At 42.4% G+C, this 72,089-nt stretch overlaps 3 protein-coding genes across 3 annotated transcripts; 2 read left to right on the top strand and 1 right to left on the bottom strand.

Annotated features, from left to right (window-relative positions):
• Window positions 1–1,718: 1,718 nt before the first annotated feature.
• On the bottom strand, window positions 1,719–6,926 carry LOC139643686 (inactive tyrosine-protein kinase PEAK1-like). Its single transcript, XM_071518950.1, has 4 exons — window positions 6,638–6,926; window positions 5,763–5,911; window positions 4,604–5,166; window positions 1,719–4,121 (listed from the first exon to the last, which is right to left on the bottom strand). Exons 1-4 carry the CDS (start codon window positions 6,700–6,702, stop codon window positions 3,054–3,056), a joined length of 1,845 nt encoding a protein of 614 aa, XP_071375051.1. The 5' UTR covers window positions 6,703–6,926; the 3' UTR covers window positions 1,719–3,053.
• A 5,412-nt stretch (window positions 6,927–12,338) lies between these two features.
• Window positions 12,339–51,664, top strand: org (oogenesis-related gene). The gene is made up of 6 exons (XM_071518713.1): window positions 12,339–12,395; window positions 12,633–12,710; window positions 12,792–13,011; window positions 14,308–14,462; window positions 14,862–15,005; window positions 51,614–51,664. The coding sequence occupies exons 1-6, from the start codon at window positions 12,339–12,341 to the stop codon at window positions 51,662–51,664; spliced, it is 705 nt and encodes a 234-aa protein (XP_071374814.1).
• Window positions 51,665–66,757: 15,093 nt separating this feature from the next.
• lingo3a (leucine rich repeat and Ig domain containing 3a) lies at window positions 66,758–68,590 on the top strand. Its single transcript, XM_071518833.1, has one exon. It carries the CDS (start codon window positions 66,758–66,760, stop codon window positions 68,588–68,590), a length of 1,833 nt encoding a protein of 610 aa, XP_071374934.1.
• The last annotated feature ends 3,499 nt before the right edge of the window (window positions 68,591–72,089 follow it).

Below are 72,089 nucleotides of genomic sequence, written 5' to 3'. Positions count from 1 at the left end.
ACAAATTGTCTTAATGTTTGCCAGAAGGACAAGCATCTACATGTTCTTATGTTGCCAAGAGATTTTAGGATTTTCATTAGGTCCTCCCCCATTAGGCCCTGACCTGCACATGTCTGAAATTCCTTTGGTATTAACCTTTGTAGGCCAGCTACAGAGCCAAGGAGTGGCTGCCCTGTTGGGTCACAAAGTATTAACTCGTGGTCACAACACATTACTGTGGGCGCACAGAATATACAACAAGCACTCAAGCTGCATAGCAAGCGTGCAAATAGATGTGAAATGTGCACTTGTAATAAATTATGTACAGAGCCAGTGCAACCAAACCGCTTCTCTGAGACTTGGTGTTGGAGAGCTCCAAGGTTTGAGTGATGCAAATCCTTTTGTACAGTCTATAACCTCCTTCAAGTCTGCATATAGAAAACACTGCAGTCCATTAGTAACAACTAACAAAGATATTGAGAGCTAACAGTAATGCCTTGCATGGCAAGCGTTGGTTGTAGGAAATGCCTTAGTAACTCACCCTGTTTTGTTTTTTTTACCTAAAGGAAAACTAGATTAAGGAATCCTCATCCGAGGCCTGATGGGATATGGCGTTTACATGTGCCAACTCATAAATGGAATATTTGAATATCCCGAATATAAACAGTCTATTAATGCGATTGTAAACACACTCAAGAGGTGTTGCTAAAAGATTAGAGGTGTTGTCATAGGAAAACGCCCACACTTGGGATATGATTTGCCAAGACGCTCACAGCTGGCAAGCTTGTAACTAGCACCGAGCCTGTCTTCACTTGTTTTGTGTTCCTTTTATTTTTGGGGAAACAGGCTGTGAACCAAACATCCAACTGTGGAATAAAACAGTCTGTATCAAAAACAGCAACTGTGGGCCGTAGGAATATTCAGAACTCACTGCTGAAGAAATTAAATCAAGTCTTTCAAACTTAAATTTTCCCATATGTTCTTCGCCCTCAGCATCCCTACTGCGTACATTCAGTTTCCTGGGCTTTGAGATTGTGAGACCGGGTCATCCCCTCGTCCCTACCCGCCCTGACGCTTTCTTCATGGCTTACAGCATCGAGCGAGACTCCTCCGACGACGATTAAACTACGCTGAGCAATTACAAATGTTGGTTGTTGTTCTTTCAACCCATACCCACCCATCTTTATAATTTTTGGGAAATGATTATTATCCAAGCTCAGTATGGTTGAGGTTTCCTGTGAAAGAGGTTCTTTGTTTTAATTTTACCTACCATGTGCTGTGTTGCAATGATATTTGCACTAGTGTAAGATGTTATATGCCAGGAATGTAAAGCAAGCGCCCACATAAAATCTGGGCAAAGCATCCTCGCCACTGTATTACTTTCCATGATGTGTAGTGCTGACTTCCTATTTACCCTCCTGTACACCCCAATGATCATCTCTATGATGTAATATTTATGGTAAAACATTTAAATTCATCTTATTCATGTAATTAGATAGGTTTCCATGGTCATTTTCAGTTGATTCTGTTTATATTGATTTTTTTTTTTTTTTTTTTTTTTTTTTTTTTAAATGTGTGCATGGATTTTAATTTGTTGCTTTGATTCACTTGACAGAAATCTGCATGTTGTAACTGTACTAAATAAAAGTGCTCACCTTAGGGAGTGTGATGTGTTTTCTTGTAAAGTCATACAGACAAGCAACCTGTAAGAGTTAATAGCTTACAATTTGATAGGCATCTCCATGATTTATTAGTCCTTCAGGTTCCTATATAAATGCAATATGTAGAAACAATAGTATACAATCATGTCAATGTGACAAGCATAACGAGAATAATAGCACAATATTGAATGGTAGGGAAATGGTAGATCTTATTTTCTGTCTACTGTATCTTTATATAGTTGTTTATTCATTATCTTGAGCTAGTATCAGTGTATGTAGATTGATTGGAGCTAAAGCCTTGTATTTAGATAATTATGGCTAGAAGGCAAACAAAAAGGCCCTAGTTACCTGACTACTGTAACACAAGCTAAAATTGTGTTTTATATTCTTGGTGTGAGAAGATGCAAAAGTTTATTTATTTTATATCCCTTAACAAGCATGTCTCAAAGGACGGTATAAAGATCTAACCAATCAACAATCAATCACAGAACAAAATGGTGTAATATAATATGCAACAAAATAAAAAAATGAAACAAAACCAGACATGTTGGAGAGGCATAACAAGCCTACCTAAACTATTTAGCCTAGCCTTCCCGGCACCACCAACGTTAGACCCTCAGTGCAAACAAGGAATAACTCCCAAGAAAACCATATTAGGAAAAAAATTGGAGAAACCTTGGGTGAGCCAAGTCCAAGAAGGATCCCCCACTAGGACGGCTGAGCGTGACAAAGCACTAACATGGACAATACCAATGAGATAAAACAGATGGGACAGAATGAATGATTGACAAGTGCAGTATTTTTTTTAAGCCATTTTACATTATAAAGAGCAGTAAATGAAACATCCATCATTAATTGTAGGGCTGCAACTAATGATTATTTTCATTATACGATTATATTCATTATTAATCATTTAGTCTAGAGTGTCAGACATAATAACAAATCACAAGTTCCACGGCCCAAAATTATTCTTAAAATTGATTATTTAGTATTCAAAGTATTCATTTTATAATGATAAGAAACAGAGTAAAGCAGCAAAGCTGTAACCAGCAAATGTTTGGTCTTTTTACTTGATAAATGACTCAAATGATTAATTGATTATCAAAATTATAATTCATTAATTTTTGACTAATCGGTTAGTTAATAGCATTAGTTAACTGTGTCCATTTTAAGGAAGGATGGCATTCACCTTAACACAAATTGTGAAATGCATCTTCACTGTTGATTGTAGATGGAAAGGGTAGTGGAGAGTGACAATTTACCTGCTACTATATTTTCGCAAAAATCAAATGAAAATCAATGGGATGAATTTAAAAGACTGGCTGAGTCAGTTGTTAATGTGAGTAACATTTTAAGATGGACTCACTCAAATTGGTTTTCACACACAACACAAGGACTAAAACAGCTGTGGACTCAGCCTACATTGAGTCCTAGCCGATTAGTGGCTCTCGTCACTGTTTCAGAGTCAGTAAATGATAGGTACTGCAAGCACAGACAGTCCTCCCAGTCAAGAACAGACTGATCCTGGATCAGCCCCCTCTCTGCCAACTTCATCACCAGCAGCGCCCGCTTGATTGACAGCCAGTTATGCACAGTGGTGGTTGTGGAGCCATTGCAATTTAACTGGACGAGTGGGACATGGGGCCCCCAGAGGAGGGCCTGAAGGAAGGCCACCACGTCTGCCATCTGTAGCCCACTGGACTCAGTCTGGAGCCAAGAGGCTAGGTAAAGCAACCCCATTTTATACGGGGACTCAGAGAGAGCTGCAGCTGAGCCTCTGGTAAGAGAAGACAGGCTTTCTTGTGGGTGGAGACAGTGTTGAAGTAGGGCTCCAATCTGGGAGGTCAGGGGTTGAGGTCCAGAAACACAAGGTGGATGGTGGGTTAACACTACACGAGGGGCACCCCACGCTCTCCATAACATCTGGACCCTTTCTGCCTCCTGTTCTCGGTCAGTCACTGCTTCTCCCTCTGTCTTCTCCCCTTTCTTCCTTCTGGGCCACACTAGAAAGACATCCTGGGGCCTGAGCTCAACGCCAGCGGCACTGTTGTTGTGCAGATGTTGTAACCCCATTACTATCTGCAGCAGCAGAACACACACCTGTCTCTCATAAAGTGAGGGCTCAGAGCTCTGCAGCGACCGGCTATCCTGAACAAAGTCTTTTAGAGTAGCTTGTGGCAGGTCTCTTTCAACAGTCACTGAGCATCCCTTCTGGAGTAAAGAGAGAACTGTGGATGAATTGATGTTCGAGTCAGACTGGTTTTCAGTAGACTCAGTGTTGCCTCCACATGGTGGTTTTGCAGTGGTGCAGTCTGACTGTAAAGGAGAAGAGGCTACCATAGGATCTCGTGTTTGCAATGTGTTGGATTCATTCTTTAGGATACTGTCAGGTGGGAAATGAGCAATTACATCTTGGACATTGACATGTGATAGCTGGTGGCTGGTGTGAGCTGAGGGAGCTGGGTCAGTCCATCTGTGTACCTGGATATAGAGAGAGAAAAATGGCACACTCATAAAACCATTCAGTCATATTCAGGGAAACCTTTGCACCTCAATGTCACATTCAATGTTTCTCTAGGATTCAAGAGAGACGTTCATGCCAGTTAATGCCTCTGCCCTCGCTGCTGCAGTTGGATTTCTTAACAGCACCTGATGACAGTTTAGAGGAAGTGTTTGTGGTATTTCCAAATCAGGGTGCACATCAGGTCAGCAGAGTCACAGTTGCCTACCGTTGATAAAGATCATCCTCTCTCTCACTGGTTTCTGTTTGCAATGTGAATAACATTTTGTTTTGTTTAAAACCTCCAGTGCGAGGTAACTGCAAGTAGCTGGTAGCAGAACAAAACAACAGAATACTTTATGCAGCATCTAAACATGATGCATCATGCATCATACTGTTATAGCAATATTTGCATGTATATATAAACTATAAAGGTAATGATAGGGCAACAGCTGAACGTTACCCTTAGACCAAGCACCCTCCTTGGAAACTTGGGGCTATGCACGCTGTAGTAAAGTGCATCTCCTATCTGCTTGGGCTTTTGGCCGCCACACAGCAGGAAATCCTGGGGTTGATACGGGACACTGGCCTCTCCCTGCAGCAGAACCTCAGCCTCCACACTCTGCGCCATGCTTCGAAGAAATAGCAGGTGGCGATGTTGAATTCCCTGGGAAACAACCCCCTGGTCATCAAAACTGCTGAAGAGGTATTGCAGATGTTCGTCAGGTGTGTCAAAGGACAGCTGGGAGAGGGACAGTACAGGGACGGGACTCTTTTTGACTGGTTTAACCTCTTCTCTCTCTTCGTGGGAATGGGTGTCAGGTATGGGTGCCAGCATGTACAAGGGGTTGTCAAAGTTTTGAGGGTGATGACGGAGATACAGTGGAGACAAGGGAGACATGGGGAGCAAAGGAGAGGGTGGAGGCATGTTGTCAGCGGGGAGGGACAGGGCGCGGGCTAGCCTTTTCTTTGGGACGGGTGGCGGGGTGCCGTCCGAGAAAAATCTCTCCTGGTGATGGGAATCATCTGCGTAACACAGCAAGGGGATTTCAGGTCAGGTTAACCGACTTGAACACTGAACAATAGAAATGTACAGGAGGCTTTGGGGACAGCGTCTCTAGATTAAGGAAGAGAGAACACATCTACATTCACACTTCCACAACATCACCACAAAGTATGAGCAGTGTCATGCCTGTCAAACTGAACATTTTCAGAGTCATTTTGATTGGTCCAAACATTACACGGATTACAATGAGAGTGTAAAAGTTTGGTTTCAGGTGTTACTTCCTCCATTTCAGTTCTCATGAGAAAGAGGAACCAAGAGGACTGGAGGAGCGGAAGGACAGCAACACGTTATAATAATTTTTTTCCTCCCATGATATTGATCTTCAAATGTCAACTGTATTTTCATAAGAAGTGCATCATGCGATGTTAGGTGATGCAGGAAGGTGCACGATTTATATCTGATCTATGAATTCTCTCCTCTTCACACCACTATACTGACATACAGCGTGCTTGAGCAGATAATTCCAGTCTTCATGAGGGTATTTATTATTCATACTGTGCTATGGTGCATGTGTAGAAAGCAGACATGATATGGTTTGTCTTGTCTTGAGACCTACCATAGCGCTGGTGTATGGGACACCCGGCTGCGTGACAATCAGTGGCTTCGGGGAACACGTCATTGAATGGGTAGCTTTGGTGCTGCTGTCCAAAAGGGCTGAGCATAATACAGTCAGACTCCAGACTGGAGCCTCTGGACAACTGACTTCTGTGTAGGAACATGCAAACATACATCACAACAACAAAAACATATCAAGTTACCATATTTATACATTCATACGTGCATAAGCAGACTGCCACTGCTCTCAAATGAAAACCTTATATCTCCAAAAAAGTATCTTTCAAAGTTATATAAAACATATATTTCCAACTGATGCCCATGCATTTTTTAATTACATGATGTGTTTTAAATTGCTCTCATTAGACCCTGGGTCAAATGGGACTATGTAAACTTTACTGGAATCAATTCAAAGCACCAAGATTGGAGTTACTAGGTTTTCCCACAACAGCAGTAATGTGCAGAACTGATGACCAAAGATTACAATGGCAAAAGAGTGTGATGTGTGTTTGCTGCAGCCTACTTGACATTATTAGCAATAAATAAATATTAGTAACTGAGCAATTGTAACCATCAACATACTTCACAGTTAAAGCATATGGATTTGGTGAGAGCAGTCATATTTGTGCTGCTGAGTTGTGTTTTTATTTTAGGCATTTAACTGACATGATTTAAAATGACAGCAACAGTAGAATAAGCATGAATTCCTAGATCACCAAAATTACAAGCAACAATAGTAAGGAGTGCAAGGGTCAGGGCCATAGTGGCCAAGCAATAGTCCTCTGTGACCATCAAATGATAACATAATGTAGATAGACAAATAAAACAAGAGTTAAGGAGAGAGGCAGAGGGGATTTTGGTTGTTGTTTGTCTTACCTGCGCTGTTTGACAGGCAGCGCTGGTGGCTGTGCCTCTGCTCTGCTGGCAGGACCAGGCTCCATCAGGTCACTGCAACACTGCAACACACTACCTGCTCCTCCACTTTCCTCACACTTCACCACGGTCTCTCTGTATCTGTAAAGCCTACAGGTAACTCTGTGTCTCTGCAGGAAACTACTGAAGACTCCGGCTTTCTTTCCCTCTGTCTGTCCTTTTCTGCCTCTGTCTCTCCTTGTCTGTCTGTCTAGTTCAGTCTATGTTTGAAAGTGAGTTTTTTCGTGAGCATGTCCTCATTATCTTTCGCTGTGATCAGTTGCAGTCTGAGGTTGAGGTTGGTACCGGAAAAGTAGTGTCTGTTCTGAGGGCAGAACTGTTTTCTCTGCGCTAACCTCAACGTGACAAAATGGGGAAGAACAGTTAGAGCGAAGCCCCTTCAGTTTGCGCTCTTGTTTCTTTCTTTCACTCACAGTTGATCTAGATTCTCGATATATGTAGCCACAGCATCAACTTGTATCTCTTGTTTGGATTATATAGTTTTCACACCTGCAATGCCTTTGTGGGGGCTTGGTGCTATGTGAAGAGCCTTTATTTTGACTTTACATGAGAGGGAATTACTTTTGCCATCCAATGAGAATTTGAATCTTGTCTTTAAGTTCTTTTGCAATGTATACTTGTGCAGATAAGTCAATAAAAGTAACATACAAACTGTCTTCCACATTTTTTTTTGCATCTAGTTCCCTCAAGTCTTTTTGGCCTCACATGTTGAAACATCATTTGTCCAACAGCTGGACCGATAGAGGTCTACTTATGGACTGCAAAACTGGATTCTGTAATCTTGATCTTGTGGTATCTGGATCTCAATGATTTTTTTAAAAAAACTGACTCACAATCAGCAAGTTCAGTCTGACCCTAGTCCAGTTTTGAAAAATTCCAGTCTCCCTACTCCCAACATCACCCTGCTGATGTATATCAGATGTACTGAACATACTTAGAACAGTGGGGGCTTTTTAAAAATTCAAAGCACATTTTAGTTTTACACCTAAGAGAAGTGAATAGAATTAGGTCTATTTATAGTAAAACACAGTAATTCTGGACTTATTTCCTATAACTAATACTGGCTTTGTTAATATCATGAAAAAGGAACCATCCTCAAACCTTGGATAATCAGCTCATTTTGTGGGGGGATTTTGTAACATGCATGAAATCTAAATGATTTCCGATAAAAAGTATAAAACTCCCTTTGTATTTTCTTAATGAGCTTGTTCTTATTTTACTTGAGTAAAACTGAAGCAACAGCACGTCTACCTGTACTACTACAACCTCTGGTACAAAGACACATAAGGGCTACTACGCTTCCATTAATTCACACAGGACATTTCATTCACATGAATTTGAGCATAACGTAACATATTTATTAGTGCTTTTTATAATAGTATTGTTCATGTGTGTATTCATTCCAGTTATCCTACAGCTATACATTTAAAGTAAAGACCTAATGTGTCAAAGCTATTCATCATTTACCATGTGGGTGTGGACAGCTTTATACTGTATATTGACCAATTCTGGAAACCCCGATGGCTGCAATAATATGAGATTTGTTGTCGGTGAAGCTCATCAGGCTCCTACGCAGATAGGTCCATATTCTCATATCCAAGTACAGCCACTGACTGTGCTGTCGTGCCGCCCAGAGTGTATTCTTCAGGCTGAGTGTGTGCTCCTGAATCACCCCAGCCCAGAATGACTCACACATCCTCTGAGTAAAGGGCCGTTGTCTCTCACACCGTTTTTCAATACATATATGTATATAACAACAGTCACTATCTCATTGAAAAACGTGGTGATAATGTGCTTGGTTTGGTTGTTTGGTTGCCAAATCAATAAACCTCCATATAATACCAAATGTAAAACAGCCCATTTATGAGCTGAAGATCCCCTTCTAATATATTTTGTGCTTTTGTCATGGAAAATCTAATGAAACTAGACAGCAGTCCAGAGTGGTGTTCACACCGCACTTCAGCATTTAATATCACGCATGAAACACAAAATGTCGCCCGCTTTTCGTTTTCTATAATGAAGCCAACGAGTGAAACTCCCTGTGTTTTTCCTCTTTATTCAGAGAGTGGAAAGCAGAGAGGTTTCCACACAAACCATGGCTTTAAGAGTCATCTCCCCTACAGACTGTGCCACACTGCCTCATCCCTCTGCTGTTTCTGTCATGACTTGAATCCATTTAAAATCACTCAGCAGGTCTGCTTAACCAGCTCATTTGTGGGATCTGAAACCCAAAACCTGATCCACCTAGATCACAACACCTGCAGGAAGCCTGATCCGAGACACCGACTGTGACTCATACTGATTCTGTGAACCCATATATACAGTATTTTTTTTTAAGTAAGCCTTATTTCTATTAGGGTACTATTTCTTGCTTTTTTCTATAACTTTTTTATGTGACTGAACTGAAACTGAAAGCCAGAAAGCCTATTGCTCATTTTGTCTTGGCTCAGTAATGTAAAATTATTCCATACTCTGACATATAAACAAACAAAACAACATGTGAGCAATCCTAACTTTAGATAATTTTATCTCATCTATTCTTGCATTCAGTGATGACTCACTGCATTTTCCATTCCCTCCACTCAGAGCTTCATAATGATATTTATCTAAATTGCAGTGTGTGGGAAGGATGAGGAGCGACACTACAAGGGTGCAGTGGGCGAGCATCACTAAGGGCCTCTCCGCTGAGCCTCTTTATATGCTAAGGAGCAAGGGGAGCTGCTAGGTCTCCCTGCCGCTCAGACAACACAGCAGTGCCTATTCACTACAGGTGGACATACAGGCATAGCTCACTATAGTCTATACAGGTGTAGTCCATAGTGAGCTGAATAGAAGAGAGTCTGAAAGGGGCTGACATTTCAGATCATGAAAATAGCTGAGGAATTCATTAACCTTTCACACAGGGCCAAGGAAATTAGTGTGTAGTATTCAGGCCATTATAATCTTAAAGGTGACCTTGTTTCTAAACACAAGTGGTTATTCACCCTCACAGGTTAAAAATAACTGTGACGTCCGAGGTTCAAATCTGGACCAAGAACCTTTGTCGCAGGTCATCCCCCTCTATCTCTCTGTACCCCCAATCTTTCCTGTTTCTCTCCACTTTCAACTCTCTAACAAAGGCAAAAAATGCCCCCAAAAAATAATCTTCTTAATCTGGATCTGAGATAGTTCACAAGGGGGTAGATCAACACCAGGGCTTTCTAAATATGCATCCAATAAGGTGAGCTTTGATGATTTTATCTGAACAATTCTGAAAGGCTGCGGTCATGAGAGTTTATTTTTCTTGCAAAAGAAACTGCTTTTGGAAAAGTACAGTGGTTGTAAGCAGATGAGTAACAGTTAACATTGTTGTGAATCATAATGTTTAGGAAAGACCCAAACATAATCAACCCAGTATTACAGCACTGTGGTTTTCTTTTTACATAATTTTATTTTTTGATTTGGCAATACCTGGTAATGCATCACAATGACAAAACTGTATTAGTATAGGACATTTCATATGGAGATCCATGGCAAACAGCCCTATGTTACATTTACAAGTGCATAATCAAAACCAAGTTGAGCTGTAGTGAATGCTTGAATGCTTGCATTAATACCAGTGTTACTTTCTCACTCTCTTTGATCAGTCACATAGATTCATTCCTAATGGTGGGAGGTGAAGTGTTTCCTTATAACCTCATAAAACCGGCGTTTGCGCTTGCTGTCGGTGGCTTGTTTGGGTGCAGAAGAGGAGGATGAAACAGAAGCGCTGGTGGAGGAGGCAGCAGCGCTTTGTATCTCTGCCTTTGGTAATCTTCCTTCAGTCTGTGAGTCAGTAAAATCTTTAGACAGTCTCTGCTTTGCTGCTGACCAACGGGAGGAGCTGCCTTTGATGCTGGTGTCTGCTGTCCTTGTCAATGGGGCTTTGCTAGAAGAGCAGGCGACCACCTCCTCCTTGTTGAAGCGGCGGAGCCCAGCTTGGCAGAGCAGGGCTTCCTCGCTGGCCATCTGGGGGCTCTGGCTCAAGGTGACAAAGCCGTACGGGGTGGTGACTTTGGTTAGGTGTGGCAGGGAGAGGGCGGCTCTGCTGGCGGGGTCCAGGCAGTGCTGGGCCTCCATGTAGCGGCAGGGGAAGGACACCTCCCTCTGCAGGGCAGACTTCCTCTGGGTTAAGGGGTCTGAGATACTCCGCTCGGCTCTGCGGTCTGACAGAGACAAGCTGAAGACTGAGGATGATGTGGATGAGGCTGGCGAAACCGATAAAGATGACTCCAGCTCTGTCCCAAGACTCCCTAAGCCTTCATCTGTCTCTGCATCGTCTTCCTCCGCCTGTCTGTCTCTGTTGTTCTCCAATGATCTTAAGCCAACCTGGACAGACAAGCTGGGTATAGTGAACTGTGGGATGCTGCCAGGTGTCAGGATGTTTGTAAAAATGTTTTCCCGGCTTGTCTGGGACTCTGATCCCAGAGAACTCCCAAAGGACTTTGCACTGCTGGTTGCCCACAACAGCGCACGCATCCCTGCACTGCTGTGCCTGCGTGCCGTCGAGAAATCATCCAAATGAGCGGTTTTGGTACCATTGCAAATAGCCCCAATGCTGATTGTCCGTGTGACCGTGTTCTTCTCCATTTTGAATGTCTTCCGCTCTCTTTGCATCCAGACTTGATTGTAGATTGGCAAGAGGAGTGATGACAGGCACCTTTTATACTCCTCTGCTGTCTCCCCCTCCTTTTGTCCTCCACTAAATGCATCAAGAGGTACGTAAGTCTGACGAAGGTCAGTGGCGGAAGTGCTTACCAATTAGGGCGCTTGTGAAGTATGGAAACATCATTAAGGGCCTCTCTTCTAAACCCCTTCAAATGCTAATAAGCATTGAGGGCAACTATGGCTATTTTAAGTTTGTTCAAGTTTACAAGGTTTTTCAGGTAGGGCTGCTTTCTCTGTGCAGCACTGTGCTGCTCCTTCGCTGTGTGTGCGTCACTGCAGGGAAACAAATGAAGCTCTCACAGGGAGGAAATATTACTCCTTGTTTACATGAGTCTTCACAACAAATTAGTTTGGAACTATCGAATTGAAATGGCACACAGGAAGCTGAAACCTGAGTGTTTTTGGAATGAGATACTTACATACTGAATGCTGCATATTCAATGAGTAGACCTGTGTATGGCACTCTGCTTACTCTACTAGTGATTATAGTTTTACCGATGGACATTTCAGATTTAGGTAGGCCTACTCAAAATATGGTACATGTATGACCAGGCCAAATATTTTAATGAAAATTAGTTGTACAAAACAGATGTAAATAAACATCACTATTTTTCCAATAATATAAAATATAACGTAATCATTGTGTTATGTTATTTAAACCCAGCATTGGTTACTTTTAATACTTACACATTTTGTACCTTCGCTATGGCTAAGTATTCCTGAAAAAATAATGTTACTTTTTTACTTTGTCCACACTAGTCATGTGACTAACCTTCCTGGCTTTCCTCTGCCAGGTTAATTAGCGGGGCTTGCTCATTGGTCAGCCCTGATTGCACAGGGTGCGTTTGTCTGCGTTGATTGGCTATACCGTGGTAACTTCGGGGTACATTTTACCCCACAACTCCCCAAACTGCTCCTCATTTTAACCCGTCAAGTCCACGATTTAACCTGCAGCAGGATGACCTCCGAGTACAGCAGCCACGCCGTCGAGCAGGAGCAGGTGGAGAGTGTCGAGGTAACGATACGGTGTGGGGTCAATGTGTTGGTGTTTAACTTTCTCAGGACAAGTCGAAGTCGGGTGGTGAGCAGTAATCTTTCTGGCTGGAGGCCGGCGTGGCTACATTGCATCGAGGCTGACGATATCAACATTAAATACTCTTAAATATTCACTTGATGACTTATCAAGCCTCAGACAAGTTGGTGATTGTTTTCTGGTAGTTTTTACCATCCCAGTTTTTCTCCTTACCCGTAGGACCAAGTTGTGAAGAGAGACGGCGTGCTTCACTCCATGCTGCATCGCCTCTCTGACTTCTGGCCAATCAACTTCGTGGTATGTTTATCAATTAGTAACACAACAAATCTCGAGCAACTTTTGTTTTTCCTGCTTGAAACTAACGACTCTCACTGACAGGTCCGTGCATGCCGCGCGGTTTGGTGGATGGTTGGTTTCCCACTTAAAAGGCAGACGGATCAAACTAGTTCCGCGGCTTCCACCCCAGCACGCCAGAGTCTCGCCGGCCGAAAGCGCCTCCACTGGGTCACGCGCCTGCTGCTGTCCGTACTGCCCCGCCGCGCGCAGAGCGCCCTGGGATACCCGGTATCCAGCACCATTGGGTGCTCCCTCTCCCCAGGTATGATGGCCATAGTGTTGGGGAAGTGAACCAAATATGTATATCAACAAAAACTTAAAGTCACACTGAAATGAACTACACTTTTACCTTAAGCCCTTTCTAATATGCTGAAAAATGAGTTTACTTCATTTAATTTGTATGTTAATACAAATCTCATTATATTACTCTTGCTTCCTGGAAAACAAATTTTTAGTGGTGACTAAAAAAAAAAAAAAAATCCTACTCAAAACATAACTTTCTGAACAATGCCACTCCTCCAAAAATGTCTTTGATGCCATAACAATGGCATTTGGTCTTTCAAATTATAAATCAGATTTTATGAAAATGCATTTTTTAAGATGTAAGTGCAGCTGTGTCTTGCATGTCATTTACTGTAGTGCACCAGTGTAATGTTGGGTAGATCCATACCAGTAGACCTTTTTAGTATTGTGGTGGTCTAGGTGGGTGTAATTTACCATGGTCGTAGGTGTTGGACTAGCCTCAAAATGAAATGACTCAGGTTTCATGATTTGAAGCAAAATCCACCTGCAGACACTCCTACACTGCTCGTCAGTCTGAATTTCAATGCATTCCACAACTTATATTGTGGTTTTTGCTGTACAACAACCTTTTTTTTGTTGTACCGCTTTCCCCTGAGCTGCCATGTCTACTTCAGTTGGTGATTTACTATGTTTCCCAGACTGCCTGTAGACTATCCCAGAGAATGTGCCTGAGCATTTCACCTGTGGGTTTTGCTGATAGGTGGAGAGTAAGTTTTCGACTCGGCTAAGTGAGTCTTGTGGCTATATTGCCTTGTCTGAGGCTACTGTCATTGGATAAATGGGCTATATATATATACACACGCGCATATCATACTGCTACATTTGGCTGTTGTCCACAGGAATAAAGGAATGGAATGGCAAATAGAATGGACCCTGAAATGCAATTTACATCACCAGTACAGTTATTTTCCCACAGGATCAATAGTTATTTGGAGTGGTACTTGGTAGCAGAAATGTCCATGGCAGAAAGCGGTGTACGGTGCTCAGTGGAGTGGGTAATGCAACCATGTAAAACCAAAAGGGTTTGAGTAATTTGGGAAAATGGTAGTTGAAAGCCTTTATTTTACATTGGCAAACAAAATTTAAAGACACTCATTTCAGCTAAACTTTTGGCATCAGTGCCTGACTCACTTGTTTTTAATTTATTCACTGAAATAAGTTGCTTGTCTCCAGAGCAAACGATATGTGTTGGTGCTAAACAGTCATTAAGCCTGAAATGAATAGACTGACATTTGAGGATGTCTCCCCTCTGCAGAAGTGAGAGTGTCTCCTACCAAACCTTGTGGGAAGGGCAGCAAGAGGAAGCAGGATGAGTTGGATGAAGAGGAAGAGGAGGAGCAGCAGACCTGGGTGGAGGCCCTCACTCAGGAACTGGCTGACGAAGGCTCCGAGGACGATCCGGACTACGAGGTTGGTGCTCGGCGCATAAATGTTCAGTCTAGTATGTCCTATACTGTTCAATCTAGTGATGATTGAACGTATAGATTATTAGACGAAACTGGACGCAACAAAAGTTAATTGATCAAAATAATGATACTTCTCTAAAACTCCAGGCATATTCTGACTTTATTCATGAAGTACATGGCTTTATTTCTCATCTTCAAGTTATCCATGCTGCACATCTTGTGCATTTTCTTGGTGTATCTGCATATGATTCACTGGTTAAAGGTTCAAGGGGTTCACCTACAATGAGGCATGCATTTCACTAGACTTGCTTTATTCAGTGGCACAAGCACTTAAGTGCAATACAGCTCTAATGGAAATGTACCTCCAAAGGTTTTGCCTACTCTAATGCCGACTATTTCTCAGCCCAGTACTGTAGAGACCGAGAGTGACGAGTACTGCTCGCACAACAACACGGAGAGCGACATTGAGATTATGGGGAAGGGCGTGATTGTTATTGAAGACGTCAAAACGGTAAACTCTGAATATGAACTCATGAACAATTGCTTTGTATGGAGAGATTCACTGATTTGTTCTGTTTTTGCAGGATGCTGACCTCATCCAGTCAAACTGAAGTCATCTTGCCTGCTGCAGTTTCGTCATATTTACCATGTGTTGTATTTACCTTGTCTTTTCAGTGTAATTTTGTACCTAGTAATTCAATAAATGTATTCCAAGTTTGTCATTTGCCTTGACATTTGTAGTGGCCTCCCACTAGATGGCAGTAACAGATTGTTATTGCTATTCAATGTCTTATACACTTGACACAAGTGCTGTAGGCAAATTGATTGTGGTTCTAAAATGTCAATAGCTGTATTTTGCTTAGGTCTAATTAAGTAGAACGATATTGATGACTAATTCTTTTGTATTCAGGGTACAAAGCCTAATGCTATACTCCCTTACACCGCACAAACTTTAACTGGACTTGTCACCACTAAACTAACAGTTTTAACAAAGTTGGTTGGCAGATTACTTTTTCATTTGGGCATTGGCAAATTTCGTGGATTTTATTTTTTTAAAAGAAGCTGGCGCTCTGTGGCAGATGGGCGGGCGGCCTATTGAAGAAGTCTTGTTGCAACAGGCCTTGAACAAGATGCTGAACCCCAAACTTCTTGCTTATGTTCTTCTGAATTAAGAGTGGCAGAACTGCCTTAACTGTAATTGCACAAAAGTGTGTGTTCAACTGTGCAGGCCTTTGCAACATCTTAACTTTTGTATAAAGTGATGACACTATTTTAAAAGTTTTTTCTTTTAGAAGTTTTTTTTTTTTTCCTCTGTAAAATCTATGTTGTAAACATGGATATCTTAAGGCACACTCAATGTTATCTAACCAAACTCCCACTAAGGTAAAGGTCTAAATGTCAAATTTAGACAAACTGAGCTATAAGGCATCTTTCATGTCAGCGTTCATACATGGCATCACTAACCCCCCCCCCCCCCCCCAAAGACAGTGCTGATGCTATGGCTTATGCAGAACCACACATAATCACATTTAATGCTCATGGCTTTATCTTGGCCATAAGGTGTGCTAAGAACTGGGAATACTTCCATTCAGGAAAAGTACGTGACACAGGCTTATGACCTACTCACCAGCTGTAAAAGTCGCTTTTACAATGTATACAAAGCCTTTGGCTGGCAAACCCTCCAAATGACTCAGACCACCTTTGCATTTGCCCTAAACAGCAACATTTTTAGTGACTCTGTTGTGCCAACATAAAATCCATTTGTTTTGGCTTGTCTTTATTTGAGGAAAATGAACATGTATATTTGGCACAAGACAAACGCTCATTTTGCAAAAAAAGCAACCTTTAATTTCATGCAGGATGGCACCACATAGATATTAGTGCATGGACAACCAATGACACAAGAAGCCCAAAAGGAGTTTTAACCTTACCTACTTCTTCATTTGATCAGTCAAAATTATGTCACTTTTTAAATGGGATTCATGTTGGATACTTGTTAGTTTGCACGGGTAGACAACTCAACAAATGGATACCCAAGAAAAAGACACTGAAGGGCTGCTGGGTGTTCAGATTGGAGATAATCCATGATTTGATTTCTGTTTAAAAATGCTATGTATCTGTTTGGGGATAAAACATTAATTGAACTTATCCAATATCACTAAAATATAGAGGATCTTTGCAAGAAGTCTGTAGGACAGTAGTAAGGCCTACTGTCATCTTTTGGAAGGAGCATCATTTTGTCAATGACTTAGTTTTCTCCTATCCAAAGCTATTTTTGTGCTGCCGCACAATTTGTAGGCGTCACTTCTGTTAGATGTGGATGTCTCATCTTGGAATAAAACACTTCATATATATAGAGAGCACCAATACTGTAGGAGTGTTGACTATGGACTATAACAAGGTCAGAGTGGAGATAATCTGGGCAGTGCTATTTATGACATTGCACGTGTGACTAAGTTTCAATTGTTCGACCTGAGCTCATCCAAGGAAAAGACAAGTGTTATCACAGTATGCAGCATCCCACTGGCTCTGTTGTGGGTGAGAGGAAAGCTGCTGCCATGTGGCACTGGGACGACTGGCAGGAAATGAGGGGTCAGGGTGAGGCTGCTCAGTGTAATTATGCCTTTTTTTGCTGCCCACAGCTCTCTACCCCTTCCATCCATCTGCATCCACGCAGTCTCCCACTTCACCGGAAAGGCTGCTAGTTGAAAGGCCGCTCTGTGCTAGTTGTGTTGATGGGAGTAGGTGGCAGGCGACTATGGAGAGCCCCTCAAATCTCTTGAAAACGCCTTAACCAGTACTCATCCTTGTCCAGCCATCAGCACCCACTCCCTAAATATGGATGAGAGCTGCTACCTCTCTCTGCTTGTTCTATTTTCTTGTTGAGGATGGTGGAGAGGAACAAATCACACTGAAAGGAAAGCTAATGTTGGCCTTTTGTTTCCTTTTCTACAGGGCCAGTGAAGTGTTTTTGTGTTCAAGTCAGTATTTTGTATAGAGTACCTGAAGGTTGGCGTACATTGAAGACAAACATCACAGGATGAGTGGGAGAGAGATTGAAGGAAACACATTTTTTAGCAAATATGGCCAGTTGAACATATTTTAAATACTGGGGAAACGTACTGTTTTATCCAGGATGTGGTGTGTTCACATTTTAGACAAGTCTCTGGTATCTTCAAGTGTTGATTCAAACTGATTCAAATATTTGAAGCAACATTCACATATACTTTTGCCCAGGTATGCATGTTATACTTTCAGCACAGATTTAACTGGTACATAATGATCAGTACAGTATGTATACACAGTACATGTCTGAGAGAATGTCCATTTGAGTGATGGGAATCTTTTCTAAAAGAGACTTAACCAGTATAAACGGGAAGTAATTCAGCAGTTGGCACAGAGATTCAGCTGTCCTCAATTAATTCCTGGAAACACTTCAGGTTGGCGGTTTTGGTGGTGATCTTTGTGCCTTCCCTTTCTCTTTCCTCTCAGATGTTTTTCACCTCCTGACGCTCGGTTACAAAGGCAGGCGTCACCTTACTGAAGCTGCAGAGAGCACATTGGTATGAATTAAATGCTTGATGTTTTTGTATGTGAGTGTGTTTGCGGGAAGGGCAGCAGTGAGAGTTGGATACAAAACAGGAATTGACGGTCTCTGGGGGTTCGCATGGCTGTCTGGACGTTTGAAGGGTAGACTGCTCAGTCTAGGGAGCGATAGAGAGCATCGACCTCTCTCTCTACTGTTTGCAACCAGCTGGAGACTGCTTTTAAACCAGAATCTCTTTCTTTGCCTTTCAACTGCAAGGTGAAAACACAGTGTCTGGAAGGGGCATAAATTTCATGCACAGTCCCAGTTGTGCTGTAGAACAAAGGCTGCCTGACTCATGCAGTGAATGTATTGCTTTGTGGTGGTCGTATTGTTCTGTAATGGATGGCTGCATGCAGAGTGATTTGTTGAGGTAATCAGTTTGCATGCGGTGTGGTTATGTCGCAGGCAGCAGGCACTATCATATGATGTCATGGGTTTTCTAATGTGATCCATATGACTAATGCTATCGTACAGGCAGTATGGATTGTTGTAACGGCTTTCTAACTCTCTCTCTCTCCCTCACAAACATATACACACACACAGGCTTGGCACACTGCACTGCCACCGTTAGGACTTTGTAACATAGGCGTATTGTCACCTTGAATGAATGACAGCAGGTGCTGCCTGCTCCCCAGGCCCCCAGTCTGACCTGCAGGCTATTATCTGCTGCATTACAATGTGACTCTGTAATGTCAGCCAACAAAAGGGCTCAAACTCTCTCTCTCACTCTGCTCCCCTGTCTCCTGCTTTTCCGCTATAACCTTCTTTCTGCTGTGTGGTGCACACACACATACACAGACAGACAGACAGACACCCTCCTCCCCCCACCCCCACCCGACACACACACACAATCATGCACCCACTGTTTCAGAGCTTTACCTCCCAGCCTAATGACCAGCTGTCCCCGTAGATTTAGGGAGCATCCATCATCCTCAGAGGAACAGAGCAGGAAAAGAGGCATGAAGAATGAAGCAGACAGAGAGAGCCTTCAGTTACAGTCGTACACGCTGATGCTGCGGACAGTGACGGCCCTCACAAAATTCGGAGTGAAGGAAAATGCATGGAACTCGGATTTCATGTTGTCACTGCTGAATTAAGTACTCTGGATTCAGTGGATGACCGACTGTTGGTGGATGAGCAACTGCTACCCCAGGGTGCTGTCTCTCAAAATCAAGTCAAGGAAAAAGATAGAATTGTGTAGCTTTTTTTTGTAGAGATAATTTGAGAAAGCAAGATTTTGTATTTACCCAAGTTTGATGATGCCAATATGATGCCCCCAACTATACCATGGGTCAAGGCAGACCATGTCCCAACCCTGCTGGTGAATTCAATTTATCCTTATTGTCCCACTGAGCTAGTAATACTGGGCAGCATAACCCCAGCTTCTAGTCTGGATTGAAGTGTATTTTATGTCTCACCATGCTCCTTGATCAGTTTAGCAGGATTAAAAGGCTTTGCTGCTATCTGTGCTGTGATTGTCCTCATCCGCCTGGAGGTCAGCATCACCTCTGACTCACAGTTGGGATGCCAGCACACCGTGCAGGACCCTCAAAGTGTGTGAAGTCAACCCCTGCTGATGCCTGTAAACTAATCCATTTACACATTTGTGATGTTATTCTCAGCCATGGCTCAAAGACCCTAGATCCAAAAAAAAAAAAAAAGAGTTGAAAGAGCCATGCCATGCAACTTAAATCACCTGCGGCTGAATAGTCCTCTAGTAGAACTTTGAAAAAGAAAATATGTTGCCTGGTAACAGAAATACTTCCAGGAAGTGGGGCAAATAGACCCCCTCACAGTCAGAATTGCTCCACTTAATTATAGGACTCTGGGCACATACTGTATTCTTGGAGGATGAGCTGGACCACAGCAGCGCTCATTACCAGCATGGATCTACCAGAAAGAGGGACAGGAGACAGACAGAGAGAGAGAGGCCACAGCATGTGGTGTCTCTCAGTTTGAGAGCTCAGACAGCTTGTAAGTCTTTATTCACAATTAGGAACTGCAATGCAGATGGATTCCTCCTTTGATTTCCCTGACCAGTGGCACTCTTTTATTCAATTTGTTCGCACCACCTGGAGATTTTATCATTTTTGTTTTGAACAAGCTGATTTGAATGTGAAGGAGTGTTGGACAGGCAAATATGTTTATCATACCTAAAAAGCATTTAGCTATTGTAGTGTCTAACTTAAATGTTGCAGGAGGTAACTAGGTAATGTATGAATCACAAGATGTGATACTTTCAGGTTTTACTGCCAAGGCAAGTTGTTCCCTGACTAATGATGCTCTCCATACCTTTTTGCATAGACTGTGTTTTCACTGGCATGTTTGCACTCCTTTTGAAATAGATTTTATGCCTGGGGGGAAATAATATTTTGAAGATATATTGAACACATTCAGAGCAACAAGGCTTTGTTTCATAGTGCAAGGTTCTGTAAGTTTATTATTCTACTTCTGTTGTTAATACTAAAGGTATGTGATTCCTCAACTAAAGGTATATGATTCCGCAACAATAATAACTGCATATTACTGAGTGTTTCCCATCAAGCCTCTCTCCATCTCCCTGCAGGAATGCATATCAAGTACCTGCAATAACAAGTTGAATGAATCTTTGTAATTTCAAGATTAAATCATGAATTGTGCAAGTTTTATACATGGATGTAGGCCTACTATAGCCTGTTTTTGTCCGGTGTTACCCTCATATCTGTAACAGTGGTTCAGGCACCAGAGTCTGCAGGTTTTCACTCAAACCAACTCAGTGAGAACCATTTATTACAAGACGACACTTAGCTTGGATATCTTTAGAAATGGATCATCTAATATTTTTCATGGGTTTATGCTCTTGAATGTTTCTTGTTCACAGTAAAATTGTACTAAATGTTGTTTTGCCAAAGTTGTGTTTAGAAAATCTGAAAATGCCTCCTCTGGCCAGTCAGAACATGTTTGGTTTGTGAAAACTGACTTGATGTGGAAGCTTTTTCTGTTTGCTAGAAACAGCCAAAAGGAACTTAATTCCCCAAGCGACTGGAAGGCAGCCGCTTCCTCCAAGACTGCCACCTGTTCACATGTTTTTCAGACAACAGTCAATTTTAGCTTGTCAGATTGATATGATGTTCCCAACATAATTTGCTCACTAACATAAAAAAAGGACAAGATTTGTGGGTAGTTATTAACATGAAAACATTCTAGCTACCATACAAATGTGGAGCTCTTTCAGCTCTTGATTTTAGAGCAAGATATATGCAGGCATCAAATTACTGCAGACATGATGCAGTAAAACCTTGTATGAATAAAGGCTTAGGGAGCCACAGATTTTTGATAATCCGGTGCAATCTGGGTTACCTGTTTTTGTCGGAGACTTATTAACACAGCAGAACGTCCTGAGCCATCCTTGCTAATAATGCTGTGTGGAGCTGGAAAGGTTTAGTGTGAAAGGGATCAATTTTCTTCATCAAAAGTATCTCAATTCATCTTGATGCCATAAATATTCCACTGCACACTTTATTGTTGTAGAGATGGAAAATAAAGGGAAAGATACTATTGGTTATTGGGAAGGTACAACACACACAAAAAGTGCAGTGAGAGGGGACAAGGTGGGAGGGCTGCCTGCCATGAAAAGGAGAGGAATTATAATTAGATTTGTAGGCTTATCTTCCCAGAGGCCTAGACCACCAGGCAAGGGTGTGAAATCTGAAAAAGGCCTGCTGTAGGTCTGTAGACAACTTAAATAGTCTCCTATGGTATACCATGCAAGTTCAATATGGGCAATATGGGATCCAGGGATTCACTGTTTTGGAAAGAACATACTTCATCCTCAGAAGTGAAAAATGTTTTTCAGGAAAAAATAATGATCCTATACTGTTCCAGTAAAATCAGTTTTAGGATACAACCAATGACTTCTTTTTTCTTGGCTAATGATGATTTCTAGTGTGAGGACTGAATGGTTCTTTGATGTGATTGTTGGAGGCTCTCCCATGAAAGAGTAATTGCTTGTTGTTGTTTTTTTGGATTGTGTTATTCCCATCTCATTTTTTCTACACCACATTCTTCATTCATTCTTACGTTCTACTGTTATTCTACTCTACATCACACCAGAGTGTTTTTAGGCCATCAACAGCTTGAGATGACTCAAAATCCCCCATTTCCCTGTTCCTAATGAATACTGTTTGTGGCATCAAAGGGAATAATACACTCCAACTGCCAATTGTCCAATTAACTCAAATTTTTTTTCTTGTTTTCAGCTCTTGTGGTGAAACCATGTCCGTTGCTTGGGGAGAGTTTGTTTTGAACGCGCTGGTTGCAGAATGTAGGGCAGAGAAATGAAGAGGGAGCTAGGATGGTAAAGAGTCTGACTTCTGTGGGGGAAGGCTGCACCTCCACCACACAAGTGTTTTGCTGGAGCTTTCAGATTTTTCTGGCTCATGAAAATAGTATTTATTTTGCAGCGGGATAACGTGGCGTATCTTGCTGAAATTACACACATTTGTGCACAGCCTCCCCTAGATGTGGAGGCTGTTTTAGGATGTTGTTCTCTGTGGTTCATTGTCTGCTGTAGTTTTGTTCATCATTATGTTTCCCCCGCAGCTCCTTGTAGGCTCATGCTTTTTGACTATGTGCCAAGCACAGCTGAGTGACAGTAGTGATAATATGCAGAGTGAATGTTTAGCTTCCTGTTAGTCACAGAGAGACCTCGCTTTGTTAAACTCAGTCACTCTCACACACACACACACACATACGCACACACACACAAATCCAAAACCTGCATCTTTGATGTGCCCACTGGTACTAACATGATTTGTCATCTTTTCAGACAGAATTACTGCAGTCCTTATTCACTGTTTTTGTGTCTCTTTGCGTGCGCCTACACACACACACACACACACACACACACACACACACACACACACACGCACGTACAGGGGAGGTAAAGGTACATGCTCCCTGGCTGCAGCCTCTGGTTTGCTGGAAGACTGTATGCATGATTCAGCTCATTACAAATATGAATTTCCCTCATGGCTCCACAGCACACAATGACACAGTACAAGATTTTGTGATATTAGGTTGGCCTTAATTTTAAGTGGAAGGGGTAGACCGAAAGCAAAGTTATGTGAAAGCATGCGTGCGGGCCTGCATATGTGTGTGTGTGTGTGTGTGTGTGTGTGTGTGTGTGTTATTGATTTGAGAGTGACCTAACCTAACCTTCCCCTCCAGCGCTCATTCTGGCCTCTCCTGCATGTGTCAGTGATATTTGTGATTGGTGTGCCAACAGGAAATTAAACCAGGATCACTTTGAGCAGAAAGTAACACCAAATAGCCTCAATGCCACTTCTCAGAGTTCAGACAACCCAGAAGGCCTTGGGCCACAGAAAATAACATTTCCACCCAGCCTTGCCGCCTTATATATTACATATTTCTTTAGCCGATACACTGTCTGGAGACCCCGGCATTCAATAGGTTTTCATTTCACATCACCTAGTCTGTCTGCCTGCTGATTGTTGGCCGCAATGAGTTTATACCTCCAGTACTTGAGAAAGTCTTTCAGCAGTCTCTGGGATTGATTTAACTGTGTCTGGCCTGTGTGCCCACACTAGTGGAACTGTCATTTAAATGTCATGTAAATGTCATGTAGAAAAGAGCAGCAGTCCTGCCTTAATGTTTATTATACATTTTTTGATATTTTTAACACATGTATTTATGAATTTATGAATATTTATTAATACTGATGTTTGTACAGATGAGGTGGAAATGGGGTCAGAATTGAACCAGGACACACACAAAAGACTGAAGCTGGCTCTAGCCTGAGTGAGCAGGGACTTGTTAGGGGTGAGTGTGTGTAGTGTGTGTTTGAAGCTGGTCCACAGAGAGACACACAGGGATGGAGAGTGGCGTCAGACTGGCTTTGTAGCATTAGTAGTAAGAACAGAACCTGGCAACTGTAGATGCGCTGCGTCGCTCCGGCCTCCTTACATAATATAAAAAGCATGAAGAATGTAGGCAGAGGCATGTGAGCAGGACTGATGAACTGCCGGGCATGGAGCGGTCCTCTGATACCTCGAGGTACCGCAGCACAGGCCATCTGACAGGGCTAAAAATAAGCAGGAGATAAGGGAACAATTTGGTAAGAGAGAGCGAGGGCAAGTACAATGGGAATACCTATTGCTGTGTCTGCCAGTGTGTTTTTTTCCCCCCCGTCTCTCTGAAATGTATTTGGGGGCCGAGTGGAGTCTTTTGTATTGTGCTTTAACAGTAGCCTGAAATAATCTGGAACCGAACCAAAGCCAGCTTACACATCGAGCTTAGTTTGTCGCATTGCCCTGCTGTGATGGCTTCTATTATACCTTTAGTGATTGCATAACTTCTGATTTATAGGCGTGGACTTCCCTTCTTTTTCCATTCTGTAATCCCCCCTCTCACTCTCTCTGTCTCTCTCTCTCTCTCTCTCTCTCACTTTCTCTTCCATGATGTTTGCAGTGATGTTTGTGCGAATTGTGAGCGTTGCACTCCTCAGCTTAACTCAACTGGCCACCCATCCTAATCTCTCTCCTGGCTGGAGCACTAACAAGCTTAAAGCAAAATGGAGCCATGGTCAGCACACTCTCACAAACAAGAAAAATCAACCAGTCAGAAATATTTTGGACCTGCAGTTGACTGTCAGTGCTGTGCTACGTGTGTGTGTGTGTGTGTGTGTGTGTGCCTGCACCTTAACCCACACATGCACAATGAAAAGGCGCATAGGCTGCACTTTGTGCTTATGAATAGTTTCCAGCTGTACTGTCATACTGCATACAAATATAGCCATACACACACATGCAAGATACACAACTACATTGTATAAGTTGTTATCAGTAAAGCAGCAGAGACCAGCGTGAGGACATGATCTTTTCTCTGCAGCAGCCGAGGTCTCAACCACATAATTCTCCCTTAAAGTAATTTAAAAATCCAAATCGCTGAAATGTACACTTACTGATATCATTTTTCAGTTAAGTAAAGCCCGAGCATGGAAAATGTCTTCTTTTGTGTCCGTCTAATTGGTTTTTATTCTATCTACCCTGGTTCGTCTGGTTGTATCATCTGCAGTGATTTGGACTCCTCTTGTCTAAGCTGTTAAAACCTGATGGAAACCACAGTAAAGGGAAACATAACCCCAAAGCTTTCTAATCCACCCACTATCCTCTCCTCTGCCTCAATCTGCATACGATGTGGGAGGCTATTGTGTGAACTCACTGATCTGATGGAACAGTAAATGTGGGCATACAAGTACACACAAGCACACACACACACACACACACACACGCGCACACAACCACTTACCATTCAAGGGTACTAGAACTGTAATCAAGGTCCAAAATATAGTGTGCAGTGAGAGATTTATATTACATGTTTTAGCACAACCTGCAATACGTTCTTTTTCACTGTTTTTCCATCCTGCCTGCAGTCCATGGTTCTGGGGCTACATCTGCATTACAACTGTTTCATTTTCCAAACACATGTGAAACAAAAAGCCTGTGTTGTTACTGCCTATGTAAATAAAATATTGCTAAAGGCCACAGCTAGTTTATGTACAGTGGGCACATTGATGTAATTTGTTGGAGGAGCAATGTTTCTGCTAGCTTTTGACATTGCACGCTTATCTCTGGAAGCCTAAATGTATGTGATAGAAAGCTCAGAGGAGTCTGTATGAGCAATTGTTCCCTCCAGCTCTGTGTGTGTGTGTGTGTGTGCATATGTGTCTGTGTGACTGTGTATGTGCATTTATATATATCACGCTTGACCTGATACATTCAAATACAAAACACAAAAATGCTAAGGGGAAGACTACAAAGACCAAAGTATACAGCGACTAAAGTATTTCATAGAGAAACGCTTTTCTCCCCGAGTTTTCTCCTCACTAAGCGCCCGGATGATTTCTACCTCATACCGCTCTATCACTAGGACCGAGCTCCCATAATCCTCTCTGACACATTCCACAGGCCGGATATTTTACATCCCAGTTTTAGTTATTTTGGCTAAGAAGCTCTGGGGAGTGACGTCACTCAGAAGCTGATTCCAAACATGATGCTTTATTAATCAGCTGGAGCGCTCCTCCGCGGCCCTGCGAGAGGAAACGTACACTCACAAGCCCCATAAGATGCAGCATTCTCTCCCCATAATCCACTCTTAGCTCATAAGTTTTCATCATGCTGCATTTGCCTTTGAAATTTTTGAATATCATTTTTTTATGTGGGCTTATCTTTCCCCCCGCTGGCTTTGAGCAGTTTAAAGTCTCTCACTCTTTACTTCTTTGATAGTAATGGTGGAAATGAGCCGCATGGTGCAGCAAAGCGGGGTTCAGTAATCCTGCCCTCTATTGCCTTCCAGCCGTATACTCCTTATTTACTCCTGACAGTTTCAAATTGAAACTGTGATCACATTTTCCACACCATTCCTCAACCCCTCTCACTTTGAGATCCGACTTGGCTTACACAGTGAAGTAAGGTTTTCTCCTCCCCTCTCTCTCTCTCTGTCTCTCTCTTTCTCTTTCTTTCTCTTGATCTCTCTCTTTGCCTCCGTCTCTCTGCAGTCCGAGCTCGCCAGCTGCCTTGAGGGCTTCATCAATAGCTGACCCTGATGTCTCTTTGTTTTCTGTGAGTCTTTCACCGTCCCTCCCTCTCTCCTCAGTCTTCTCTCTCTCTCTCTCTCTCTCTCTGGATTGAACAGTCCGTTTGCTAAGATTGAAGAAAAAATAGTGAGTGGACTTGAGATTGGATTAGGAGAACAGAGCAGAGAGGAGGTGGATTAATCAAACCCACTGTATTTCTCTGGGTGACAGCTACAGACAGTTCTGTCATTACTGTCTGATAAGGTGGGAACAGAGGCTCCCGCCTGCTGATTGAATATGGGCTGTTTGTTTGAACTCTCTCTCTCTTTCTCTCTCTCTCTCTCTCTTTCTCTTTCTCTCTCTCTCTCTCTCTTTTTCTCTCTCTCTCTCTCATAAATTTCAAAGAATTCTTTGTATGCTGTGAATAAAGGAATGTAGATTTATCCAAGGATTGCCTGTAGAAGATTAAGGGTGCAATAAAAAGTTTTCAATGAGAGAAGAAGCACATATATATTTTTACAAATTATTATATAAACTTTGCTAATCTACACAGAGATTCTCCTTCTCCTGCCTCTCTTTCAAACACACATTTTCTCTCTCAGTTCAACTTCTAATTTTAATTCAAACAGCTTTGCTGGCATAGTTGCACATCATTTAAGTTAACTTTGCAAAAGCAGACATGCAAGACGCCAGCAGTGACGATAACAGTAGATGATCCATTAAAAGTATAGACTGGGACAGATGGCTCAGTCTGAACACACACACACACACACACACACACACACACACACACACACACATACCCACACACACACACACACACATACACTTAATTACTCACCAAGGGCACTTACATCTGAGTCCAAAGATGAGCAAAAAAGTCATCAATATCAATATATCCCTCTCTCTCTCTCTCTCTCTCTCTCATCACTCTGTCTCTCCCTTTCACTTTCACCCTCCTGCTCTATCTTCCATGCAGAGATTTTCTCTCAGAACAGACCACCTCCAACCAAAAACACACACATACAGACACAGACACACACAGACACCCAAACAGTCACGCCTGCCTGCCTGCACACACACACACACACACACACACTCACCCTTAATGAGATAACAGAATGCCCACCTATAGCCTGAAGAGGAGAGCATAGACTTGGTGGCCGTGACAGCCAGGCGCTTTGTTTGAGTGCTGGCTTTGCGCCCAGACTTGCTCTACCATGATGTTGTGGGCAGCAGAGCGCTTGGCTGGGCCTCACATCGCTCATTAGATGCCCCAGTGGCATACAGGCCAGCAAACTGAGATGAACACGGGAACCCAGGCTCAGGCCCAAACCCACAGCCAGGAAGTCGGGAAGACGCTTCTCCTGTAAACCTAAACTCAGGAAGCTCCCGTGTCGGCAACCATCTGCGCTGCTGATGAGAATTTCACTTTATTTCCCAATAAAGAATCTCATCATCACGTTACAAGACACCTCTGTCCAGAGGGAGTCTCACGTCTTTCTCCTCCTAAAGCTACTGGGATGGTCAGTGGGTGTTAGTGGTAGAAATGTTTAAAAGTTTCACAGTTGCAGAGTGTACACATGTTACTGTGCAGATGCATTGTGAATCTCAGTAGTGGGGCTGTAGGCTTTGTCTGAGCAGATGGTGCAAATAACAATACATTGATGAGTTGTGCGTGATTTTGCATAAGCATACACGGAGAGGCCAAGTGTCTCAATTTCACTGACTGGTAAAGACATTCAAAAAATTCAACCCAATGTGAAGACATCAAGCCAGATTTATAGCAGTATAGGAGGCACAATAGCCATGTAGATGATGAGAAATATTTTTCCTAAATGAGAACATGCAATTAGGCACGTGCCGAAAATTTCATAGTACAATTATCTTGACTAATATTATCTTGATATATGACATTATCTTGATAATTATTAAAAGATGAAAACTTTAAAAACAGTACCGCAATATGCTTCAATTATTTAAAAACTAATTTATGGTATCAATCACAAGACATTTGACTTTTTTCTTAAAATACAAAATTATAAAATGAGGATTTAGCTCATATAAACTGTAAGGATAGTTTTAAACAACACAAATAAAAACAACAAAAAACAGCATCTAAAATAAGTAAATTCAAATCTGGCTCAAATAAAGTGCTACTGGTCTGCATCCACTTTGACTCAGTCAGCAACATGAATATAACAATTTATTAGAGGGCTGCCGCCCCTTTTGGGGAAAATAAAACATCAGTGGATTAAATGGAGTTCAATTTGTGTTGACTGGAATGCTTGTTTCCCTCGCCAGCTAGGTACATTCAAACACACACACACACACACACACACACACACACACACACACACACACACACAATGTAGGGAGTGATAAATAGAAACTGAATTGCCAAAGCTTCCACTGAGCTGAATGTCAAGCTTGTTGCTTTAATAATGGCAGGCTTTTGTGCTGCCATGGGCGAAATAATCACTGTGTCATACATACACTGCAAAATTTGCATGTCAAATGGAGAAAAAAGCAATTAAAGGTGACTCGCGGTGACTATGGCCCTTTTAAATCTAGCAAGCATTTTGTGTGATTTCCCCTGTGCATAATTCAATGTGCCATCCTCTGTCTACAGCAATGCTTTGTGGATCAAGTGGCTACAAAGCTTTGGCTATCCTAAGATGAAAATGAATGTTCTGCCCCTCTCCTTGAATATGATTCTTCATTTGAAATGGCTTGGAAATACACATCCGACTGTGTATTGTTGGGAAAATGTGTCCACACAAGTTAATGTGATCTAGTTTACTGTGCAGATATACTGTGTTCATTTAAATCCTTCCATAGCTGCACATAGAGCTATTATTCTCATGTTTAATACATGTGAACGGCTGTCCTCTCAGACCTGTCGTCACTGTGTGTGTGTGTGTGTGTGTGTGTGTGTGTGCGTATTTGTGGATGTCAGTGAGTGAGTGAGGATCCCAGTGGGGTCCTTTCTCTATTTCTCTATTAATAGAGGCTTTACTGTTTGGGAGGTCCAACCAAGTTTAGCTTAGAGATGAAAGAGTGATAGATGATGATGGCGATGATGATGATGATGATGACGATGATGACGACGATGATGATGATGATGATGATGATGATGACGTCCTATAGCTGCTAGTCTGTTACTGTGCTGGACAAGCTGTTATTGGCATGACATGACAATAACATTGCAGAATTAGAATTTTAATCAAATTGCATAATTACATATAAAGCTTTAATTTGGCGCTGAGCTCAGACAATTTATTTCATTGCTCTTCACATATTTGAAGCTTATTTTGCTCCGTCTCTCAGCCCCTCGCCTCGCTCACTTCCTTTCTGCCAACCTCAGCTTTATTGGAGCACGCATCCATGACTGATTTTTACCCACACCTTCATTTGCTGCCTCAGCTAGTTCAGGGCTAAAAGCTTTATGTGATGGATGATCTCAGCTGTTGTGTATTATCCTCCAGCTGCAGTCATGTTTTATGTATTATTTTATTTCATTTATGTTTCTGTCACCCAGAGCAGAACAACCAATCTTGGCTAAAATGTTCATTTTCTTTTTTCCTCCAATATGAAAACAAATATTCAATTCACTCTCATGCCGTTTCTTATTTTCTCTCTCTCCCTTTCTCTCACCCTCACTTTTTTATCTTCTCTCTCTCTTACACACACATGCACACACACTCCTCTCTGTTTTTTGGTTCAAAATTAAACATTAAATCAACATCATGAGAAGGTTTTAAATAATTGCTGTGATTTAATTAGCTGACCTACTGGGGGAATTTGCACTCCTTTAAAGGGTTTGGTTTAGTCCTGAAGCTTTGAGATAATTAATGAATCCATATGGTGCTGGAGCCAAAGCCGTATACTGTAAACAGCACTCAGATACACACCTGCTAGTTTCTTGTCGCCAGGCAACATTAAATAATTTAACATTTCATTGGAGCTTCACAACTCTTGCCTCGGCACGCGGCTCTGGATCTATCCAGCTCAGCTCGCTGTCCTCCTGTCAACTGCTTAGACTTCAGGCTTATGCACTTATGTAGCAAAAAAATAAATAAAAACCAGCACATATTTACATGTCAGCATTTAATCACAGATCTCTCACAAATCTGTCCCTGTCTGTCTCTCTCTTGCTTCCACTCCCTGCTATTGCTGTGGGTGTTTATTCGCTCTGTGTGTCTGTGACATTGGCAGGGAGCTGCTGGGTTGTTCATGTAACTCACTGATGTGTGCAGTGTTGGGAGATATTCCACATGCCTTTTGGGAGGCGCTGACCCTCAACACTAAAGGCTAGGGACCGTCTCTAAAGTTCGGCACAAGCAGCTCTCTGTAAAAGGATTGACATTGACCCAGAAATACGCAGCTGGCAGTCCACTTTTGTTTACTATTTTAAGATGGAGGTTACTGGGAAGCATGTAGTAGGAAAAGAAATGTGGGCGCAAAGTATTTCATCCTGGAAGTGTTGACAATTTCCCTTTCACTTTATTTTTGACTTTCTGCAGACTGATTTGTTTGTTTGCTAATATACCGGGCTGGAATTGGCCATTTATTAAGAATTGGATTTTGGTCGGTGTTGCCCACCTCCATTTTTTCCACAGCTTCAGACGTGGCGATCTGTAAAATCTTCAATGAAACCTGCCTCACCCTGCCTTACCTTGAGCTGCCAAGCCACATAAAAGAATTTAATGGGTTTCAGTGGATAGTTTTAGTGTCACATTACAGTCTAAATGCTGTTTCAGAGGCTTTTCCACCCTGCCAAGAATAAAATTCTTCAGGAGACACTGAATCCTTGTAATGCTTTTGGTAGTTTTTGGCATGAAAATGGTCAGCAACACATTGGCTAATGGCAACTTCAATACAAAAATATCTGGATGGTATCAGCCTTGAAAAATCCATATTGATCAAACCCTAAAAAACACAGAGATACGACACACCTGAAACAGTTTTTTAAGGATAGTGTGCAGATGTGTTTGACATGAGACTACACAACATAGCAAAAATAACAAAAAATAATCTTCCAAGCAAGCACAACAGTTGGGTTATTCCCAGGTGAAACAGTTAAGCCAGCAACCTTTCTGGTTTTGGCTGAAACTTACTGTAATGGGATAGAAGCATTTGCAAAGCCTCATGGTTGTAGTAGCTGCTATCCTGTGGCCTGCAGCCACTTTAATCTCTGCTTCCATGCTGTAAGCACTGAGTAATGATGTATAGAGGTGGCTGCTGTAAGTAAACTGAATGTGTAATCACTCACACACACACACACACACACACACACACACACACACACACACACACACACCCTCCCAGTGGTCTCTGTATTTACTTCAGCAAATATGGTCTCCCTCCCACGTACAAGGGAAATCTCTTTCTGTGTGTGTGTGCACATTTTGTTGTTGTTGGTTTTAGTGTGTGTGTGTGTGTGTGTGTGTGTGTAGCCTCCAGGGTTCCTCCAAGCTCTGTCTCCTCCCTTCCTCCTTACTTCTCTCTTTCCCTCTCAGTCCCCATGGGTGCTGCTTAGCCTCCCCTCTTGCTCTCTCCCGTCTTTATTTACTCCTTCATCCTTCCCTCGCTCCCCACAGATCGCTCTGCAGGGGGCGAACAGCCGTCTTCCCTCTCCTTCCTCCTCCCTCTGCTCCCCGCCTTCGCATCTCGCTCCTCCCTGTGGATGAGTTTGGGTCGACGGGCTCCCAACAGACCTCCGTCGTTACCTCCTTTACCATTTTCCTCCAACAAACTCCCCAAGCACCCCCCACTCTACTCCCCCAGCAAAGCTAATCACTACTCCTCCTTTTCACTGTATCGCTTCGCATTTAAGCACTTGGTGTCTTCTCCTCGCTGCAAATTCAAATTCCTGCTTCTGTTTATCTCTCTGGTGAGTCACCACCCTACATCCGAGCCTGGGGGTGTAGGACTGTCCATTCTGCATACACACACACACACACACTCACACACACACACACACACACGCACACACTTTAACACACTTCAACATGTCACGTAACTGAAGCACCAGCATATAACTCATCCTGCCTCTGCCTGGCTGCGGCATGGAAATTTCACTTAAAGTTATCACATCATGCTTTAAGGAAAAGGTGAAAAGCCTGTTCACACAAATCACCTAGAGAACAGAGAGCCACGTAATTGAGGAGACAGTGCAGGGATCCCAATGTGTTCAGGAAGAGAACATTGTGTCACAGACTGGAACTACACGGCGCAGATGAAGACACGGCTGCACAGATTAAAGTTATATTTAGCCGTTCCCTTATTGAAACATTTGTTTAGACACTGAATTTGACTGAATTATTTGTTGGCTTGCAGAGAACATTTCTTTTCGTGTCTCATCTGGTGTCGTCTTGTATGTTCGGAGGCGTCCTGCATTATGAATCATGCGTGCAAACCAAACAGCGTTGTCACTTAATGTCTGTCCTCATGGGAGAAATCAGCAGCTTACAGTAGCCACCATTACTCAGAAGAGATTGATGCTTTTTGTGCCTCTTTCTTTGTGTGTGTGTGTGTGTGTGTACATGCATGGTTGCGGTATGATGAATGCGCATGCTGCTGGAATAGTTAGTACAGTAAAGTGCATGCGTACATCTGAGCTCACCTCACCTCTAGGGAGTCCAGTAGGAGAGGGAGACGAGCTGAGCAGCACGATTACTCACTCATCCTGTTTCGCAGCTGCACTGAAGATCTGACACTATGGTTGTTTGCTACACACTCACACACACTCACACACACTGTTTCTCTACGTAGTGGGATTGCTCTACTCGACATTGTGTCACAGCTGCAGTGGGGGCTCTGCTGCCTGCCTACCTAATCTAACAGCAGCAAAGGGCCAGATGGGCACAGCAGTCATTGTAAGGCTGGGACACACACACACTCCTCAGCACACACTGGTACGCATGCAAAGCAGGTACGACACGCGTGGATGCACAAAAATGTGCTACCTCATGCACACCCATACACAGTGTCAGAAAACTCAAATAGTAAATATATTCACAATCTTGCATACTGTAAAGAAGTATTAAGCACTATAAATGGGTTCTATCCACACTAATTTTATTCTATGCTGTTGGTATCATAGATTTAAAAAAAAAAAAAAAAAAAGTTTGGTTGGTTGGCACCTACTGTTGAGTAAGAACGTGGAGTGCATGACAAATATTGGCATGAATGACAATATATAACATTGAATATACTATATAATGACAATATACAAAATGTAATATGTACTGAAGCCCAAACGCTGGCAAATGTCATATTTACCTTGCTGTTTCCTATGATTTCAATGAGAAATATTGGCCTACTAAACCAATTTCAAATTCAGTGGACAGAAAAGCCCTATGGATCACAGTTATACTCAATGGAGTACATAGTGTTTGTTTTTCTCACACACACTCTCACACTTACCCACCCACCCACTCACTCACTCAGTCACTCTCTCACTCTCTCACTCAAGGCACACAAGTATGCATCTTTTACACTCATCTTCTACACACACACACACACACACACACACATACACACGGATGCACACACACACACACACAATGAAGTGGGAAAATCCTCAACAACAGAGATTATAGATTCAGATTTTTGGCAGAATCACTTTTCATGAGCCACATTCCACGGCTTTGCTTCTCTTTGTCCTCCATTCACTGAAATCTGCACCTTTCCTCTCTCTTATGTGTTTTGTTATGAGTGAGTGTGCGTCCATTAATGAGTGAAACCGCTTAAAGTCGTCCAAGGCCATTAGTTTGTTATTTGTCTGAACGAGTGGGTGAGTTTTAGAGATACGACATATTGAAACTGTCAGTACAGTTTGGTGGATCTTTGCGAGCGACCTTCAGTCAAGGTGAGCTGTGGTTGTAGATGCCTACAAGGCTTAGAGTGGGTTTTAAAAAACATGGCGATGCCTGGACGGTGGATCAGTGCGGTGGTTTTATGTGACTCACAAGTGATTTGGTGGAACCACATGGCTCAGATTCACCCGCTGTGAAGTAACAAGATACTTGCTGTAGGTGGAATCTGCACAAGATTGATGATTGCATTGGAGACTTTAAAGCACACATGCAGAACGATACTGCACATTAAACAACAAAGTATTTTCAAAGACATTCCAACTGTGCTCATAATTCCCATTAAATTCTGCTAGCTGTGCTTTATGAAAAATTGAATTTGAAGCCATGCTAACTCTTGGTTGTAGCGATACATTTAGCAATTTTTCTCACTTTCTCTTTTGGTGCCATAATACTCTAGAGGATGTTCTTTACTCCATCACACCTTCATCACAGTAAAGGATGCCCTCTTGGAAATGATTCTATAATACCGAAGGTTAATTTTACTCTCCATTGATTTGTCTGTGCCTCCACACCAGACACACATCAGACATCAAAACCAATCCATTACATATGACATGTGCACATAATACAAAAATGAAGCTCCTTTCTGGTTCATTCAAATGCATCTTTTCATCTGGCAATGAAAGCCACAGAAAAAGCACTGGGATATTGTGTACAGGGTCTCTGATGATGTCTTTTTTTCAGAGCGGGTTACACTGAGTTTGGATCCCTGGATTATGACTGAGATTTTTTGGTAATCCACTGCCGGCCCCTCAGACCAGCACAGGAGAGAGAGAGAGAGGGTAAACAGCAGTACTTTCAATGTGACAAATGAGGATAGAGTCCTGGGGCACAATGGGAAGGTGCACTGCTAGCATGTTTTATGTATAAAGTATTCAGTTCTCTCTCTCTTATTTTATCACACAAACACTAAAAATATTCTGAAAAATCTGAAACCCAGAGAGCACTGAAGGATGGAGAGAGGTGTGGAAATCATTACTGTGCTGTGGTCCTGTATAGTGCTGCAAATAACGTTTATTTTCATTATCTATTAATCTGTTGATTGTTTTTTCGATTAATCATTTAGTCTATAAAATGTCAAAAGTAATGACAAATGTCTATCACAAGTTACCAGAGCCCAAAGTAATGTCTTAAAATTGCTTATGTAGTCTGACCAGCAGCTAAAAAAAACCCAAAGTATTAATTTTATAATGATATGAAACAGAGAAAAGCAAGTAAATCTTGTGTGAAGCTGTAACCAGTGTTTGGTATTTTTACTTGATAAATGATTAAAACGATGAATCAATTGTCAGACTTATCATTGATGAATTTTCTGCCGATCGACTAATCAATTAATCGTTCCAGCACTAGTCCTGTATATGGCTGCAGCAGAGGACACACATTACCCTTCACCTCACATCAAGGCTTTTGCCTTAAGCCTCCCACCAAGGAAATGGAGTGACATTCAGGAAGGTCACTGTACTGTATCACAGTTGCTATACTGTATATTTTGGCATGGAACATGCAATAAGCAATGGAAATGTTTAAATTCTATAAGGAATTCAGAAATCACACAAGCATTCCCACCCCGCTTTTTCTCTTCACAGTAAAACTGGCACTCTATATTATGTGTTTAGTGAACATATCTGCACATAAGAGCACAGAGACGGCATCATTGATAAAACAAGCACAGGAAAGCTCTATTGTATCTTTTCAGGACAGCGATGTAGACTACAGATAGGGTGAAACATGGTACAGTCTCCATTTTCACCTGGATGTGACACTCCTGCACTGCCTCAGGCTCCGATTTATGCTCTCTTAAAAAGCGGCACTGAAATGTAAAAGATGTGTGAGGATGCCTGAAGGAACAGTGGAAGTCTTCCCCTCCTTGTCGGCATCTGAGAGCAAAATGGGACTCCTAGTATTTTAGTCAAGAGTCAAGGGACTGGGTGAACTGCGTAATCTGCTACGATTTGCAAATCATATCCCTAAACCTGTTGTGTTCATTGTATCAGGATGAAAACCAGACAGTCTGACCTAATGTAATAATGTTGACTGTTCTGATATGTTCTGATGTCATTTTGTGAGGAGGATGTTAATGCCACTGTTTGCTTTTTTATTTTTTTCTCGTGAGCACACTTATGAGAGGATCCCTAAGTGATCTGTTAGCTAACAGAGTGAGTTGTGAAGCTAATGCTGCATTCATGTCATGGGAATAACCGCCATGCGACCTGGTGGTTAGAAGAGGTTGAAAGTGTTCACCCCTTCAAACCTTAGCTTGAGGCTTGTTTAAAGCTGTCAAGCACCATGACTGAAGTTTTCCTTCATACTTAACCAACAAGCGCTTAGTAAGTGATACATTTGAGTTCATGTTGTACAGCAAACCACTGCCATGTCAACATGTAAGTTGGTCCGAAAATTTTCAACTATCTAAAACAGCGGCAAACATCAGGTTTTTGGTGTAAGTCCATCAATTAAAGAATAAGGGTATGATTGTTCCAACAATCATACAGGGAGAAATCTATCGTTGAGGCAGCGATACCAATTTCTCCACTGACAGCAGCCTCAATAGACCAGAATGCAATGCAGCTGCAGCCTGGATCTTTTCCGATCTGTTGTCGGTAGTGCTTTTTTTTGGTAATTTTAACAACCTGGCATGGCAACCACAGTATTGTTCTATATCCACTGTCACTTTTTCTCAACTGGAAAAATGCACTACGCTATCATTATGACTCTCCACCTCCACATATGGAGAACCCTGTCCTCTGGTTGTCCAAAGTCATTTTGGGAAATGTAGGAAATAACTGAGGTAGAAGTAGACGAGACAGGTTGAGAGAAAGTCAGTAGGCTACACCAAAAAGTAACTTAGAACACTTTATCACAAAATACCTCCTGGAACACACTGAACATCACAAATTGATGATATTGAACAGTGTATGAGTATCCAAGGGAGGATGTTTCCTTCAGGAGTTAATCACAAAATGACTTATGCGATGAAAGTTGTTTATTCTAACAAGTTAAACACATGAACGCTTCCATGTTGAAGTAACAAGATGTCATTCCGTTATTTCTGTTTCTTCCAATATGATCTGAACACAGCCTTGATACAGGTGTTTCCTCACTGGTGATGTCTGAACTCAGGAATTTGCAAAAATGGGGTGGGGATTGGGGGGAGGGGGTCAGCGCCAAACTCGAATACCCAAGTAGCCAAGTAGCCTGTCATTACCACAAACTCTTTATGGGTTACCAAGACATGCAACTCGAAAAACGCACCTTCGCCAACTAGTGGGGATATATGGTAGATAGAATGGGGAATCTGTCTTGTGACTGATTGAAATCTCCTTTTGTCCATTACCTCATAAAGAATTAATTCAAGTGTTATTTATGGCAATAGTCAACATGATTTCCTGTAGTAGCAAACTTTTTTGTTACTGCCATGGTGTTTTGCTGAGTACTGAAGACTTAATCCTGTTTTTTCTTATTTTAGCCTATTAATTTTAATTAACTGTAGGTAGTTAGATAAAACTACAGTGGGCTAAATGGCAGTTGACAAGGTTGCTGGCAGCAATTGCTGTAAATTGGTCGTGCTGACATGGAAGCCAGCCTCTTATTATTCATGAAGCCTTTCAGCCAATGAGCGCTGATTAGCAACAATTGACACGTGCAAGCATGGATTCAAAGTGACAACGTGAAATCATCTCGCCATTTATATTTTTATATACACTGACACTGAAATGATACTATCACTTTAGACGATTTGCAGGCTAACAGTTCTGTAAAGATAAACCATATTAGCCGTTTAGCCTCATTGACTTCCATGCAATGCTGTTCTCTCCGCCCATTAGAGGGCGCTCCAAACACTGCAAGCTTACCATTGGAGAGAGAGAGCGAGTTGCAAGGCTGTCCGTGGCTATGCCGTTACTACTTACCACCTGCAAACGGAGGTTAACTGTATTTCCAAGTAGGAAGCTCGTCTTCCGTTTTCCCCACAGGACCTGAATGCAGCACAGACAGCCGGAGTAGTAGAGAGAGGCAGCAGCAACAGTGCAGATGAGCCCCAGCGAACAGCAGCCGGGTCCTCTCTCTCACATACACTAACACTACGCTCTACATTACACACACACATGCCAGGACACACACATACACTCTCGCTCTCTCTCTCTCTCTCTCTCTCTCACACACACACACACACACACACACACACACACACACACACACATTCTCACTCACACACACATGCAATCCAATAATAAGAGCACAATCACTCCGCACTGCCTGCCGCGGCCGGCGGCAGCCCTCACGCCTCTCCGAGACACAAAGCTGGTAGCCCGCTGGGAAAGAAGCTCTCGCTGGCTTTATAGCACAAAGCAGAGAGGGAGACTTCATTTGCCGTTTCATCTGCAGAGGCAAGAGGGGGGTAGAGTAGATATTATATAGCAGTGCTGAAAAGACAAGCGAGGAGGTGAGTGAATGCAGTCCAGTCCAGCTGCTGCTGCTGTGAGGAGGAGGAGGCTGACTGTCTAGCGGCTGGAGGAGCAGCATTATCCCGCACAGACGAGCCGAGACGGCCAGCAGTGAAGAGCACCAGCAGGGCTTGCGGATGTGGAGGGACAACCACTCAAGTTCTTGTCCTGGGTAAGCCAACTTCCCATCACGCACATACACACACACACACACGCACTCTCGTGGGTCTTGATTGGTCTGGGGTGAGTGTTACCAGGTATCACAGATGGGCACAGCTAGTAGTCTACCTGTGTCCTCTCCTCTCTGCTGCACATGGGATTCATCTCTAGTGTCCCTCTTCATTATTGCTGGTATCACAGCTGCATCCCTTTTATCCCTTTTGAGCATCCAGTTTGCTGTGGTCAAGACACATCACTTAATGAGTGCTGGGCTAAAACAGATGACCTGATGAACGCTGTGATGAAAATGTTTCCAGCATGGTTGCATTTAAGTGTTTGACTGTTGCAGGTTGTCTGGTATCTCCATTGTTCCAGTACTTTATCCCCCCCCCCCCACTATTTTTCATTTCTGAAAATAGGGTGCCTGCCTGTGCCTCTGTCCCCCATGCAGGTACAAGTACTGTGTGTGTGTGTGTGTGTGTGTCTTTACTTACCAGCTCTCAATTAGGTTTTAATGATCTAAACGTGGGGTATAAAGGAGAAGGCAGCCTTTGATCGATCCCTGCAGTCATCTCAGTGTGAGCGGCTCGGTGCCTGTCGTCTGCATGACACGTCTGAGCCTGTGTGTCTGCTGCTGCCCCTGTGCCTGTGTCTGCTCAGTCTGTGGCCTTATTTCAGTTCTATGCAGCTCTTTATTGCAGCTCAAGAAATCAACTGATTATGCAGGCAAGGTTGTTTACAGTTGTGCTTTAACCTGTTCCTGGTCTGAGAGGAACCCCCGGCGTGCCACTGCCCCGGGAATCTGATCTTCTTGCATACATAGACACCAGAGCAGGATCAATAGGACCAAAAAGTAAATAATTGCTAAATCACTTACATAATACTTATCTACAGTATTTTTTGTAACTAATTTCAAATTATAATATTTGTATTATTACAATAGCAGTTATTATTGGCTATTTTGACATGATTATCTATGACACAGATAATTAAAAATGGAAATAAATTTGTCATGCACATAATGATGGCCACAGCCTTAATGGGCTTAAAAGACAATTCTTAGTTTGTTGGAGTTTTTCCTCGTTGTCTCATCAAATCTTTACTATGCATGGAATTATGTATTTTGTCTTACATTATGTGTTACGGCCTCTCTTGGGTCCCTGGTTGTTTGCTTGATATGGAATATTACATTAGCCTTTACCGTCGAAAGAAAAAAAAGGAGAATGCCAGTATTGAAGTGAATGCAATTATCCATAACAGTCCTTAATGGCACCTGTGGTGCCACTTAGCCTCTCTATTTGACAGCTTTATCTGTCAGTAATGAAATGTCTTGCTCACAGCCCTATATGGCCCATAGAGTGCATTGTTGAATCAAGCCTGTTAGTCCTGTCCATTACTACGCCTACACTTCCCCTCCCATCCTCATCCTTATACTGTTGTGCATAAAGCTGTCGGCTGCACTCAATAGTGACATTACCTCAGCTCAACACTGCCAATGCCCAGCCTCATTGTTTTCAAGCATGGAGTTTTTATGGGTCCAATAAAGCAGGGATGCATCCCCCTGTCAGCAAGATGAGGGCATTGCCGCTCTTACAGAGGGCAGTAGTGCAGACTAGCGAGAAAAGAGCAAAGGAAGGAGGGAGCGGTGAAGGAGTGCAGGAGGGAAAGGAGAGAGTGCCCCTGTGAGTGGCTGTCAGATACCTGCAGGCACGCTGACATGTCAGCTGTCGTGGTTAAGATGTCCAGCTGGACCGATCAGTGGGGAAATATGGGCCTGTCTGCGCCGGCCACCCTCCCACTCACTGGCTACTGTAATGCCATTATGGCTGTTCAGATGGGGCTGTAACCTTAATGCAGAGCTTAGAGAGCATCTGTGCCTTACAAGGGTTTTTTTTGCGGGGCTGGACATAATGAGGTGCATGACATTGAAATATAAAATGGACCTTGAATCGCAGCTTTAAAAGACATTTGACTTAGAGAAATCAGACTGAGGAATATTTTGCCAGGGTTTAGGCCTAATTTAAGTTTAGAAGTGTGTATCTGGTAATGGCACCAGGAATTTCAGTTCATTCAAAATTATTAAGACATGCTATTTGACGACTGGAAAGTACACAGAGGCTTTATAGTGTAATTGGTAATGTGTTGTGAAGTGCCTCACAGTTTATCATTGTAATGTCATTTATTTAGATGACTCTAATGCAGGCACTAGTAATTATAGAGCCCTTTGTTATGGTGTTTGAAACCAGTAGGATCAAAGCCAAGGCAATACTTCAACCCAGTACGAAGCAGCAGAGCCATGTAATGAAAGTGTTCAGATGTTGAGGGGTCAATTAGTCTGCTGTCTTCACTGAATGTTTTTTTGCCTCCCGAGGATGATGTCATTTATGCCACTGCATACTCAGTGAAAAAGGAGGAAGAGCACATCATCTTCTATAATTTAAAACTACATCGGCTTTCAGTGATTTCAGCAGCAGAGCCTTTTTATTATACAGTTCAGTGGCATGGCACAGTACATGCACTGCCCCCATGCTACAGTATCATCCAGTACAAGCACTCATCAAAGGCTTGGTCAACTAGGCAGACCATTACAGCTGTTGTAAAGTCTTTTTACCTATTTCAAGCATAATGCTTTTCCTCAGTTCACCTTGTCTCACTAATGAGTGGAGCTTGTATCAAAACACGATTGCTTCATTTGACATTTGAGCTGATGATATTGTGCATATGACCTCTTGTTACCATCAAGAATACTTGACAGGCTTTGGAACTGAAAGCATGGCACAGATCACACAGAGAGAGAAGTGGGGTGAGAAAAAAGGTTTTTGCTACTTGGATGCTGCATATTTGATGTTTCTCAGGTCTCTGGATGAAAGAATGTGTGATGAGCTGGCCATGTCATTACATGAGTACTAAAAAGGAAGCCAAGGGATTCTCATTAGTGTAGGTAGGCTATGCTTACACACCACTTCAAAGGAGAAGGTCAGATACTACGTCATGTGTTATCCTTATGCCTTAAGTCATTTTGTTCGCTCATTGCTTTTCAAGAGATGGTGATTTTTTGACTGTGAACTTACCATCCTTCACACATGGACCCTGGGTGGAAATCCAACCTACTGTAATTTGCTCTACAAAAACAAAGCAACAGAAATGGCCCTGTTTATGTTAATTTTAGCATAAGACAGCTGAAAGGTAGACAAATAAAATCCTTAGTGTGAGTAAGCTGATATTTGAAGACATTCGTCTTTGGGTGTAACCGAGCGCAAAGCGTCTCTAACACTAAATCGTGTTATGGGATGAAGCGCCGGGTATTTGGGGAGTTTATATACTTGTCAGGCTCTCCAGCTCATTTCATTTTATGTATTTTCATGGCTGCTGGCAGCTTGAAGTACTGTGACTGGCCGTCCATAAAACAATATTCCTCAGTATGGATCGACCTCCTTGACTGGGTTATGATTGGTATAGAAAATGGAGTCAGAACCTAAAGGCTACTTGCCTTTTCATCAAGATGGTACCATACTCCATTTCTATCTGAACAACATTGTCAGGACATTAAAGAAGTTTTAAAGATGCCCCTGCTCTTTTTGTGTCCTTTTCAGATTGAGAGACATAGGTAGAATTTCTAAAGGGGCATTACTAACACTGATCACCTGGTGAGCTATAAGCTAAAAGGGGCAGAAAATCATTCTGAAGGGTAATTATTCACAGTATTTCCATGGTATGTAGGCTTAAAACACAACAATACTCCGGCCATAACATTGTATCAATAGTCCTCAGTCAAAGCATTGCAATCTACATCAGCAAATACATATAATGTGATTTTTTAGATTGTATGTATTGAGCACTAGCTTTAACTTTGTTCTTTGTTGGATAATGGCCAGTAATGTCTATGCTTAAAAGTGGCAGCACAGCAAACTCATTTGCATTGCATCGCATTCACTGGGGAATGTGTGCGTTTGCGCAGAGTAATGTTGGCATAGACATTAGCACAAGGCTTACATCTCTTCAAGACCTTACAGTGTTCAACAGAGAGCGTTTAAGGACACATCCTCTCAATAAAATCATGAGACTTGCTCGTCTCCTTCTCTAATCTAATGTGTGCCAAAAAAATGTCTTGCTCCTTGAAATGGAAATACTGCACAGATTGTGATCTCTGGAATAGTTAGATGCCAACCTGCACTGAGAAGCAACTGTTAGGGCTGTAAACACGATTTTAAACCAAGGCCTACATCTATTTGACTTGTTAAATTTTTACACCATTAATTGTGTATGATTACTTTTGGCCTGGATATAGGCCATATTTGTGTGTCTCTTCACTTCCAGTAGCCTAGTGCAGTTGATTACTGATAGAATAACCTGTGGATCAAAGTGGAAATTTCCATGACTGAATACCAGCCCTGTTTTGTATAAACCAAGTGATATAATCCAGAAATATTATTACTGAATGAGTGCTTGAAAAGGTATATAGATGCTACTATACAAAACTCACCAGAAATTAGTTTTTTTAAAGCAGATTGTCAAAACTTTCTTCCTGAGAGAGTATTACGCTCCTGGACTCCTAGCATTGTTGGGGAAATACACTTTTAGAGATTTTTGTGTTCCTTTAATCATCTCTGCTCTAGTATGAAACACAGTTGTGAACACGGTCAGAGCCGAGCGATGCAGTCATGGCGTATTGTTGTATTTTGAACCACATTAGCTGTGGCCTGTGGGTCGACTCAAGTTACACACATCTTCCATTCTATCTCTCCATAGACCCGGCATGTAAACCAACTCTTGAATCAGCTCTTAAATTATGTAATTAGATTAACAAGATTAGATTAACACATGACATGCACCATGAATCTGTTGTAAGATTGATGCCCCTTCGCTAGGGAGGCATAAAGAGATTGGTTTGCTTCTCACACAGCAGCGGCACACACACACACACACACACACACACACACACACACACACACACACACACACACACACACACACACACACACACACACACACACACACACACACACTTTAAAAGTTCAAAACCATTTTTCTTTGTTTAAATCCCCAAAAAGTCCTGTGTCTTTGTGGCATGTGGAAATGATGTCACAGGATTAGATTTAAACACCTAATTAAATGTGTATTTCAAATGCCTGTAGCTCTATCTTTACCCGCTCACACACACACACACACACGCTCACACAGACGCTCACCATGTCACCAGCTCCTAATTGATTTTTAAGTGCTTGATGATCAAAAATAGCAGTTTTGTTGTCATCGCGTCCCCTCCGTCCTGAACCTGCTAATGACTTCTCCTTTAATGAGAACCTTATGTGTTGTGGTCAGATGCACTTAACGCTGTGCAAGGGTATTAAGCACGGGATTAATTAATCATTCTTCAAATGGATCCTTTCATGCACGACAGTTAACAGTTTGTTAGACTCAGCTGGGCTCTGAACCTGATGCCTTCCAGTCGGCTGTTTTCGGGGTGACGATGATACATTTAGATGAAGATTAATGATGAGATTGAATTGTGGTTGCGCAAAGAAAATAAATACTCCTACACACAAGAGCTACTTCTGCGCAAACAGCTATAAACATTTTGTTTACGGAGTTCTCTCAAGGATTGCTTCCCTCATTCTGCACTCATCCTCATTAAGAAATTGGGCTTTGAACCTATTGAACCTATTTGAAACATCCCAGTGAGCCGTCGGTAGAAATTCATGCCTCTGCGCCTCTTCATATCAGTCTATAACACCCAATGTCTCTCTCTGTTCTGAGGATCATACTACCGGCTCTAAAGCCGACTTTTATCTCCTTGCTGCTGTTGAACATAAAATCGATAATCAGGTGATCAAATCATTTTCATGAAGTGGAGCCAGTGGAAGAGATTAAACCGATCAGTGGGTCGCTCGTTCGTTCTTGGTTGCTTGCTGGCTCTCTTGGCTTCTTTTCTTTCTTGGCTTGTTTTCTTTCTTGCCTGCTTTGATTATTGCTTTCTGTGTTGCTTCCTTAGGTTAATTATGTTTATTGTGCAGGCTTGCCTACCTGCATGCTTTCTAGCTTGTTTACTTTCTTGAGGAAGAGAGATGTGTAACAGGAGTGTAGTATGGACTGGGATTTGAACCCTGTCCTTAGCGCCCCATGTGTGATTGCAAGTCAGTGATCCTCTCTACTTAAGCAAAACCCCAGCAGGATGCCAGTGGAGTGAAGTCTTATTTGAACTGGATTAGTTTTACTGGGGGAGGTGCTGTGATCAGGGATGTAGTGGAGGCTAAACCCACCTAAACTCAGTTTACCCATCTTCCGAGTCTGACATAAGTCTGTATGAGGAAGATTTATGGTATACATCACAGTAAGCATTATCAAACTGATGAATAAATGGATATTTTTCTGAAAATCAAATTGGTTTGTTTATATTAGTGGATGTTTGCCTTATGATGAACTGGAGGTCATAGTTTACTTACCTTTTTATTTACCACAACATCACCGCCTGTAATGTTATTTTTACAGGCTGTTCGTATAATTCCAGTGGACCATTTACCCTCGATAACATATTTCTGTGATTTCCCGCAAATTAAGGCTTGTAGCCTGGATGTAAAACATAATGATCTACACCTTGTATTGGCACACTGATTAGTCACACAGGCATTATGTTTACTATTGGCAACAAACATTTTCCTTTGCAGGAACAGATGCTCCATTATCTGTGACACTAGGCTGAGATGTAGCCAGCTACCTACTTACTAAATGCTGCCATGGAAGAGATAAATGACATCAACTTTCGAGATTTTGGTCTCCAAAGGGATTTTATTAAAATAGGTCACCACAGTGTGTTGTTGTTGGCTTATGGATTTGTACTGAGGTCAACAATTTATTGCAATACTGCCTTCATTAGATCATTTAAGCTAGCAGCTTGCATGTGTCATGACAATCTGCCAGCTGCCAAAACATCTAACACGTTATTACATTATGGAGATGATAGTTTGAACTGGATTGCTATTATCAAATGGCGGGTTTGTTGAGAAACAGAAGGGTATTCAATCTGCATGTTTTACTTTCAGAATTTGTCAAAATAACAGACATACACAGCAGATTTGTACTGGATTAAAATTAGGGATGCTGTTGGTAATAATTACAATTACAGGACCTCCCTTAGTAATGCTAATCCAGTTCGAATAGGGCTTAAATGATGTTTTGTGTTGGAGGGCTATGATGAAGAGCTAATAATGGAAAACTGTGATGTTATGTTTTTGGCTTCATTATGCATAACTAAAGTCATTATGCTGATTGTGTTTGTGTGTGTGTGTGTGTGTGTGTGTGTGTGTGTGTCAGTGCATGCATGTGCCGCTGCTGTGTGAGAGGCAAACCAATCTCTTTATGCCTCCCTAGCGAAGGGGCAATATATTTTTAGGCAAATGCCTTCTCCAACCTGTCATTTTAAAAGGATGTCAAAGCTGGAAAGAAAATCTCCCCTTTGTTTTTTTTTTTTCCTGCATCATTTGAACTAATAAATCTGCCGCTGTATGTGTCCATGTGTAACAGTGACAGATGGGTGTGATGAGATAGTGCTTAACAGACTGTGGTTCCTCTTCCTCCCCAGCTTCGTCTTCCTCTTCCTCGTTTTGCTCTTTGGGGAGCATATGGATTCGGTTTGCCTGTCAGAAGTGTTTGATCAGAAGTAGTCTACTGAGGATCTTTGCTTTGAACTGACTCAAAGCTGTGGCGAGTTTCTCTTCCTTTGTTTGGGGGACTATAGCGGCTATACTCTGCTCTCCACATACATTAACTGCCGCATATACCGGATCCATTTTCATATGTGGAGGCGTGGTTGCGTGCTGCTACACAAGTGTAGAGTTCTGTTTGTCAGTATGGATCTGAATCTGTGGATGTGTGTTTTTGTTGGTGTCTATGAATATCTCTGTGAGCCGCTGCGTGTGCGCACGGGCGTGTGAATGCGAGCGAATGTGTGCATGATCAAGTCTACGTCTATTTGATGTTCCCCTGTTGCCTCCTCTCTGTTTGACAGGTGTACTATCTTCTTTGTGTTATTTGCCGCACTTTGAGGTGAAGAGGACACGTCGCTTCTGGACATCAGGGACATGCCATGAATTTATCATTGGGGCCAGGATAGTCGCAGGCAGGCGACATTGGACATGGGCTGACGCTTCACTCCTCTACCAAGCCTGTCATTGGTTAGGGATGAATTATTCATCTTTTTTTTTTTTTTTGGTAGAAAAACATTGTGATCACAGAGTTGCGGATCGGCCCGTCTGTATGACAGTAGGCTGTCAGAACTCATCCCATCTCTCTGTCGAGCACAACACCGCCTGCCTTCACTTCCCTCTGTCCCTTATATATGTCTCATCGCTTTGAATCTCTCAAAGAATTTTTTGTTTTCCTCTCCCTCCGCCTCCTTCTTTTGTCTCACCTTGAAACGGCTCATCAGAACCACTTTAGATGGATCTCTCGACTGTCTCGGTGTGGGGAAGGCAGCGTGATGTTAGAAATGCCTGCGTGTCAGAGTAAACAGTTTCAAAAGAGCCTGTTAATAATTTGTACGCCAGAATGTAGTTGCGGTTGTGTCTGTATGGATGTGCTTTTTGGTGTGTGTGTATGTGTTTCTGGCTCCATCCAACATGCTGTTTTATCCCAGTACATCCAGTGCCGGGCTCCTGTGTGATGTCAGAAGAGATCTATGTTTGATGTGCAGGCAGGGCCCAATTACCCGGGGCCCACAGCGGTACATAGAGACTTTAGAGAGGCCCTTAGCATGCTAGATAAAAGGCCAGGATGTCATTGTCAGCCTCAGACTATGCTGGTGAGGTGGCGTGACATGGTGATCCCCTTTGAGGACACTGATTGGCCGTTCCCGATACTGGCATCGTAGATGTTTCCTTTCTGCCATGGAATATTGTATTTTACAGGGTATTTGCGGCTCCCCTCTTGGCCTTTCATTGACATTATATCCGCAAACTGTTCCAGAGATCAAACATTTCATACGATTCCCCTCGACGGCAAAGAGTTGAGGGAACGCGGACACCGACAGACCGGATTAGTCCTCCTCCTTACCCCTCCTCCTTGGTGCCTCTTCATCCCCCCCTCTTCATCCCTCGCTCCCTCTCTTCCTCCTGGAGGCCTTTAGGGAGAGCAGCTGAGTCACTCTCTCCTCCCGGTCCTCATCTTGAATCTGTCCTTCCTCCACCTTCCTTCTGTTTTCCCTCGGTAAGCTTTCATCACAGAGAGCTGAAAACCTGTGTCATTTGCCACGGCTCAGTGTTAGCTCCCTGTAGAGCCATAGGTGTGTGTGGTGTGAGAGTGTATATTTGTGTGTGTGTGTGTTTTTGCATTAAGCAGAATTTGTGCGTGTGTGTATATTTTTGTGTCAGTATGCATGTCCCCCTATTAGTCAGAGTTTTATCATGGGTAGCAGCAGTGTTGAGTTGAGATTTACACCAGAGAGACAAGAGCGTGCACCTGTCAACCACCCATCCAATCTCACACACACACACACACACACACACACACACGCATGCACATACACACGCATGCCTACACTATCTCTGTTTCTCTGAAGTGCCTCACTTTCGACAAATCCATTTCTTACGCTCTCTTCCTTCCATGGTTCTGTCAAGTCATATAATCCCTCATCACCTTCCCTAAACCATCTCACATCTCTGACTTCTTTTTTCATCTGTCACTCCTTAAAAAAATCTGTCTCTTTCCTCCCCTTCAATTTGTCATTTTTTTGCACATTACCTAGCTTCCTTATATCAACTGTCAGTACGGTGGCATTCCCACTCTCTTTTCTTTTTCTTGTTTTTCCGTGTTTCATTGAGTCCTTTATTTTTTTTTGTGTATATTTCATGGTCAGCGCCTGCATTCATTGTTTCTCTTTTTCTGTCTCCTCTTCCTCCCTTCAAAAACTTGACTTCTTGACTTCTTGACTTGACTCCTAACAAGAGTCTCAGTATTGCATTAGCTGATCTCTCAGAAGACATGGCACAGATACAGAATCTACCGCTCCCTACACTCGCTCCTTTTCAGCCAAACATCCCCACATTATTTAATGGCCGCAAAAAGAAAATGAAAGGAAATGAATACATTTGTGTATACTGTATTAAGAAATGACTGATTATCTAGCTTTTAAATGCTTATATTATAGGTGCAATCATTCCACTGAATGCAGAGCAGAGAATGCGATGCTGGTGTTGGAAGATTAATCAAGTATTAATTGTCAGTGATGTGCCGTGCGATTTTCTCTCTCTCTCTGTGCCGTGAGAAGAGATACAGTGCCAGTGTTGTTGCTTGAGATCCTAATTGCCTTAGCAGTCTTCCTGTAATTAACACTCTTGGCTAATTACACCAGGATCCCAGACCTCGCAATTCTCACATTATTAGGCTGATCTTGGCGGGAAAGAAAACATGCACATATGCACACATGCATGCACACACACGAGTATGTGTAGGCGTGTATATGTGTGTGAGATTATATATTGCAACATGGGATTATTTATCTATTTACTGTTGCTCTTGCTACTGCTACTCAATGATGTATATACTATAAATCATTTACAACGGAGCAACAAGAGAAAGCGATTTCATTTCAATATTTGCTTAACGATTTGTCCCACTGGTTTGTCCCTTACAAATGTCATCTCATTTTCCTAGAGACTGTTTTAGGCTGTCAGCCGTCCCCAATTCAGAGCTTGCTGTCTTGGCAGCAGCGAGATTAAAGCTGAGTGTAGGAGAGATGGGGAGTGGGCCGGGCAGTGTGGCAATGCCCAACGGCACAGGATTAGAGGGTGGGACAGTGAAGTAGGCCATATAAACAGGCTCAGCTGAAATATGGACAACAGAGCATAACATAGACAGAGCTGGATGGCCCAGTACATTTCATCATCATGTCATTATGCTATAATCCTTGGCCAAGCCACCACACTGCCTGCATGTGTGTCAGACAGGGATAATTATTGGTCAGGGACACTTGTGGATATTGTTATTTTCACCTCAATTCAAAATTGAAGATACACAACACGAGTAACATTTGGATGTTACAAAATCTCAAATCAGTTCTCTAAAAACAAATGCCAAAAACCCATTATAAATTTGATCAGCTCAGTATAGCTCATACTTTTTTTTTTTTTAAACTGGTTGGGCAGTCCACTATTTAATTTTTTTTATTGTATATTTTATTTTTCATGTTTTTGCATTCAATATAGAGAGACAAGAAATGCAGGAGAGGTGTCTGTATATAGTACCAGAGTTTGATTAGAACCAGTGATGCCAGATGTAAATGGTGGAGAAGAACATATTCAGATACTTCAGTCTCTGACAAGGAGCAGCAGAGGTCCAAACCCTCTACAGTCAGACCAGTAGAGGTGCCTCAAATTTCCGTAATGGCAGAAGCGAAATTCCTGGATTGACATGTGATCCCTTTGTGGACTTTACTGATGGAGTTTACTGATTCCAATTCTAATTGCTTCAGGTCAAATCGGAATGATTCCCCCCCGTCAGATAATGGGAAGAGCTCTGATGGGACCCTCCAGCTCAAATGTCAGTGGGGATGAGCCTACACAATTCACTGTGAACCCAGAGAAAGAGGAAAGGGAGGATGTAGAAATGAACACTTGCTTTGAATCGGATGTTAGTTTTGAACAGCAAAGTCATTGTGAAAACTCAATCAGACCCTCTGTGCAGGAGGAGGCTTAAATCAGACTGTCTACAGACATGACAAACAAAGGCCTCCAGTGGGACCGCAGCACTCTGATTCCTCCCATTTCTGTGACAACGACAAGGAGCCCACACAGTACACAGTCAACAAAGAAACAGATGAGGATAAGGAGAGGGAAGGGGAGGTCAGGAAGACTGATAAGCCAGCCAGCATCGTGTTACAGTAGAGAGAGACTGAGCTGAGGACAGATCTAGAGCTGGAAGCAAAATGGCCTGGCCTCCGTTTGGGTGATTGCACCACCAGAATGTCTGATATATTCTCTGTATCATTAGCAGAGGATCATTTTTGCCACATATAATACAATAACCATTCAAATTGCTGCTCATAGAGTGCTTAAAGGGCCTATTTTGCATTAAGCTATTTCTGTTTTCATGACTGACACAATAATTAATTAGCTTATCTGCAAGGAGCGGTTGAACCACAAGTTGTATTGAGTTGTATCTAGATCTAGAGGGAACATACAGTATCTGTATCTATCTGTCTGTCTGTCTGCTTGTCTGCCTGTCTGCCTGTCTGTCTGCCTGTTTTCCAGCCCCTCTCTAACCCCGCTGACCCTCTCTAACCCTCAGCTGGCTCCTCCCCTCTCTCATCCTCCTCCATGTTTGCTTCAATGCTCCCACAAGACCTTTGTCCACCTCTCCCTTTGTCCTGACCTCTGCCCCATCTTCAACGTACCTTCACCCCTGCTGGCCCTCTGACATCACATCCCACCTCGCCTCCCTCTCCCAGTGGTCCGTCCTCTCTGCCCCCTTCCCCCTCCCCCCTCCTCACTATCTGTGTTTCCTGCTTCCCTCCAGGTCAGCGTTGTGTCAGAGCTGCAGGCGGCCGGTCTGCTGCAGGACCAGTAACACCCCTGACAACCAAAGTCACCTCCGCAATATGTGTCATCACCAGACAAGCTGCACTTGTTTTAAGTTGAGCATGAGGAAGTTTGATTTTCACTGACCTTGTATTATTTAGTTTGTTCATTTGCCGCAGCAGCTGATAATGGAAGTTTTGAAGGTGGAAAGCCACTGCAAACTTGTTAAACGCACATGACACCATTTACCCAATTTTAAGGGGAGTCCATATGCATTCTTTCTATTTTTGTTTAACTTTTCAGGGTTACTTTTCTTAGTCTTGTCTATTTCAGTAACTTGGACAACATTGTTGAGTTGAGCTGAGTTAGTGCAGTGAATGAGCTGTCTGTCATCATCTTGAATTGCTGCGGCTGTCCTCCAAAAATGTCTATGGTAACAACCTGCTGAAGGATTCCTGTATTCTGTTTCCCTTGACTGAGTTAACTGACTTATCAGCCTCAGTCATGTTTATGTTTCAAATGTCTGATTTCAAATCTGGTGGCTGTACCACCGGGTTTGGTCCTTACAAGTAGCCACAGCTGCAGCTACTGCCACAGCTACATTGCCTGTAAAATAATGATATAAACTCATTCCGTCCTGCCAGGTTTACAATGATGTGGCAGTGTGTCCAGTGAGGTGCTTCAGTGGTGATTCCTCAATCCTCCATTTGGTTTGCACACGCTTGCTGGAGGACTGAGGAGTTTTAGTCCCATACGGTCTATCTTAAATTGCTCCCGTTTGAGCTGAACCGCTGTATCATCTCTAAGAGCCTTAGCTGGTAACGCTTGGAAGCTGTCTAATTAGGCTTTTGACAATAGCACAGGCTAGATTGACAGTGGCTCAGTCAGCTAATCTCTTTCTGAACATTGTGGATGGACTGCTGTAGGATCTAATATGATGTGAAACAGACAGATTCCCAGCTATCTGTTCCAGCTATCCATCTCTTTCTGCTTATAACAAGTGCAGTTTTCACCTGGGACCTTCCATAGTACAGAGGTTGATCTGCCTGATCCCATCAGTGCCTTCCAAAGATGTCTCTTCCTGGTTTATTACATGGACAGAACTTTCTCCACCTCACTGCTGTCGAGTGATGAATTATGAATAGATGTGAATCCAGCAACACCGGCGGCCAGGCCTGAGGATTACTTTCAATTTGCACACTGCTCCCTCGTTCCCTCGCTGGCTCGCACTGCTAGTCAGACTTCTTTCTCAAGGGACCTTGAGGGCAGTATTAGATTTCCGCCTGAAACTCTAACCCCGCCAATCATGTAAAAAGTTTGAGAAATGAATCTCTATGGATACACACAGCACTGTATATAGTTACACAATGTGCACTCCTGTTGCTGCAGCTCTCTGTTTGACTCCTGTATCAATGGCTACTCACATGCAGATACCATTTCTCACTTTCCTGGTGGAAGGAAGGAAGGAAGCGAGAGGAAAGAGCGATGCGTGTGTGACCCCCCTCGGATGCTTGTTGACTCCAGATAACTGGTTGTAATTGGCCTGGTTGATTAGCAGGCAGCAGGCAGTGAAAGGGAAGTCTAAAGGACAGGGATCCTTTTAATGAAGCCGATGAGAAGGACACGGAGAGCCTGCAGGCTTCAGGCAGGATTAGAGCTGGCTCCAGCAGAGTATAGGCTTGTGATACTTCCTCAAGTGTCTCAGCACTTAGGGGCCAATAAGGGCAAGGACAGTGTCGGAGTCAGAATATAGATTGAGTGTTTCGGTCGTCTGCAGCGTAAGAGATATGAGACACTCTGGACATTTCCTCCTTCCCTCCACCTTGATCTTTTGCTGCTCTCTAACCAGATGTGCTGGTAAACAAATGGAGTCCCTGAAGACATAACTCCCTGACCTTTTCATATACAGCTCACACACATTTCTCTGCAGATAGAGGACTGTGTGTGTGTGTGTGTGTGTGTGTGTGTATGTGAATATGCATGCCTGTCCGCCTGCGTCTGTATCTCTGTGTGCATTCATTCGTTTGCATGTGTAAATTGGAACGTGTACATTTGTGTGTGTGTGTGATGATGTGAGTGCAAAGAACTGTAAGCATGCGATGTGGCAAATTATTGGCCTGATAGCCTCCATCTCCACCTCTCTGAATGTGGCAGAGAGTGAGGGAGAGTCAAGCCAATTGGCATTAGATAGGCCTGGTTGAAGTGATGGCTGGTGACAGGCCAGAGAGGCCAGCCAAGCAAGAATGCCAAGAGAGATACTGATCACACTCACCTCCACCTCGCAATGACTTTGTCTTTCTGTCCCTTGTCTCAGAGCTTTCCATTGCTTCTTTTGTATACACATTCTGTTAACAGCTGTATTTTCTTTGGATTCATGGCAATTGCAGGGTCACGTCCACATTCAGGATTCCTCTGAGTATACAAGAATTGAAGTTAAGTTGCCAAACACAGTGACTTGTTTTTTTTTAGAGATGGTTTCTGAAAATAATTCTCATTAGCCTGTGACCTGAGGTCCATGCATAGATGGGAGATGAAGTGCAGTATTTTCCCAAGAAGAAGGGGAAATTTTGTTTGAGACTGGAGTCTCCTCCTTGGTATCCTGCTATGTAGGATAATTGCACTGAAATTACCCATTGTTTGTGTGTTTGTTTTTTATATACAATGAGGCCATGAATTGATGAATTGTCATTGTTGATACAAATTTGCAACAGTGGGGGTCTGTCGTTGCTGAATTAATAGGGAAGGAGGGAAAATACAGAAGTGTTCTGTATTATAATAGCCCCGATTCTCTATTTCACCAGCATAATGGAAATAGAGGAGCGTATTATACAGTAATAGATTGAACAGGTGCCATGCATACTCAAACAATCAAGGCTCACAGCAGCTGACAAAGAGCCATTTACTCTACAATCATAGAGGGTCATACAATAATGGATGTTTCTAAGTCATTACATTTGGTATTTGATCAGGGGCTTTCAAGGACACAAATCCTGTAGCTAAATGGCCCTGACTCTCTGACAGGATTGCCCTATTCCATCAACTTACCAGTAATCGCCAGACACAATCAAGGGCAGTGACCTCCTAATAACAAATTCAATTTTATTTTCTTCCTTTATAAAAGCAGCCTACAAAAGCTTTAGACAGGGACAAATTAATGGCTTGATCTATTCACTGAGCACAAACAATCCATCCGTTCCCCCAGTTCCCCCAATTATGTTGTATCTTTCCTGGTATTCTGTCACTTCTCGTCGCTGCTGAAGTTGTGTAAGTGGCCCAAGAGGCTGCCTGCGGAGGGGGGGCTGCTGGTTGAGTGACAGTCTGATCAAGGGAGCTTAAAGAGAGGATGTCCATTTAAGAGGTTGGCTGCCAGTGCCCACATGCCATGGGTGCCACACATGGCTGACCTATTTATGACAGTCCTGTCCACGTGGCAGGCTGGCTGGCTGGCTGAAAAGACAGACAGACGGGTGATTGGTTTGGGTGCTCCACTGTGACACCCATGCGCTGCCCACAAGCAATGGAGAGCAAAGCCACAAGTGTTACAGATGCCCGCATGCTGCTACAAAAATCGGGGGCTTTGTTCTAAAATGGCATGGCCACCATTTTTAAAAAGTGACACATGCACACAATGACTGATAGCACAAAATTAAAACATATTTTTTCTGTTTTGTAAAGGATGGACGCTAAGTCCTTGGCTGGCAAACGGATAACATTTTTACAGACTGGATCTAGTTTAGAGATATTTAATGTTGAACGTTTATTTCCAGAATGAACACACTCTTTTGGAAATAAACTCTTCATTTACAAAACTCTTCAAGGAATGGTCTCTATCATATCAAAAGAAAAATGATTGCTGACTTAATGGAAAACATTCAGTGATGAAATGTAGCAAAATATGAAACTTGAAAAATTAATAATTATAATTAGATATTTCATCATTATTAGTCTACTCTGTATTACTCTCAAGTCTTTCATGAGGCCCTGGAATAAACAAGCATAGGATAAATAGGCCTGCCACCCAGGTAATAGGCCTAAATTGATTGAGCACAATAATGAATCACTGTTACGGTGTGTTGCTAATGAAAGTGTGTTGTGGGTTGATACGATAACACTGGTGAGTGTTCTATAAACCTTGACTGGCTTCATTGAGTCCGTGTATGTGACTGGGGGAAGAAGTGTCACAGTGCATTACAGTGACGGACTGTGGCCCCTTAGAGAGTGGCATCTAACTTAATGTTCTGTTGAGCCACAGCCCCCTTTTGTGTTAACTCAAACTGACTTTGCTTGTGGGATCTGGATTGTTTGGGAGTGTTTGTGCAGGACCCTCTCCACCCCAATATTTGTTTTAACCTTCAGCTATGGCCATGCCTCCGCACAAAATGATAAAGCAAACAGCTTGTACCCTGTCAAGACAATGAGGTGGTGAGACATATTCTCTGACGTTACTGGTATAGAATAATTTCCATGGACAACATAAATAAAAACAGCACCATTAAAATCTAGTGACAGATTGCAGAAGAACATGACTCATAACAAGCATTTAATTAGAGTATGTGGACAGACAAAAATAATAAAATCGGACAAAAATCAGGGTATGGTTAATTGGTCCAACTTTCTAAGTGCCAACTATATTTGCATTTTAAGGAGAAATTATAGTGTTAGCTTCATGCTTAAAGGAAAATTCCAACCTCAGATACTCTTACACTGTTATATATTATCAATCTCTGATGTTCTCTGTGTTCAAGGAGTTATTTTGTGAAGTGTTATAATTTTCTTTTTTGTTCTATACTTTCGGCTAACCTGCCTTGTGTAGTCCTACTTCAGTTAGTGATTTCCTATATTTATCAGAACGCCTTTTGACAACCACTATTTTTCTTATTTGAGAATAAGAAAAATACACCACCAAGCAACAAATTGGGCCCAGAAATACAATGTTCAGCCCAATTCTTTCATCCCTCCCTCAGGCTTGATCGGGTCGGGCTATAGCATTAGGACCGCTGACAGACTGACACACGCTCAAGCTCCGCTGCAGTAAAAATGAGGTCACGCTGATCTGAGCAGTGTGTTGGAAGTGAAAGTGTGTGAGGTTTGGGTTTATACAATAACACAGATTGTGCAGTTCATAGTATAAGTAATTGATGATGAAGGTATTTATAATTGACTGTTTAGTAAGTGAGCATGAAGATATCTATTTTGATTCAGAAAGGAATCATGTTTTTAGTTTATAATTGAGTGTTTATTATCCCCCAGTGTTCATGCAGTTCATAAGTTCAGGGTTGAGATATTTTTCCTGTTTATAATTGATTATTGTTGTTTATGGCTGTGTTTATGAAGGCCTATGTTTATGGTTAGATAACATCTAGGTTGTTGTTTATTAAACGCAGCAATAAAAGCAAATCTGTTTTTATACTTTGTTATTATTAGGTCACTGTAAAATGATAAGTTTAACGCTTTAATATCTCAACAATGGCAATAATGCAATGGCAATGATGTGACCATTTCTTTATTAGTTTTTTCATGCTGTCCTCACATGATGGCGTGAAAAAGCAAATACAAATAATTTGTGTGGTTGAACAAATACAGATACATATACAAATAGTAGCATCTCCACACAAACCCCTAGTCATATTCTTGTGAACACAATAACTATGTACATAACTAAGAACAGTACATAGAAACTTCAGACTTACACCACAGGTTCCATCTATAGAGATGATCTGATAAAATTTAGCAGCAACTTGCTGTATAAATTTGCATATTAACGTGGAAAAACTTATTTTCTTGAAACTACTAGAACTCATTAAAGCTTTAAGATACGGAGTATATATTAATATCACCCCTGTGTTATGTGATGCATGTTGACATAGAAATATTTGCTAATTAATGCATTAATCAGTTTAATTAATGAGCCTTTTAGCATAACTGGTCGTTTTATGGCAAGGGACATTAAGCAGCCTCTTGTTTAACAGTATTAAAGTGTTATAATGTGGATTTTTCCTTTACAGGAAAGGCACACACCAAACTGACAGGAGTTTATTATAGCTAGAAGGAAAGAGGAAACGCAACACACAGAAAGAAAGCTTGAAAGAAAGCTTTACACACATAAGAGTCATCTTCATTGAATCACAACTGGCTTGAGGTGCCTAACCTTGAAGACTCCTTTTAATGACATGTGTGTCACATACATCCTTATCAGTAGAGACCTTGGTTGAAACATAAGTGGCAAACAAGTTACAAACTAATGATTATGTATAAGGTAGTAAAAGATGGCAGATGATTAGTAAATAATAACTACTACGAAGGAATACAAGGGATTTCTTATACTCCCACGACGGTTTTATGTGATTATAGCTTATTTGGAAAGTCAGTTACTGTACCATTATAGGACTCAGTCTTGGCTGTTGTGTTGTATTTGCACCCCCCAGCCATACAGTTCTATGTTGTTTACTAGTGGTGGTGGTGATTTAGGGGTAAATATCATGTGTTGTTATTCTATTTCTTTGGGTAGGGGGCTATTGAAGCCCCAGTAAGGTCAAAGTCTCTGTGTCAGTGGGTCGTGACCATGCACCATGCAACGTCTTCAATTATTCAGCTCCTGTTGGTAGAGGCCTTTACATCCATAAGCCCTCTAACAGTTCTCTCTCATTAAAGATTCATGGCACATGGCAAGTCACATTCTTAATCCTCAGCCCTTTGTGTCCTTTAGTTTCACTGTTCAACTTTGCATAGGACAAGTGAGACATCTTTCAGGAGAGCAATTTAAGAATCCTATTGTAATCCATTATAATAATGAAAATCCCATTTGGCATCTTTAAACCAGCGTTTCCTATGGACCTGTATACAGTACTGTCATATCATGGAATTTTATGACATATCTGATCAGCTAATAGCAGTGCTTTTTACTATGCAGTGCCTGAGGACAAAGCCACATTAAATAAGTGGGCTGTTTGCACATGCTGCCCCTCGTCTATCTTCTCTTGACCTCTGCTGTCACGACAATGTCCACAGCGGCTGCTAGGACCCCTGTGCAGGCAGACACTCTTACATACACACACACATAAATACACACTGTCAGCTATTCCCTCTTCCCAACCTCTATACTGTACATGCACATACACACACAAACACACACACAGATACATACACGAATACTCCACACCAGGCCCCCCAGCTTGCTGCCTTCCTCCCTGTGACTGGGTGTCCTTGCCTGTGGTGGGTGGTGTGGCCCTGGCAATATAATGGTAATCCATCACCAGGCTACAAGGTGGTAGGTACAGGGGCATAGGAGGGAACAGGACCCACCTAGCAAATCAATCTTTTCTATCTCTCCCTCTTTCTCTCGCTCACTCTCTCTCTCTGTCTGTGTGTGTGAGTGTGTGTGTGCGTGTGTGTGTTCCCCGGACCTTGCCTTGCCAGGGGCTTCAGGGTCTTCCTACACGGATTGATGGGCACTCATGATGGCTCCCCTCAGTGTAAATGAGTAATGTGTTTATAGCTGGAAGAGACTCTAACGCATACCACAGACAGACACACACACACACACACACACACAGAGTTCCTGCTTATGTAAAGCAAGATGAGTGGGCATGGTAGAAAGTGAAATCAATGTGAGCAAATCCATTTGAGGAGATTCAGTGGATGGTGCGCTTCGGCCTGCTTGCCTTGGTGGAGAGCGCTTGGCTACACCTACACACTCTCAAACACGCTTCCTGCTCATTTGTCAGCTGTGTCCTACACCTGCGTCATGATTATCAGTCTGGCAGCCTCACCTTCTGTACTTGGGTAGTTGATTCATCGAAGCCCTTCCTTGGCGACCTTGTTTGTGTCTGTGTATATATAGGCTATATTATATATGTAATCCAATTGAGGAGCTCTTCATCTCATTCTCTCTTTCTCTCTCTATTTGTCTTATATAGGTATAAGAAAGAGATGCATATCATGGAAGCCCAGCAATCTGTGGAGGGGGATTGAGATGCTTGTAAACAACACTGTACATACTGCTGAATTTTAAATAATTTTGTATTTCCATTTGTCTCACATGTGGGCTGACACACACACACCTATGCATATGCCCACACATATAGACACTCTGTCTGCTGGGCTGCCTCTCCTTCCTTCTCCCTCTCTCTCTCTCTCACACTCACACTCACAAACACACACACACACTTCTCAGCTTATTAGGGAGGCTTTATGCATACATTAACGGGGTGTGTGCATGAGTAATGTGCAAGATTTAGCCGAGCATCAGCAGTGCCCTCTGTCTGATCCCATCCTAATGTCCCCATGTTTCAACATGGGGAGGCTTCACAACCCATTACTTTGAAAAGCTATGAGAAGGACAGCGTTTGCATAAACAACTCATTAGCTTAATTTGCTGTCTTTCACCCTCTAATAACTATTACTTAAACAAGAACTAAGAACAAGACTGGAGAAGAGGGTGTAGTGAAAAAAGTAAAGGTAGGGTGCGGGGAAGGGGGGTGGGATGTGTGTGTGTGTGTGTCTGTGTGTGTGTGTGTGTGTGTGTAAAAGAGTGGAGGGAAACAGCAGAACATCTGAGTCTCATCAAGCCCCCTGCCCCTACCATGCTTCACAGCCCACTCCATAGTCTAAATCTGTCTCTGTTGCTATCTAACCTGCACTTGGCTTTTTTTTTTTTTTTTAGCTTAAAAGCCACTCTCTCTCTCTCTGTCTCTCTCTGTCTCTCTCTCCCTCTCTCTCTCTCTCTCCGTGTATCTCTGGGTATCTGCAGTGTTTGGATGGTAATTGGGATGCGGTCAAAGAGTACATGAATTTAGGGTCAGTGGGTCCACCCACTCTACCCTCTGTATTTTCCAGTCTCAGCTCACTGGACCCATGCCTGCAGTAGGTTGGGGATATGAATGACTATCAATCTTAGATGAGGCCTTTCCATTTAAGTCCAATGATTATAGTCCAGTAATTAAAACAACATCACCATCATCTTTATTTATGTAGCACTTTTAAAAACACAGTCACAAAGCGCTTCACACTCAATGAGTAAAATATAAAAACACATAAAATCAACAGCAATACCAGAAAGGTAAGAAATATCTCGTTTGTCACCATGGCCCTTCCCAAGCCAGGGACCTCTGTTAGGCAGCTTAGCACACTAGCTTTAAATAAATTCTGTTAGCCAACAAGCAAACTCGAATGTCACAGACAGAACATATTGTTTCTCTGCATTATATTTGTCAATTAAGTTATAGCATGCTAGCTCCATTGCTGGTTCACAGCACATTCATATTTTCTAACCTCCTATTGAGGTTCAGATACTGGTCTGAGTAAGAAGCCAGATTCCTGAACTGCTGATGCATAGTAGGACAGCGGCCTCCTACAAGGCTGCCAATTGCCAGCACACCTCTTCCTACAATGAGCCAACTGCAAGTGATGAGCACACTGCACCACATGGTACTCCTGAGCCAATGAAAAGGCTGCAATCCACACACTTTGCTTATAGGGCTGATATGAAACAATACTACTTATTGTGCTAGTTCACATTGCATCCTCCTTCCAGGCTAGTTTGTCAGATACAGTCTCAGACACTGTAAGAAGGCCTGGAAGGAGGATGCAGTGTGAACCAGCATGGTAAGTCCCTGTACAGTGTCTGGTTCAGTGGCATTAGGCTGGCATCTCTGCTGTTTGCGGATGATGACGTCCTTTTTGGCTTCATCATGCTATGATCTATGATGCTATGAGCATTTTGCTGCTGAGTGTCGGGATGAGGATCAGCACATCTAAGTCTGAGGCCATGGTTGTCAAAGGTGAGGGGTAACCAGCTGCCCGATCGGGAGGAGTTCAGGTATCTCAGGGTCTGATTCATGAGTGAGGATAAGAAGGATCGTGAGAAAGACCGCCGGTTAAGTGCATCGGCTGCAGTGGTGGTGAAGAGACAGCTGAACCACAAAGCAAAGCTCTGGGTAGTGACCAGAAGGAGATTGCGGATACAAGTGACTGAAATGATTGAAATGATGATGATGTTTCCCAGCTGGCTGGCTGGCCTCACTCTTTCTGATAGGATAAAGAGCTCAGCAGTCCGGGAGAACCTCGGTGTCACATCACTGCTCCTCCACACTGAGAGGAGCCAGCCGGGGTGGTTGGAGCACCTGGTAAAGACACCCTGGGTGACCCACAATGCACTGGAGGGTGTACATCTCCCAGCTGGCCTGGGAGCACCTGGGATCCCGCTGGAGGAGCTGGTGGAAGTTTTTGGGCAAAAGAATATCTTGGCTGCTCTGCTTGCCCTATTGCAACTGTGACCCTGACCTGGATAAGAGGCTAGAAAATGGATGATGCAGTTTGCTGTGGAAATGTTTGTAATTTCTGTGCCTCAACATGGAAATTCAACTGACAGCACACAATTAACAGATTGAATTTACACATTGGTGCCTTTTTTCTTTTCATTATACCATCTGGCAAACTAGTCTTTTTTTTATTTCTGATTTAGTGAGGTTCACAGTATATCAATAGAGAGATTTTACAATGGTCCTCTCCATCCACCTCACTCTCTTTGTTTATTAGCCTCTCAGTTCAATAAGATCTGTTTCCCTGCCCTTTAGGAAGAATTTATTGCTCTCTTTAGCCTGTTTGCATTACAAAGTCATTAATTATAGGAATTTTACAGTCTGTTGACAGCTGAAATACCAAAATACTGTCTGTTGACAGCTGAAATACCCAAATATGTAAAGCTAGTATAGCTAACATCACAACAGTCTAACAGAAATACAAAATAGATTGTTTAAATTAAATTCCCAAATGATCTAAAATTAAGGGGTTTGAATAGTATCTATGGGTAGGAGACAAGTGTTTACCACTCCAGTTTCCTGTTGTTTTTTTTTTTTTTTTTAGCCCCTCCTGTTCACGTATCGATTGAGTCTTTTTAAGAATAGAACATTACTGGAGGCACTAAAGTTGTTTTCAACAGAATTTCCAAGAAGTCAATGTTGCCTGGCAACAAAAAGTTCTCAGGAAGTAAAAGAACACTGACTTCTTGCCTGTTGCTGTTCGGTGTGTGTACACTATATACCTACAATGATTTAATATATTATTCATCTGTTTTTACATTGACCTAGGCCTGGACAGCTGCCATCCGACATTAGACACCCACAGTATTGTCTTCTCAATGCCGGTCCAAGCATTGCAGTTTATATCAGAGTATCATATTGATTTTGCCTGAAAACCATAACTTGTCTACTTGGGCCGGGTAAAGTCCTTTTGACTTCACGGATTACTTTTCACATTACTGAACTGAATATTACACCCTGCAACATAATTTATATCTGATGAACCAGTCATTTTAAACCCTACCATGTATCTGTCACTTTAACTGCAACTCTATTATAACTGCAATACTTGAATTTTACGCTCCAGTCACTTTTATAACACTGCTGTTAAAATTGCTTTCCACTGTTTTGTTTTGTTTGCACTGTTTTGTAACATGGTTCATGCTGCTCCTTGTTTTATTCTTCTTTGGAATGCACTGTGTCCCCAAGAACATTTTCATTTTACTGTGTACCTGTGTAAGGTTGAATGAAAGTAAAGGTGAATTTAATTATATATATATATATATATATATATATATAGTGTGAGGAACATACAAAAATAACTCAATTTCAAAAAGGGCAAATGGAATATGAGGACAGGGGGAAAGTGGTTATCAGTTAATCTTCTCTCAATGTCAGGAGAAACACACACACGCACGCACGCACACACACACACCCCACCTCAAACCCCTCTGCTCTACCCTCTGACACAGAAGCCAAAGGTCAGCAGAGAAGAACACTTTTCCAGCCCAGTGCTTGGTTGATGCTTGGCACTACCAGAACAGCTGCGTAATGAAAGCATTGTGACACTGATGGTTATATTTTACTGCAGCTTACTGCCAGGCAGCAGTAACCTCTTGGACAGCTCTGTTTGGAGCCACTGGTGCCTCCAGTGAATTCAGTAACAGAAGTCGTCCATGCTGTAGACACTTCTCTCTGCTATGCACCTGCTGTTGACCTGTTGTGCACTGCATGCCTGTCTTTCTGGGGCCTTGGGGCTTATTAGTGAGTGACTGCTACCAGATATGGGATAGAGAGCTGGCCATGTGACTGACAGAGAAATTGGAGATACTTTTAAATGTGGGGAGGGGCTTCAGTGGTGGGGGTCACACAAATAAGTATTTGGTTAGTCAGCTGAAATACTGCTGTTTCAGTAACCGCCCACCTGTTATTTAAGGAAAACAATCTTGAACTTGTGAAGAAGCAGGTGAGTTCCTAGTATGTTTTTTCTAAGCCAGGCTACATGGTGGCAACATGCTTCTAAGTCATGCTGATGCAAGAAAAGGTCAGAGCGGCTAGAAGCTTAACAGCCTGCATGTCAAGGTGGATGGTTTAAGTCCTTGAAACCAAGCAGACAGTGCTGTGATTCAAACTGGAATTCTCGAATGACATGGCTTCACTTACGCTCCTGTTCTATTCTTTAGTGACCCGATCCATGATTTTTATTAGTATATCAATTACAGTATGGGTATAGATTGTAAATATGGATTCCTGAGGGGTAGGACTTGCTGATAGTAATTAATTTCTTTAGAACTTTCAGATGTCACTGCAATTTTGTGCCACTGTTTACAAACCTCACAGAGGTAAACAGATCATTTACAGTTTCAAATCATCTGGAAATGGTATGCTTCGCTGTCACACACCATTAGTTCTTATGTCATGAGATCAGCCAGTCTTACATACCGGCTGTGAGCATCTTGGCAAATAATGTAATAAAATCAAATCACCAATAATAGTACACTAAAACAACAATGTAACATTGCTGTTAACATACATTTCGCAAGGCCTACTATAATGCTACATCCTCAACAAAGGGTTAAACCCACTTAGAACAAAGAAGTCCACAAACATTATGGAAAACTACCATCAGGAATCAGCAAACTTGAAGCCAATCATCTACTAGCCTGTAAAATGTTTCCACAAGCAATATGAATTGTTGAGAAATGTGAAATGGAAAAAGCAATCTTCCAGTGCAACTACACTGCAAAAGCCGCAGCAGGAGCAGGAACTTACAGGCCATCAGCTGGCCTATAAAGGTTTCTACCACAGGCATTTCAGACATGCGCATTTCAAAAAGGACCTATGAAAATACTAAGTCTCTTGGCGACATCAGCAGATGTAGATGCTTACATAACAAATGTTTTCAATGCAAGGAAATGAGCATGTAAAGCAGCCTGCAGTGGGCCTGTGTCAGGGAACATACTCCAATTCTGGAATGAGCCTTTAATCAATACTGGAATCAGCCTTTAATCACTCTATGCTAAAGCCTTGGTAATTACCTCAAAATGAAAACATGTAACTTTCAGTTATTTTTAAAAATCATTTTTAACTGTATTCTGTTCATTTTAAGCCTGTCTGCCTCATCCTAATGGATAAGCCAGTTCTGGTTGAATTTTCAGGCAGTCAAATTTATTCAGTGGCAGGTTGACTAATGGGAATGTTCATTCCTGGGCCAGAAGGGATTGTAAATCAGAGCATGTGTATAAGTGAGGGACATGAAAGGATTTATTAAGTCATCTGTAGCAGGAGCAGGTGGGACTTTAAAACCCTTTGACACACTGATTCCCTCCAACTGCCACTTTGCTCCTTTCTGATGACTTCCTATAGTTTTGGTGGTGGTGATTCTGTGCATGTCTGTGCCTGTCTGTACGTATTTTCTGTATGTATGTGAAAAGACAGTAACAAAGTTTATATTGTATTTTTTTCTTTTTTCTCCTCCAACTTTCTCAGACATTAGTACCCAGTGGCAACAGCCTACCCCTTTTTCACTAGCTTTCTCTTTTACATGCATTATTCTTTTACAATACATTAGACTTGGTTTTATGGATGTTTTTATTCTCTCTTTGGGAACCAATGGTTAGTGCCTAGAGAGGGAAACATTTTGTGGTAATTTGTGTGTCTGTGTGTATCTTTCCAATGTGTTAGTGAGCATACAGTATGTGTCTTTGAGTACATTTATGTCTGCACATTTTTGTTTTAGTGACACAAACAACACAGGCTGGGGACCTCCAACCCATGTGGGTTTTTTAATATGTTTTAACGCTCTGACAGCCTCACCATTCAATTATTGTGATGTTATGGGACATGTTTTACTGAGTTGCTTTCCATCTCACTAGTTGCTGTTTCATGATGGCTTTCTAAAGGGATTACTACTCTAATGCAAACATCCAGCGACACAGAGAGAGAGGGTGAAAGAGAGAGGGACGGAGAGAAAGTGTGCATGTGTGTGTCATATGAAACCCATAGGCAGGTCAGGCTATGCAAGCTTCATGCCTCAGAGACTTATGCAGATGATGTGATGGATGGAGTTATTGTGTTACACTGAGTTGTAGCCTTGTGCTATGGTGAGTGACCTTGCTGGGGATCTATACAAAGTCAGCTGTCGCCTGTGTATTCAAAGATACTGGTGGCTGGATATACTAAACTGTATGTCTGATGATTGGATAGTTTTGATGTTTTGTTCAGTTCAGTTACATGCAAATATTTTATTCTACTGAATGGTCATTAAAGACTTTTGAGAGTCTGTGGTTGGCTGTTTTCCTTTCTCATACATTATAAGATCTCTCACATGACTTCTAATTACATTTGGCCTCAATAGATGTTCAATTTTCATTTCATTTACATTACATAAAAGCGAGCAAAACATCTACCAGATTAAGATTTGAGGGATAGGTATTTTGGATTTTTTGTGTACTGGTATAAGAGTTTAAAACCTGACTGCTAGGCAGAGTTGTCCATTGTAAACCAAGACGTTTCAACTGAATACAGACCTAGTCCTTTGAGGATTATCTTGGAGCCCTAGCTTTAATTTCACCGCTGTGCCAGGTTAATTAGAGTCTGTAATTGTAATTCCACTCATTTAGAGTGTTTGATCGCTGCTGTTGAAGGGGAATTGAGTTGAATTAATTTGTCTCACTCTGTTTCCCCGTCTCTCTCTGTCTCTCCCTCTCATTCTTTCTGCCCCCCTATCCATGCCTCCCCCTTTCCTTTATTTTTGCCCGTTCTCTCCCTCTCTCTCTTTTCTCAGGTCTCTGGCCCAGTGATTCAACCCCAGACAGGAGTAGGAGGTGGTAGAGAGGGGGGCCATGGCGATGTGCCTGGGCCAAGACGTGGGCTGGCTCCTGCCTGGACTATTTTTGCTACTGATGATCATGGTGTCATCCACCCAGAGTCAGGGATGTCCCCAGCGTTGTGAGTGCGTGACCAAGCTCAAGTCTGTGGCCTGTCGTGGCAAACGCCTGTCTGCACTACCAGATGGCATCCCCTTGGACACCAAGGTCCTGGACCTAAGTGTGAATAAACTTCGCTGGGTAGAGCATGGTGACCTGCTTCCATATCCACGTCTTGAGGAGCTGGACCTGAGCGAGAACACGATCAGTGTCCTGGAACCTAATGCTTTTTCCAGTCTCCAGAACCTGCGCTCACTGTCACTGAGGGGTAACCAATTGAAACTGGTCCCCATGGGGGCTTTCTCACGCCTCTCCAACCTGACCTCATTGGACCTCAGTGGGAATAAAATTGTTATTCTCCTGGACTTTACTTTCCAAGACCTAAGAAGCCTGAGGAACCTGGAAGTAGGAGACAACGATCTGGTTTATATCTCCAACAAAGCCTTTCTGGGTTTAGTGGGGCTGAAGGAGCTGACCATTGAGAGGTGCAACCTGACCTCTATCTCCAGCCAGTCTCTGTCTTATCTCCGTAGCCTGGTGACTCTGCGGCTCCGCTACCTCAGTATCTCTTCCTTAGAGGACCAGAACTTCCGCAAGCTGGGAGGCCTGAGGGGCCTAGAGATCGATCACTGGCCCTTTTTGGAGCACATCTCCCCTCACAGTCTGCAAGGTCTCAACCTGTCTTGGCTGTCCATCACTCACACCAACATCACCTCTGTGCCCACCTCTGCCCTGCGCAGTCTGGCCCACCTGACCAGTCTCAACCTCTCCTACAACCCTATCTCTGTCCTAGAGTCCTGGGCACTTCGAGACCTGGTCCGGCTGAAGGAGCTGCATCTGGTCAACACCAACCTGGTGATGGTGCAGCCATATGCGCTGGGCGGTCTAAGGCAAATCCACCTTCTTAACCTCTCCACTAACAGCCTGGTGACCCTGGAAGAGGGGGCTTTTCAGTCTGTCAACACCTTGGAGACCCTACGTTTGGATGGGAACCCTCTCGCCTGTGACTGCCGGTTGCTCTGGATCCTCCAGCGCAGGAAGACGCTCAACTTCGATGGAGCCTCCCCGGTGTGCATGACACCTGTCGAGGTGCAGGGCAGAGCCCTTAGCGCTTTCTCTGACTCAGCCCTCTTTGACCACTTTACTTGCCAGAAGCCCAAGATCCGAAACAGGAAATTGCAGCAGATATCAGCCCGTGAGGGGCAGGTAGTGTCATTCATTTGCAAAGCAGAAGGTGAGCCAACACCAGTGATATTCTGGATCTCTCCACAGCGCCGCCGGATCACCACTAAGAGCAGTGGCCGCCTCACTGTATTACCAGAAGGCACACTAGAGATTCGGTATGCCCAGGTAACAGATAGTGGAACCTACATCTGCATTGCCAGCAATGCTGGTGGAAATGACACTTACTTTGCCACACTTACAGTTAGTGGGCTGCCACTAGATGCAGCCCTCATGGCCAACCGTACCTACTATGCTGGGGACCTTAATGACACAAATCTGAATGATACCAGGGTTTTCTTGAAGTTTACTCTGGACCTAAAGACCATACTCATATCCACAGCAATGGGCTGCATCATGTTCCTGGGGGTTGTCCTTTTCTGTTTCATTCTGCTATTTGTGTGGAGTCGAGGGAGAGGACAGCATAAGAACAATTTCTCAGTGGAATACTCCTTCAGAAAGGTGGATGGACCCGCAGCCAGCGGAGGACAGGGAGGGGCACGCAAGTTCAACATGAAAATGATTTGATTATTGGGGATTGTTTTCCTTGTTAGTATTCTTCCCCCATACTGTTTACAAGCAGTCTCAAGCTGGGACATAAAGACAATGGGATGGACCTAAATTAAATTTATTTCTGGGACATTTTACTGAGACCTGGTTTTGTTATCAAAGATCTACTGTCTGTATCAACAAAAGGCAGTCTGTATGGATTTGATATGTACAAAATATTTCTCTATTTCGATTGCTCTGTGTCGTGTTTCACATTATTGCACAGAGAAAATCTGGATTATAGTCAGAGATGTCTCAAATCTTGAATAGACTGTTACAAGACCAAGCAACATAAGCACTCACACCCCCCAGTCTCTAACCTCTGCACAGCTCTTGCAGACTCTATCTGCTGACTCCATCCTCCTACGCTAAGAAGATGGAGTCAGCAGATAGAGTCTGTACGAGAAACTCTATCCCCTTCATCTTTAAAAGACTTAACTTCTCTGCTCCATCTGAGGTGATTCAAGCACTCTATCTCCAAACTCATGAGTACATAACAGGGTGGTGCTCATTGAATGCCAAGGACTTGCCAATACTTATTTGAATAGTTACAGCTATTTACTGCATATTTTGACTCATCCCACGGTTAGGATTCTAGAGAACTATTAGGTGGTTATTTGATATGAACGGAGGCTCTGCTTGAACCCCTTTTTGCTGGTTAGACACCTAGAGACTACACTCTGCAGCAGTAGGCAGTCAGTCTCTGCACAACACTGCCAGGTTGACCATAAAGCACCAAATAATGATTCCCAAAGCAAAGGCCTGTGAGGGAGATATTACTTCTCATTGAGCACCATTGAAACATACATACAAAAATAATGGGATTTTACAGATCAAGTTAAAATGATAGGATCCAATGCACATGTGTGGTAACATACATTACATGCAGGTGCATGTGAAGATGCACACTTGCCAGTAGATTTTCCATTCTAGTTTTTTCAGTAAACACTATACAAGACTCTTGCCCTCTTGATCTGAAAATGTATGATAAAGATTAACATATGTACAGAGTTGGCTTCTTACTTTGAGTAACTTCTAGTCTTTGTAAATTGAACATTTATTGGGATGCCTTCATCCCAAAAGTTTAAGAGTTCATGCTGTATAGGTAGGACATACATGAGATGTATTATATATTTTGTAATCCTTGACATTGAAATCCTTGTGGTTGTTTATAGTAACGTCGAGTGACCCATCAAATTCTACTGTTCTACTGTAAAGGTCTCTTTCACATCAGTGATATCCAGTGATAAACAGAACTTTTACTGTCTCACCCCATCATATCATGAGCTCTCCCAACAAATTATGAAGGTCGTTTATGTCCAGTTTCAGTTCACTTGCCTGTTTTGGGCTGTAAGTGACAGTGGGGAGGCTGGCTGACCAACGGGGGAAGAAGTTAAATGGGTTCTCATCAGGACCCCGATGTATTTGAGACATGCAGGGAAAAATGCAAATGTGACAGAGACCTTGACTACAGGGAACAAAGGTCACAATGAAACTGAGCCAGAGAGGAGAGTTGTGATGTCCTGGGAAGGATTCAATGCCCTAAACACAAAGGGCTGAATGCTGCCATAACTTGGAACAATAGATGCCTCTCGGGACAGCTTTGTAACTTTTTGTAAAAGTTCTTTAATTAGAATTAGATTGTGAGAAAGGGATATGAATAATTCAGCTGTAAAATCTTTAATTTGTGATCAAGAAATTATTCAGTATTTTCCCATGATATAGGATGTTTTGGGAGTTCCTCATACAGTGACAAAATTGTTTCTTCAGATATTAATAAAAGAGTCTTTAGCACATCAAAATGTTTAAAATGGTTTTGGTAGTGTAAAATGAATCAGCATTATCAAAATGTGTGACAACAAAATTTGGCACTTTTGGACCTTGCACTACATAAGACGTACTTTGCAATACTATACAACAACTGTACCACCAACCAACCAACAGAAACTAGGGGGATTAAAGCCAGTCCCCCCATAACTATAAAGGGACATAATTAGGAGGTGAGAAAAAACTCATACTATTCCATTTTCAAAGCATATCTATTGATTTGTGGGTTTTGCCTTGGGCTCCCCCACGATTGATTCAGATTCAGCTTTTGCACTGTTGGAACTAGCTTCCACTGGTTCTAACAGTGTTGCTCTCCTGCCCTCTGTTGGCTACAGATGGTACTGAATTACATTTTATTACCAGAGTAAAGTAGGACTTGACCTCCCTGACATTTAAAACTAATAGGCGATTTATTCCATTTCCCCAAAGGCAGTGGGAAGGGAAGGATTAGGTTTTGGATTAATCATTTCTGCTTATTAAAGGAGGGCTGACCTGGGTCCATTTGTATTTGAAAGTTAAAGTTAATTCGGTGTACTTTCCTGTGAGTGGCAACTTAAATGACACTATCTGAATTGTCCTGACGCAGCAAGCCCCACCCATCTACTACTCTATGCAGGTTAAAACAAACGGTGAGAATTGGAGAAAGAATGAGCCACCCCTATTACCTCATTTAGTGTTTGTGCTCACCTTCTCTGGATACTGCGACAAAATTTCTGAATCTGAATATGTAGGCCTAGTTTATGAACCCTCAATATGTTCATGAACTACTTTCACATCTGTTTAGCTTCCTTTCTGCATTTTAAAAGTGTAAACAATTGATGGGATTTTCATTGTCCTTTGCTGACTTCATCCTGTAAAATATAGAAACCATTGTGTTTGGAAAATGTTCTAGACTTGTTTTGTATTGTACTGTTTTATAAAATGAAGCACACTGTTTATAAAGCATGTAACATTAACTGCTGTGACTTTGTCTTCACTGTCCTCTGTGCCCTTCTTTCTAGCAAACATCTGTGCATTCAGTCTTTATGATGGCTGTCAGAAGCCGAGACTGCAAAAGCACCTGTTCCATCTGTGACTGTGAGGAGAAAATTTTATGTTGTTGTTGATTTTATTTTGACTATATCTTGTTGTAGATTATCTCTTCTCGCAGGGGTTTGTCCTGTATGAAGTTCAATTTTCATTTTAAAATCAATCAAATCATTTGGATGGATGGATGGATGTGCTATCCACATGACACTCCCAGACATGATTCACTGGAGACTGTTCATAGGAACTGTAACTGACATACAGGATAAATAAATACCGATGTACAGGTACTAGGTTTTTACTTAACCAGTTCTTGTCCTCACATTAGTTGATGTGGGCATTAAATATACTGTACGAGGAAGTAACCTGCATTGACTTTGATAATGCACAGCTTATTTGTTCACCCCTTCCAGATTTTATATTTTATAATCATAATTATAGCCTATATTTATCATACACGTACAGAGTTAAATAAATGCAGAGTTACAAAGATAAATAAAAATGAAAAACCATGCACACCTTGCTGTGTTGGTTGGCTCTACTAGACCCTGGCCATTTAACCATGTGCATATAATAAATTGGCTAGGCTTAGGGTTAGCCATAACCAGTGTAATTTATGAGCCTA

Source organism: Centroberyx affinis, unplaced genomic scaffold, assembly GCF_046629955.1.
Source record: "Centroberyx affinis isolate AG114_WGS23_722 - 3 ecotype Tasmania unplaced genomic scaffold, CSIRO-AGI_Caff_v1 ptg000007l_1, whole genome shotgun sequence".
NCBI classification, from domain to species: domain Eukaryota; kingdom Metazoa; phylum Chordata; class Actinopteri; order Beryciformes; family Berycidae; genus Centroberyx; species Centroberyx affinis.
The sequence above is the reverse complement of the archived record's forward strand: the minus strand, read 5'-3'. Positions and strand labels throughout refer to the sequence as shown.

What these genes read in the sequence shown, in the direction of transcription:
- LOC139643686 (XM_071518950.1), bottom strand. Translation starts at nt 6,702, where the DNA reads ATGGAGCCTGGTCCTGCCAGCAGAGCAGAGGCACAGCCACCAGCGCTG. An exon ending in CTGCCTGTCAAACAGCGCAG is followed by an intron (nt 5,912 to 6,637) that starts GTAAGACAAACA and finishes GTTCCTACACAG; the next exon opens with AAGTCAGTTGTCCAGAGGCT. An exon ending in GGAGGGTGCTTGGTCTAAGG is followed by an intron (nt 4,122 to 4,603) that starts GTAACGTTCAGC and finishes CTCTATATCCAG; the next exon opens with GTACACAGATGGACTGACCC.
- org (XM_071518713.1), top strand. Translation starts at nt 12,339, where the DNA reads ATGACCTCCGAGTACAGCAGCCACGCCGTCGAGCAGGAGCAGGTGGAG. An exon ending in TCTGGCCAATCAACTTCGTG is followed by an intron (nt 12,711 to 12,791) that starts GTATGTTTATCA and finishes TCTCACTGACAG; the next exon opens with GTCCGTGCATGCCGCGCGGT. An exon ending in TGGGTGCTCCCTCTCCCCAG is followed by an intron (nt 13,012 to 14,307) that starts GTATGATGGCCA and finishes TCCCCTCTGCAG; the next exon opens with AAGTGAGAGTGTCTCCTACC.
- lingo3a (XM_071518833.1), top strand. Translation starts at nt 66,758, where the DNA reads ATGGCGATGTGCCTGGGCCAAGACGTGGGCTGGCTCCTGCCTGGACTA.